The sequence below is a fragment of the Pan paniscus genome, chromosome 12 (assembly GCF_029289425.2).
Source record: "Pan paniscus chromosome 12, NHGRI_mPanPan1-v2.0_pri, whole genome shotgun sequence".
In the NCBI taxonomy this organism is placed as follows: domain Eukaryota; kingdom Metazoa; phylum Chordata; class Mammalia; order Primates; family Hominidae; genus Pan; species Pan paniscus.
In genome coordinates this window covers 61,252,035-61,312,982 of record NC_073261.2, presented here as the reverse complement: position 1 = coordinate 61,312,982, position 60,948 = coordinate 61,252,035, and the positions used below count along the sequence as shown (strand labels likewise).

Sequence of the window (60,948 nt, the reverse complement as noted above, 5' to 3'; positions counted from 1 at the left end):
TTGCCAATTAGGAAAGGTGCTGCTTTCTACCTCTACCACAGATGCATTTATGAAATGTTGATCAATGAAGCTATTTCAAATGGTTTTAGAGAAGGATCAGAGATAACGGGCTAGAAAGCATACATTCTAAACTTGTTTTACATATAGTTTGAGCTCCCTGAACTACTGAAGTTGGTTAAATCCCTACACAGCACAGAAGCCCCTCTAGGTCATGTTATTGGGCATATTATCTAGAAAGCAAATACTGGATGCTGCTCTAAGATAGGTCTAGAATACCTTAGTTTGCATTGTGCACACACAAATGGCTGTGTTGAATATAATGCAAGGCTCTATTTCCCTTTAACCATAAGAATCAAAACAATACTTATCACCATACAGTTTGATATTACTTCCAATAAGTACAATATTTATTAAACATATCTTCAGTTGTTTTGTTACATAGTGTGCAACAAATTACAATATTCTGCAGCCACAAATTATATGCAGAGTATGAAGAAACTATTAATCAGATAGTGTAATCTTTCCATTTATAACTCTACAAGGAAGAACTAGCAAATCAGATCTTACATATAACATCTCACTAAACTTTATGCATGGAAAGTGACAGACACTGCTTGTGCTGTTTGATACAAAATGGCTGAACTTCATCTTCAGAAGACTAAACCTGACATCTAAACATGCCAATATAAACATCAAAACAAAATATATTCTAACCAACCACGGGAAACAGTCTGGTATCAGGAAAGCAACAAGGATTACACACATTATTTTATAAACCAGCACACAAAGGTTTAAAACAGTTCTGAAAATGAAGTTAGCTGTCTTGAGTCAAGGGAATAAAAAAAAAGTCAGTATTGACCATTTACAATCTCTGACCTTTGTGGAGACGGTAAGAATCTGTTGTAGTGCAGCTACATACAGTACAATTCAGGCAATTTTGTTTTTTCACTTGGGTTCAGATTGCAAATTCATTGCTGTGAGAAAAGGATGGAGGCAAATTTTAGCAGCAACCTCCACCTGACTGCTTGACTGGAGTGCTCTGAATTTTAACATTGGACTTCTCAGCACCACCAGCTGTTGCTCCGGGACCCATTCGCTTTTTAATCTCAGCTGCCATCGTCATGAAAGACTGTTCTACATTCGTTGCATTCTTAGCACTGGTTTCCAAAAACGGAATTCCAAGGGAATCAGCAAATTCCTAAGAGAATAATGAGGCACAATTAACACTGAAAAATCTTTTTCACTAATTCTTAGTGCATTTCTACCATCCATAATGGAGCTTGAGGAACTAAGTTCATTGGATCCAAACAGATGCTACACAAATTGTCACTGTCACAGTATTCTAGTGCACATATTTTTAAAAGGCTGTGGCCTTACTGTTACTGCAGAACCCATACATAATTCAACACCTTCAAATTCAGTATGAAAATTAAACTTTAAACATACCTTCGCTGTTGTGTAGTCTACTACTTTCTTTGTGGTCAGATCACATTTGTTCCCTACCAACAATTTGTTGACATTTTCACTGGCATAACGATCTATTTCCTGCAGCCACTGTTTAACATTATTGAAGGACTCCTAAAAAGACATTTGAAAGACTGATAATATAGTTCGATAATATAGTTCTGGAATAAACAGAAACATCGTTCCTGACCTAACAGACAAATAACAAAGAGCTAGTGAGACAACTCTAGCTACAAAATAACCACTGCTAAGGAGTGAAGAGATTTTTTTTTTTGAGACAGGGTCTTGCTCTGTCACCTAGGCCGGAGTGCAGTGGCACAATCACAGCTCACTGCACCCTCGACCTCCCAAGCTCAAGCCATCCTCCCGCCTCTGCCTCCGGGATAGCTGGGACTACAGGCACATGCCACCACACCTGTCTTTTTTTTTTTTGGATTTTTTGTATAGATGGAGTTTCACTATGTTGCCCAGGCTGGTCTCGAACTCCTGAGCTCAATCGGCCCACCTTGGCCTCAAAAAGTGCTGAGTTTACAGGTGTCAGCCACTGCAGCTGGCCGTAAACAGATATATTAAAATGACTATAAATATCTAAACAATGACAAACTAGAATTTACAGGCTTAACGATGAAAATACCTTATTTGAAAGGGAAGTATAGCTTAATATTAAACTGCAACGCAGGCAAACCCAACTGCTTTGGAATATGCAATTTAAATGTACTACAAAACCTGGTTTTGAAATTTATTTATTTATTTATTTATTTATTTATTTTTTTTGAGACAAAGTCTTGTTCTGTCATCCAGGCTGGAGTGCAATGGCATGATCTCAGCTCACTGCAACCTCTGCCCGCTGGGTTCAAGCGATTCTCCTGTCTCAGCCTCCCAAGTGGCTAGGATTATAGGCACAGGCCCCCACACCTGGCTAATTTTTGTATTTTTAGTAGAGATGGGGTTTTGCCATGTTGGCGAGGCTAGTCTCTAACTCCTGACCTCAGGTGATCCGCCCACCTCGGCCTCCCAAAGTTCTGGGATTACAGGCGTGAGCCACTGAGCCCGGCCTGAAATTTGGTAAAATTTTGGTTTATGAATAAGATGACCTACTGTTACTACTAGAGATGTCAAAAGATGTTATTAAATATACTCATTTTCTTTTCCACAGTCATATTTAGAGGACGAAAGTTTTCATTTAAAAATATTTCACGGTAATACTAGAGATTTTTTAAACTAGCATCATTTTTTTCTCCTGCAGATATCACCCACCCAGCACTTCTAATGGCACTGAATCTAAATGCTTACATGTAAGTTATCTCCTAATTAGCTATGATTTCTCATTAGAGGTGAGATTTAACATGTGCCAAAAGAAAAATAAATTCCAATTTTGAACGTTTATCTTTTGTCCTTTTCTTTGATAGAAAGGACACTGAAATCTAAGTTTCTGATTTAAAAAAATAGTAACAAAAAAAGTTATGGCCCCTGGATCACATGCTTCACACTGTCCCACATTGTTCCCTCCATCGCTCTGCCCTCTCTCACAGCTAATCTTCAGATACTCATTCTCATACTAAGATCCTCCTACAGCTTATCCTATTCAAATCCTTTATTTCTGAACCACATCCTCCATAGGCAGAGACCCCCGAATCCCACTTTTGGCAATTCTGATGGACAAGTTCTAATTACCAGGCCATATTCTTGTTAATACTTAACACCAAGAACACAGTATAAGCCAAGCAACTCACGATTCCCTACAAACTCTTGCCTATATGTTAGAGTCTTGGCTATTTGATCAAAGTTATTTAGTTGACAATAAATACAACCAGAATCCGTTGAAAGCAAACGTAAAACTAATTACTAATGTTCTATTTATTACAGGAAAACAAATGTCTTTTAAGTGATTCACATTTATATTTGAGAGTGGACAAAGTTTTCTGCCATAAAATTAATACTGATGGCTTATATATGAAGTAGTAAATGAATCTGACATTAATCAAATAATGGCTTCCTACTTGGTCACTGTAACACAATCTCCTCTTGGAACTTACCTGATCTGTCACATCATACACAACTATGATGCCATGGGCTCCTCTGTAATAACTGGAGGTGATTGTTCGAAATCTTTCCTGGCCTGCTGTGTCCCACTATTACAAAACAATCAAGAAATCCAAACAATTCCATTAAAATAAAGTTGGGGAAAAGTGTAGGAGGGAGGGGAAATAGTTTAGTTTTCATAACTGTGGAGATTATCAGGATGTGATATAGAAACATTAGTCCTCAACTCATACCACTAAATTGCACGGTAATAAGCACCTGAAAGTCCAGAAAAGAAGTAGTACCTACAATTGAGCTTACGATAATAATATTAAAATTACAAGCTGTTGAGAGCAGGAACTATGTCATACTTTTCACATTCCCTACCGCCTTTAACACCGTGTTTAGGAATGCCACTGGCCGAAAGCCCTTGAACACAGAACTCTTCCATGTAAGACAAACTCACTTGCTAGCACATTCTACCATGATTAAAAGCACTGGAGGGACCTAATTCAAATAACTACCAGTCAAGACAGAACTTTAATCATCCCAAGCAGGTGTCTTTTTTTTCCCCCCTCAAGCAGCATCTCATTCTGTCATCCAGGCTGAGTACAGTGGCATGATCATGGCTCGCTGCAGCCTCAACCTCCCACCTCAAGCAATCCTTCCACCTGAGCCTCCTGAGTAGCTGGGACTACAGGCACGTGCCACCACACCCGGCTAATGTCTTCTTTTTTGTAGAGACGGAGTCTCGCTACATTGCCCAGGCTGGTCTCAAATTCCTGGACTCAAGCAATTATCCTAACTCATTCTCCCAAAGTGCTGGCATTACTGGCATGAGCCACCATGCCTGGCTAGGTGTTGTCTTCATCCTAGAGAAAAAAATGTAAGGAAGATGACTCCAAATACTTTCATAAAACGTATTTTAAGAACAATTTACTGCACTTCAACCATTTACGCTCAAACTCCAAAAACAAATGCTAACATTATTGCATTATAGTTCTGGGTTTTAAAAAACTGTTGGGACTGGGCACGGTGGCTCACGCCTGTAATCCCAGCACTTTGTGGGGCCGAGACGGGCAGATTACAAGCTCAGGAGTTCGAGACCAGCCTGACCAACATGGTGAAACCCCGTCTCTACCAAAAATCCAAAAATTAGCCAAGTATGCTGGCGTGCACCTGTGGTCCCAGCTACTCGAGAGGCTGAGGCAGGAGAATCGCTTGAGCCCAGGAGGCAGAGGTTGCAGTGAGCTGAGATCACACCACTGCACTCTGGGCAAGAGAGCCAGATCCTGTCTCAAAAAAAGAGAGAAAAAAAAAAAAGAGGCTCAAAGTCTTTCAGTGTATCCTTGGAGGAAGCATGAACTCGAGAATCAAGCTACCCTGACTTCAAAACATCAAATCCAGGTTCCTGGTTATTTAATATTAGGGAGAGTCACCTAACAGTTTCTTCATCTGTAAATGCTAGATAGCATTCACCTTGTACAACAGCTAAAGGGGTTTAAATGAACTAATGTTTGTAAAATGTGCCTGACTATAGAAGCTGCTCAATAAAGCAAGTTTCCTTTTCTTCCTTCCTCACCAACCTCTTTCACAAAGATAGAAGGAAAAATTGTTTTTTGACTAAAAGTCAACAAGAAGTTACAGCTGATTAAAGTAAGCAATGGCACCCAAAAAGTAAAATTTCCTTTTTTTCCAAAATGGAGGTATTGCTATGTTGCCCAGGCAGATCTTGAACTCCTGGGCTCAAGTGTTCCTCCTGCCTCAGCCTCCAAGTAACTGGGACTACAGGCACTGATATGGTTTGGCTCTGTGTCCCCACCCAAATCTCATCTCAAGTTGTAATCACTGAGGGAAGTGATTGGATTATGGAGAAGTGATTGGATTATGACGACGGTTTCCCCCATTCGAGTGTTAGTGAATGAATTCTCACAAGATCTGATGGTCTCATAAGGGGCTCTTCCCCCTTCACTTCCTTCACACTCTCTCGCCTCCTGCCATGTAAGACGTGCCTGCTTCCCTTTCTGCCACAGTAAGTTTCCTGAGGCCTCCTCAGCCATGCAGAACTATGAGTCAATTAAACCTTTTTTTTAATAAATCACCCAGTTTTGGTCAGTTCCTTGTGGCAGTGTGAGAACAGAATAATACATGCACCATGCCTGGCAGAAAGAGTAAAATTTCTGATGTTTCCTTGCTACTCTGAAAACTTTCCTGACACTAAATCCTAACAGTACTAACAATACTTTCCTTCATATGTAATTCTCATTACTCCTCATAATCAGAGTAACTTTTTCCCATGTTTGTCTCTCCCATTGTCTGCCTCCTAATGGGCTATGTTTTATTCATCTCTGTAACCTCCAAGTGCCTGGTGTAATGTAGACATTTTCATAAAGCCTCATGAATGAACAATCACAGAAAGAGGCCTTCCATGGTGTACAACTGGACTCAGTACCTGCCCTATCTTGCTGAATGTTTTATAATCTAACAAAACTCAGATCTAAGACCGAGATGTCACACCTGAACAGGAAAAGCTGAAAGGAAAGGATAATTAAAATATAAATCAACAGAATCAAGATTTTGAAAAGACCTAGAAAACTTGAAGGATTACTGAAGCCAAGCAAGAGGAAATGATAGGATTAAAAGTAAAATCTTGTGTTTAGATTTTTTTTTTTTTTTTCAGACGGAGTCTCGCTCTGTCACCAGGCTGGAGTGCAATGGCGCAATCTTGGCTCACTGCAATCTCCGCCTCCCGGGTTCAAGTGATTCCCCTGCCTCAGCCTCCCAAGTAGCTGGGATTACAGGCACGAACCACCATGCCCAGCTAATTTTTTTGTATTTTTAGTAGAGATGGGCTTCACCATGCTGGCCAGGCTGGTCACGAACTCCTGACCTAGTGATCTGCGTGCCTCTGCCTCCCAAAGCGCTGGGATTACAGGCGTGAGCCACCGTGCCCGGCCTGTGTTTTAGATTTTTAAAACACCAGTCACAGAAGTGTAAAGTGAGACCCTCTTCTTTTTTTTTTTTTTGAAACAAGGTCTCGCTCTGTTGCCCAGGCTAGAGTGCAAATGGCACAATCTTGGCTCACTGCAACCTTCATCTCCGGGCTCAAGCAATCGTCCCACCTCAGCCTCCTGAGTACCTTGAACTACAGGGACACACCACCATGCCTGGCTGAATTTTGTGTTTTTGGTAGAGACAGGGTTTCGCCATGTTGCCCATACTGGTCTTGAACTCCCGAACTCAAGAGATCTGCCTGCCTCAGCCTCCCAAAGTACTGGGATTACAGGGGTGAACAACTGCACCTGGCCAAGGTCCCTATTTTAATTAAAAACAAGCAAATCAGCCAGGCGCGGTGGCTCACGACTGTAATCCCAGCACTTTGGGAGGCCGAGATGCACGGATCACCTGAGGTCGGGAGTTCGAGACCAGCCTGACCAACATGGAGAAACCCCATCTCTACTAAAAATACAAAATTAGCCCGGCGTGGTGGCACATGCCTGTAATCCCTGCTACTAGGGAGGCTGAGGCAGAAGAATCGCTTGAACCTGGGAGGCGGAGGTTGCAGTGAGCCGAGATCACGCCATTGCACTCCAGTCTGGGCAACAAGAGCGAAACTCCGTCTCAAAAAAAAAAAAGAAAAAAGAAAAAACAAGCAAATCAAAAACCTTAAGACCCAAACTAGAAATAATATGGCTACTGAAACAACAAATGGTTGTCTTTGATTAATAATAAGAAAGGGCCATGAGCCCTTGAAGTTCAAAAGAGAAATTCATTCAGGCTCCAAATCAAGACAGGATTTACCTCATGTGTTATATCTCATACTTGATTTAAGAAATCAAATTTAATAAAAGGCATTTATAAAATGTAAGAATAACCCAAATTGCACAAGGTTCTGAAAATATCATTACAGGAAAGAATGAGGACTTCAGAGGTAGAAGAAAGGTTGTGATAAGATCAATCTGAAGGGCAGGCTTGCCAATAAAAGAGGAATTAATCTGATTCAGGCAGCTCTACAAGGCGGAGGAATAAGAAGAGACAGAAGTAAAAGAAACAGGCTTCAGCTCAATATAAAGAATTAACATGTCTCTAAAAGAATCATGCAGTGAGCTGACCACTGCACTCTAGCGAGGGAGACAAAGTGAAATTTTTGTCTCAGAAAAAAGAAAAAAAGAAGAATCACTAGGAATAAATAAAAAAAATAACTGGCAACTAGAGGTTTTGTGGGGTTTTTTTGTTTTTTTGTTTTTCTGTATGTTTTGCAAAGATGAGGTTTCACCATGTTGCTCAGGCTGGTCTTAGACCTCCTGAGCTCAGGCAATCTGCCCACCTTGGCCTCCCAAAGTGCTAGGACTATAAGCGTGAATCACAACGCCCGGACAGCCACTGCGCCCAGCCTTATTTTGTTTTTGAGATAGGGTCTCTCACTCTGTCCCCAAAGCTGGGGTGCAATGGTGCAATCTTGCCTCACTGCAGCCTTGAAGTCCTGGGCTCAAACATTCCTACCACCTCAGTCTCCTGGGGAGCTAGGACTACAGGCATGGACCACCACACCTGGTTACTTTTTTTTTTTTTTTTGGTAGAGATAGAGTCTCTATGTTGACCAGGCTGGTCACAGGAGCTATGTTGACTCCTGGCCTCAAGTGACTCTCTGACCTCGGCCTCCCAAAGTGCTGGGATTACAGGCATGAGGCAACATGCCTAGCTGAAGTTATGTGTAAAATGGAACTAGCTATTTCGAAAAAATGGTAAGCTTCTTAAAAATGTTCAAAAACCCAGGCGTGGTGGCTCACGCCTGTAATCCCAGCACTTTGGGAGGCCAAGACGGGTGGATCACTTGAGGTAAGGAGTTTGAGACCAGCCTGGCCAACATGGCGAAATCCCATCTCTACGAAAAATACAAAAATTTTCGGAAGGCTGGGCGCAGTGGCTCATGCCTGTAATCCCAGCACTTTGGGAAGCCGAGTCGGGCAGATCACGAGGTCAGGAGTTCGAGACCAGCCTAACCAACATGGTGAAACTCTGTCTCTACTAAAAATACAAAAAATTAGCAGGGTGTGGTGGCGCACGCCTGTAATCCCAGCTACTCAGGAGGCTGAGGCAAGAGAACTGCTTGAACCTGGGAGGCGGAGGTTGCAGCGAGCCGAGATTGCACCACTGCACTCCAGCCTGGGCGACAAAGCAAGGCTCCATCTCAAAAAAAAAAAAAATTGTCCGGGCATGGTGGTACACAAATGTAATCCCAGCTATTAGGGAGGCTGAGGCAGGAGAATCACTTGAACCCAGGAGGCGGAGGTTGCAGTGAGCTCAAATCACGCCACTGCACTCCAGCCTGGGAGACAGAGCAATACTGTATCTCAAAAAATAAAAAAACAAACAAACAAAATGTTCAAAATGAGGCCTTCAGGCATGGAAAAGAAATTCCTATTAAAGATGAAAGACAGACAAAGATGAAAGACAGTGTCCTATAAGATCCCTTCCAGCCACAGGAAAGTAACAAAATATGAATGTTTCACACACAAATACACACCCAAATCTTATGACCACCAATGATCACACATAATACAATTATTCCATACCAGTGCTTTAAAGTACAGTTTTGGGTAGATCTTTATGTACTCTTTATGGTGCCAAATAAAAGGTTGAGACTGTACTTATATCGTGGGAAAAAATATGGAGGGTAATTTGTTCACTGATTGAAAGTATTTCAAGCTATTTCTGAAAACTAAATCCTTGCAAGTCCTAATTTGACACATCAAGTGTGTTTACTTATATCAATATCCACAGCCACCTATCTTTTGTTAACGTACCTTCTTTTCCTCATCAGAATCATGTAAGAAAAGGGAGCAACTTAACCTATCAAACACCCATTTATCTGGGCATGTCATATCATAAGTAGTATCTATATGCTGCCCAAAAGTTTACAAAGGGCTTTCACACGTATTGTCACATACACAAAGCTATTACAGTTGGTTCTCACAACTACCTTATAAATTAGTAAATCAGGTGTCATCACACACATTTTAGAAAGGAAACTGGGTCTCAGGGTTACTTCGGCCTTTTCTCCAGAGACACAAACCCATGATTCTCTAACAGGTAAATACTAGAACCAAGACAACAAATCTAAGTCTTCTGACTCCTAATGCAGGACTCCTTCCAATTCCATGTGTCATCAGTTCCATGAAAAGGGGCAGTCACTGGTTTCCTGTGTTTATAGCCTACTTCTTGCTAATAGCCTACTCTGAAAAATACTGAGAGATTTATTTTTTAAAAGACCACAGATATGCCCACACTGACAGGACTCAGACCCATACTGAAGAGGCACAACTGAACTATTATAATTGCCTATATTTAATTGGGGGCTGGGGGTGTAAAGATGGATAAGGGGGATAGGATGGCACAGAGACACAAAATATTGAAGACAGAGCTTCGGTCACTTGATTCTACCAGTAACTGTAGGCAAGTCATTAAATCTTTCAGCATTCGTTTTTTTGAGCAGTAAAATGAACATGTTACAAAAACTAAGTTCCTTTTTCCAACAAAATTCTGTGTTTCTACAGAGTTGGTGCACACTATCTAATAAAAATACTTAGAACTACATAAGTACTTCTCTTCAACTGAGCCACATATGAAGAATCTCTTCCTAGGGTTCCTTTAATGTTCCATGCACTTAGCACAGTAAAAGACAAACAAAAATGGTCTATAACATTTGCACTGTAGGACAAGGTAAACTTGAACTTAGATTTCCACTGATAAAAGAAAAAGATGAGGACCAAGTTTGACTTAAAACATGAGTTTCTCTGCTTCATGAACAGAAAATTCAATGAGGCTTAAGTAATCTTGAAAACATTATTTTTAATCTAAGTAATTCTTATTCTACCATTCTATCTTAAGTACATGAATCTTAAGACATTTTACATTCAATTTTGTTAGCATAGTAAATATATACAAAATAACAATACATTACAAATTTACCAAAATAAATTTCAAAAAAATTACTAGCCAAGTCACTTACTATTTGAAGCTTGATTGTTTTCCCGTCTAACTCTATAGTTCTTATTTTGAAATCCACACCAATTGTGCTGATGTAGCTTTCTGTATATGTATCATCCTGAAGGGGGAAATAATTAACAATTAAATGTATTGTTCAGTGGAGCAGATGCAAGTCTAAGTGGAAAAAAAAAAACTGTTGTTCAAGAGTAAATTTAAAAAAATGTTTACTTTTATCTACAGTCCAGATTTATGAATGAAATGTATAAAGTATAACATGCTGACAACAGCCACTCCATCAACTTTCAGTACTTACTTCATATTCTGATTACAAAGCACTACTTAACTGTAGTTTCTTTCCTTAAGATCTCTACAATAGCCATTCTTTATTTTTTCCAAACATCATCTCTTGCCAAATTCTTTACATACATCATATAGAAAAATATTTTATATTTTCAATGATTATGAATAATTTTTCTAATCACTAATCAGCAAAACTCTTGCGACCCACCCACCCAATTTATTCACCACAAAACAACAATAATTTCACTCCGCTTTTTCTTAGAAGTCAATCTTGCTTCCTAATTATGATTTTTTTTTTAGATATAATGCACATAACATAAAAGTCACCCTTTTGAAGTGGACAATTCAGTGGTCCTTATACATTCACAAGGTTGCAAACTACAACCACGAATTCCAGGACATTTTCTTCACTCCAGAAAGAACCCGTCTTCACTCCCTGGCAACCACTAATCTACTTTCTCTTTAGATTTGCCAATTTTGGACATTTCGTATAAATGGAATCATAAAATATGTGGCCCTCTGTGTCTGTCTTCCTTCATTTAGCAGAATGTTTTCAAGGTTCATCCATGTTGTACCATGTAACAGTACTTCATTTTTTTTTTTTTTTTTTTTTGAGGCAGGGTGTTGCTCTGTTGCCCATGCTGGAGTGCAGTGTCATGATCTCAGCTCACTGCAACCTCTGTCTCCCGGGGTCCAAGCAATCCTCATGACTCAGCCACCTGAGTAGTAGGGACTACAGGCGTGCATCACCATGCCTGCCTAATTTTTGTATGTTTAGTAGAGACAGGGTTTCGTGATGATGGTCAGGCTGGTCTCAAACTCCTGACCTCTAGTGATCCCCCTGCCTGAGCCTCTCAAAGTGCTGGGATTACAGGTGTGAGCCACCATGCCTGGCCCATTTTATTGGCTGAATAATATTACATGTACAAATATACAACATTTTATCCATTCATAAATTGATTTGGGTTGTTTCCACTTTTTGACTATTATGAATAATGCTGCTATGAACATTTGTGTACAAGTTTTCCTGTGAATATATGTTACCTGTCAATTTTTTAACCTAATGTTAAACTTTTAAAATTATAACTGCTTCTCGCAAGTACCTTCCATGAAATTTTATTCAGAATGGAATAAAAATATTTCTCGTGAAAAGATATATGAATGAACAGACCAGGCTATCATCATATGAACCACAAAGCACCACCTAAGAAGTACTCTGTCAACAAAGATGGACCTTAATCGAATCAGGTCTAATGAGAACGGCACTGCCAAACAGAACTTTCTGTGACAATGGAAAGGTTCTATAAGCTGTGCTAGCCAATATGGTAGCCATTAGCCCTATGCAGCTTGTGAAACAAGAAACTAAGTTTTTGATTTTTTCAATTATTTTTCCCCCTTAAAGGGACAGGGTCTTGATGTCTCCCAAGCTAGAGTACAATCGTAGCTTACTGAAGCCTTGAACTCCTGCACTCAAGCAATCCTCCCACCTTGGCCTCCCAAAGTGCTGGGATTACAGGTGTGAGCCACCAAACTTTTTCAATTTTAATTAATTTAAATTTAAATAGCTACATAGAGCTAGTAGCTACTCTAAGGATAGTGCAGTTCTAGGTCTTCTAATTACAGAAAGAGGGACAAACAAATAAGCATAAGGACATCACAAGGAAGCAAAATGACAAATCTAGAATATTGGACAATCTACAGGACAAGTGCTCCAGTTTCTGCAAAAAGTCAATGACATAAAAAATATATAAATAAAAAAGGTATAAAACTCTAGATTAAAAGACTAAGCAAGAAAACAACCAAATGGAAAATGTATTTTGCAGGTTGATAATGGCAATGTCATTTTATAAGAAAATGTTTTTAGAAATATGGGCCGGGCATGACGGCTCACACCTGTAACACCAGCACTTTGGGAGGCCAAGGTGAGTGGATCACAAGGTCAGGAGTTCGAGATCAGCCTGGCCAAGATGGTGAAACCTCATCTCTATTAAAAATACAAAAAATTAGCTGGACGTGGTGGTGGGCGCCTGTAATCCCAGCTACCCGGGAGGCTGAGGAAGGAGAATCACTTGAACCCGGGAGGTGGAGGTTGCAGTGAGCCGAGATTGTGCCACTGCACTCCAGCCCAGGCGACAACGCATGTCTCTGTCTCAAAAAAAAAAAAAAAAAGTTATGTTGTAATTGAGTGCCTAATAAGTATCAGGTACTATAGAAGTATATAGAGGCCAGGCGCAGTGGCTCACATATGTAATCCCAGCACTTTGGGAGGCCAAGGTGGGAGGCTCACTTTAGATCAGGAGTTCAAGACCAGCCTGGCCAACATGGTGAAACCCTGTCTCTACTAAAAATACAAAAAATTAGTGGGTGTGATGGCACACGCCTGTAAACCTAGCTAGTCAGGATACCAAGATGGAGAATCGCTTGAACCCATGAGGTGGAGGCTGCAGTGAGCCGAGATTGCACGACTGCACTCCAGCCTGGGCGACAGAGCGAGACTCCATCTCAAACCAAAAAAAAAAAAAAAAAATGCAGAGAACAAAATGAATGCAATAAATATTCATGTAGCACATCTATCCCCCAGGTACTTGGATAGAAATACTGAATTCTTGGCCGGGTACAGTGGCTCACGCCTGTAATCCCAGCACTTTGGGGAGCAGAGGTGCACATATCACTTGAGCTCAGGAGTTAGAGACCAGCCTGACCAACATGGTGAAACCCCATCTCTACTAAAAATACAAAAATTAGCCAGGCACAGTAGTACATGCCTGTAATACCAGCTACTCGGGAGGCTGAGGCATGAGAATCACTTGAACCCGGGAGGTGGGAGTTACAGTGAGCTGAGATCATGCCACTGTACTCCAGCCTGGATGACAGAGCTAGACTCCATCCCAAAAAAAAAAAGAAAAAGAAAGAAATGCTGAATTCTTGTAAATCTCTAAATGACCTTTACTCCCATGCCTGAGCCGTTACTATTCCTTCTGCCCAAAAGCCTCAGTTATCTCTCTCTGCATAACCCTACTTACTCCCCAGCCCCAAGGTCATGTGGCATTTATTCATCCTTCAGTTTTGAGCTCAGGCAATACTGAGTGTCCAAACAATTTCTTCAACTCCTCAGCCAATAGATTCTTCCCTCTGTGCCCCCAGAGCTTATTGCACATTTCTTTATTATAGTCCTCACGATTGTCTCTATTAATATTTTGAGGGTATGGGGATCAGCATTTTAAAAATACTTTCCAGGTATTATTGGAAAACCTTTGACTTCAAGCAATGGACATCCCAGAGAGGGTTTTCCTTGAGGCACAAACACCTGAGGCTACAGCTAGATTCTTCCCACCTACCGAGAGTTGCTTAAGAATTATGCTTAATTTTAATATTTGCCAATTTAATAAAAATTAAATGACACCTAAGTTTAACTTAAAGGCCTTTAATTACAAATAAAGTTGAGCCTTTTTTTCCATATTTATTGGCAATTTGTATTACTTCCTTTTTTTTTTTTTTTTTTTTGAGATGGAGTTTCGCTCTTGTTGCCCAGGCTGGAGTGCAATGGTGCGATCTCGGCTCACCACAACCTCCGCCTCCTGGGTTCAAGCAATTCTCCTGCCTCAGCCTCCCAAGTAGCTGGGATTACAGGCATGCGCCACCACATCCGGCTAATTTTGTATTTTTAGTAGAGACAGGGTTTCTCCATGTTGGTCAGGCTGGTCTCGAACTCCTGACCTCAGATGATCCGCCAGCCTCAGCCTCTAAATGCTGGGATTACAGGCGTGACCCACCACACCCAGCCAGCAATTTGTATTACTTCTTTTTTCAACTGACTGCTCATGTATTTGCCACTATTTCCATTAGGAGAAATATTCTTTTCTTGTTGATGTGCAAATGTGCTTTATATGTTGAGAATACCAATCCTCATATATATATATTTGCTATTGCCATTAGTTTTCTAACATTTTTGTGCCTGTGATAAATTAATTTTAATAGTCAAATTTAGCAGTGATTTCTTGGTTTTTTCTTATTTTAAAAAATACCTTCACACACCAAGATTAAAGAGCCACCTATGTTTTATTCTAGTACTTCATGGTTTTATTTTTAACTGTTATATAAAAAGAATTATACACTATTTAATATTTTTTAAATAACCTTCATTAATATCGGCACTCATCAGAAAAGTCATATGTATTTAGAATACTGTCAAGTGGTAAACTGCAAGTTTTTTCAAATTCTAATTTTCCATGGTAAACTTAAATTTTATTTCAGCCAACAAATGCTTGCAGCTACTTCCCTTGAAATGACTATCACAGTTCATCTGAGAAAATCTGTCAAATAGCCAATTTCTGTTCTAATCTGTCTGTTAGCTGTTCTTTCAAGTTAAAAAAAAAAAAAAAAATGTCCAGGTGCAGTAGTTCACGCCTGTAATCCCAGCACTTTGGGAGGCTGAGACAAGCGGATCACGAAGTCAGGAGTTCGAGACCAGCCTGGCCAACATGGTGAAACCCCATCTCTACTAAAAATACAAAAACTAGCTGGGCTTGGTGGCAGGTGCCTATAATCCCAGCTACTTGGGAGGCTAAGGCAGAAGAATTGCTTGAACCCGAGAAGCGGAGGTTGCAGTGAGCCGAGATTGTGCCACTGCACTCCAGCCTGGGCAACAAGGCAATATTCCATCTCAAAAAAAAAAAAAAGAAATGGTGTTCCACAGAAAAAAATAAAGCAGTTAGCTCAGCTTACAACTCAAAAAACTACAAATGCTTTTCTTTTCTCCAAAATAACCAACACACTAGCCAGTATGCAGTAAAAAGTGCTTTCTCCAGCACTTTGGGAGGCTGAGGCACATGCATCGCTTGAGCTCAGAAGTTTGAGACCAGCCTGTGCAACACAGTGAGACCTTGTCACTACAAAAAAATACAAAAATTAGCCAGGCATGATGGCGCATCCACTTGGGAGGTCCCAGCCACTTGGGAGGCTGAAGTGGGAGAACAGCTTGAGCCTGGGAGCCAGACGCCACTGCACTCTAGCCTTGGCAACAGAGCCAGAATCTGTCTCAAAAAAAAAAAAAAAAAACATTGTTTTATGTGAACTTCCCATTTCTTCACAAATATTTTTAAAGGAATACTCATGGATCAACATTTTTCAAAAATTAATCATTTTAACTGTTTTGTCAAGGACAATCTTCAATAAAAATGGCAGGGCTTGTTTTTGTTCCTGTGAGGGCACAGAGGTAAAGAATGCCATCACCATGAGTACAATTTGGAGCTTAGCGCTGCCTTGATGTGTACCAAGCCAGCAGCAATTTTACCCACATGCTTTTGTACCAGAGCCAATGTCATCACTGAAAAACGCAAACATCTTTTATATTAGTATTATTACCGAGTAAATATTTCCTTACAAATACTAACATCTTAGTATTATTAGGATATTTTGACCTCATGGGCTACCTGAGAGGGTCTTGGTAACCCCCAGGAGTCTTTGGTCCATGCTCTGAGAAACAATGATCTCTAGAAGGGAAACATGCTAATTTATTTTTTTCTTTTTTTTCTTTTTTTTTTGAGACAGTCTTGCTCTGTTGCCAGGCTGGAGTGCAGTGGCGCCATCTCAGCTCACTGCAACCTCCGCCTCCTGGGTTCAAGCGATTCTCCTGCCTCAGCCTCCCGAGTAGCTGGGACTACAGGCGTGTGGCACCACACCCAGCTAATTTTTTGTATTTTTAGTAGAGATGGGGTTTCACCGTGTTAGCCAGGATGGTCTCGATCTCTTGACCTTGTGATCTGCCCGTCTCGGCCTCCCAAAGTGCTGGGATTACAGGCGTGAGCCACTGCACCTGGCCAGGAAACATGCTAAATTTAAAGGTAGTTGATAAAGACTATGAAGGACACTGTGGATTCTGTTAAGTCAAAAGTCCTTTATCTGTCAGCTTCAGCATTTAGAACTATGCCATTGGCCAACGAAGTTTGTCCAAGACCCTACTTTTTCTTTTATTAACTTTTTTTTTCAGAGACAGAGTCGTGCTATGTTGCCCAGGTTGGTCTCAAAACTCCTAGACTCAAGTGATCCTTCCACCCCCAGCACCCTGAGTAGCTGAGACTGCAGGCATGATCCACTGCGTCACCTGGCTCTGCTTTTTCTTTTTATTCTACTAAAGTTTAACTTAAAGATTTATTTTCATCAAGTCGCTTTCAACACAGGCCACCAACTACCCCTTTAACTTGCTGCCTATATTGGAACTGCTGTTTGACTCTGACCAAAAGTATTAGACATTCTGACTTTATAACCATACTTCACTGAATTTCTTTTAAGAGCAACAATATTTTTCTATTTAACAGTCCAAGATACCACTGGGGATGTATATTTGGAGTCTTTAAATATATAAATTCTGGAAGAATTAACTTATTCTGAATAAAACTGTTTAATTTTATCTACCTAGAAAACATACATAGCATTAATTGTACCATTAATTGTAAAGACATTTCAATTTCAACTTACTGCAAACCTAAGAAGAAGGCAAGACTTTCCAACCCCTGAGTCGCCAATCAGAAGTAACTTGAATAAATAATCACTGCAAAAAGAAAAAGAAAATGATGTTAATAAAAAGCACACTGCATTGCTATAAGCTATCCAAAAACAAAAACACAGCTACAAATAACAACTCACTGTGAAGACTACATCTCCTATAAAGCCCATGCATGGCTTAAGCCAAAACTGCAAACAGCCACAGCCCTTCTGACAGATCACTAAACATGATAAAATTATGTAAAAAGTAGGCAATGCCACCTATGATCTCTAACATCAGTGAACTTCCACTTAAAAAGAAAGAAGGAAAAGAAAAATAAGTGATATGCACTCTTGGACTGCCCAAGATACTTAAAACATTCTAAATAAATCCCACTCCTCTATAGTATTAGAATACAGAAAGGTAACTTTTCATTGTTTTTGCCCATGAAGTATTAGTCTCTCCTTCAAATTCTAAGATCAGGCCAGGCGCAGTGGCTCACACCTGTAATCCCAACACTTTGGGAGGCTGAGGCAGGCAGTTCACTTGAGGTCAGGAGTTCAAGACCAGCCTGACCAACATGGTGAAACCCCGTCTCCATTAAAAATACAAAAATTAGCTGGGCATGGTTGCGCACGCCTGTAATCCCAGCTACCTGGTAGGCTGAGGCAGAAGAATTGCTTGAACCCAGGAGGCAGAGGTTGCAGTGAGCCGAGATCGTGCCACTGCACTCCAGCTCCAGCCTGGGCAATAAGAACGAAACTCTGTCTCAAAAAAAAAAAAAAAAAAAATTCCAAGATCAAATAATTTCATAGCACTCCTCCAATGAAGGGGTTCTCACGATCCTTCTCTAGCATCCAGCTTGAATTCTCCCGTCAAAACAATGTTCATATAACTTCTGAAAGCCCATATTATAAACTAGAAATGTGGTAAATTCACAGGCTGTTTATCCAAGTGCAAAACTTGACTAACACTCTACAGTTGTATTAAAGCATTTTTCAGAACCATTGAAAACCAAGCTTTTTTTTTTTGAGACGGAGTCTTGCTCTGTCACCCAGGCTGGAGTGCAGTGGCGCGATCTCGGCTCACTGCAACCTCCAACTCCCTGGTTCAAGTGATTCTCCTGCCTCAGCCTCCCGAGTAGCTGGGATTATAGGCATGCGCCACCACGCCCAGCTAATTTTTGTATTTTTAGTAGACACGGGTTTCACCGTGTTGGCCAGGATGGTCTCGATCTCCTGACCTCATGATCTGCCCGCCTCAGCCTCCCAAAGTGCTGGAATTACAGGTGTGAGCCACCGCACCCAGTGATAAAACAAGGCTCTCTTTATGTATCTCTAACATTGCCAGGCCTAACTCAAAAACTATCCCCAGAGATTCCTTCATGGAACTAAGACAACATTATTATTCACCCACGGTCTCCAAGGAAATCCCTCATAGATCCTTCCCAACTCAGACACCAGTTCTATGCATTCTTTTAAGCAATTTCAAAAGGACAAAAACCTTAGAATTTATATATCGTTTTTGTAGAAGATATACATGATTTTGTATTTTGTCCTTTTTGATTTACTTTCAAAAATATGCTAAAGTGAAAACCTCGTCACAATTTAGATTAAAATTATTTACATGTAAACAAGACATAAAACTTATTTTTTTCGTTTTAATTGCACTGCCAAAGAAGAGAGGATATAAAACTTCTATAAGCGATTATCTTTGTGAATATTCAACTATTACGTAGGTTTACATAATGATATGCATTACTTAAAACATTGTTTGGGTTTTAGCAAATTACCATATTATACTTATTGTTATACTTATTGTCTTTAATTATATATGAGGAAAATAATTTTTTTAAATCCCAAGTGCCAGTCAGCAGCAAAACAGAAGTCAGAGAAGGAAACAAAAATCTTCTAAACAAGTAAATCAGAAGAGGGGACTGAAGCATAGAATGAACTAGACATCCTTTCCAGTTTGAGATTTTAAAATTTTTAAAAAGATCGCTATTGTAGAATATTATCCTTAATAAATGATTGATACCTAATACCAACAATTTGTATTTGGCAGTTCAGCTGGCTGACTTTACTACTATTGATAAGGTTCCTTCTTAATTAAACCAAATATTCTTCTTTCTTTTTTTGAGACAGAGTCTTGCTCTGTTGCTCAAGCTAATTTTTGTACTTTTAGTAGAGACGGGATTTAGCCATGTTGGTCAGGCTGGTCTCCAACTCCTGATCTCAAGTGATCCACCCGCCTTGGCCTCCCAAAGTGCTGGGACTACAGGTGTGAGCCACCATGTCTGGCCCCAAATATTCCTTTTTTGTTTGTTTGTTTTGAGACAAGAGTCTCGCTCTGTTGCCCAGGCTGGAGTGCAGTGAAGCAATCTCAGGTCACTGCAGCCTCCACCTCCCAGGTTCAAGCAATTCTCCTGCCTCAGCCTCTGAAGTAGCTGGGATTACAGACATGTGCTAACACACCCAGCTAATTTTTGTATTTCTAGTAAAGACGGGAGTTTCACCATGTTGGCCAGGCTGTTCTCAAGCTCCTGACCTCAGGTAATCTGCCCACCTCAGCCTCCCAAAGTGCTGGGAGTACAGGCATGAGCCACCGTGCCTGGCCCCAAATACTCTTAAGAATACTGAACACTGAACATTAACCATGAGTATATGTTAAGAATTTACCTGTATGAAGAAAGCAAGACTATCACAGCATTGATACTACCATAGTAGGTTGGTTTTTTGGGGGGTGTTGTTGTTGTTGTTAGAGAGTCTCACTCTGTCGCCCAGGCTGGAGTGCAGTGGCTCGATCTCGACTCACTGCAACCTCTGCCTCCAGGTGTTCAAGTGATTCTCAGGCCTCAGCCTCCTGAGTAGCTGGGACTTAGTAGGGAGGTTTTTAAACAGAAGTTTCAACACAACAACTGGACTCAATGTACCAATCTCCCTGAACTCCACGCCAGGCATCCAGTAAACACTCAAAAACATTCCCTGAATTTGCTGTACTGGACCCAGTTGAAGTAAAGGACTGTACTGGGCCTCAGATGTTGCCTGAAGTATCACCTTAAAGATCAACAACCCAGGCTAGGAGTAGTGGCTCATGCCTGAGGTCAGAAGTTCCAGACCACCCTGGCCAATACGGTGAAACCCCGTCTCTACTAAAAATACTAAAATTAGCTAGGCATGGTGGTGGGCAGCTTTAATCTCAGCTACTTGAGAGGCTGACCCATGAGAATTGCTTGAACTCAGGAGGTGGAGGTTGCAGTGAGCTCAGATCACACCACTGCACTCCAGCACGGGCAAAAGAGGAGTCTCAAAAAAAAAAAAAAAAAAAAATCAACAACTCTATTTCAGAGCAACCATAAAGCTTTAAAAAACATGAACGGGGCCAGGTGCAGTGGATCACCTGAGGTCAGGAGTTCGAGACCAGCCAGGCCAACACGATGAAACCCCGCCTCTACTAAAAATACAAAATTAGCTGGGTGTGGTGGCAGGCGCCTGTAATCCCAGCTACTCGGGAGGCTGAGGCAGGAGAATTGCTTGAACCCAGGAGGCAGAGGTTGCAGTGCGCTGAGATCACACACTCCAGCCTAGGCAACAAGAGCAAAACTCCATCTCAAAAAAAAGAAAGAAAGAAAGAAAGAAACATGAAGGTTTCCTAATTGCATTACAAGTTACATTATGGTTTCAAGAAATTAATAGTCAATTCTTTTTAAATTACCTTTTTCAACCACCACTTTTTTTAAGTTTTACAAATATAACACTCTTATTTTAACGCATTATGGCTGGGCACAGTGGCTCAGTGAGCCTGTAATCCCAGCACTTTGGGAGGCCGAAGCAGGTGGATCACCTGGTTGGGAGTTCGAGACCAGCCTGGCCAACATGGTGCAATCCTGTCTTTACTAAAGATACAAAATTAGCCAGGCATGGTAGCGCATGCCTGTAATCCCAGCTACTCGGGAGGCAGAGGCAGGAGAATCGCTTGAACCCGAGAGGCGGAGGTTGCAGTGAGTCAAGATCACATCATTGTACTCCAGCCTGGACAATAAGGGCGAAACTCCATCTCAAAAAAACAAATAAAAAAAATTATTTATGAGTTTCTAATAATTTAAGGCTTAAATTAAAGCCATTATAAATAATATGAAGAGTTGAGTGCTCTGTATAAGACAATCTTTGCAAAAGACTACTGGTTCTCTCGCAAACCATTTGTTTACTAACATGACAACAGTCACATGAGAAAGGCAAATAAAATCAAACCCACAAACTTCCCCACCTCCCCTTATCAAAGACACACACCTGAATAGCGTGATCAGTGACACGTTAACTTGCATTGGGACATTTTAAATTACCTACTACAGAAGTAGTTTATTTCTCAACTGTAAATATACTGAATAATCGTGAGAATTCATTGTTCTGAGTTTGCTTTAAAACGTTTCTATAATTTACAAAACACCACACAGTAAAAATGTTGATAGAAAATATACAAATATAAAATTACAGAGCACAAGGACAGAATTTTGGTACAAAGAGCCAAGACTAATTTAGCAAATGGTAAGACTTTAAATGTATTTATTCTTCATTCCTCATGAATTTGGATCACTAAGTTTTTATCCTACAATAATATAATTTTGACTTAAGTGAAAAAAACTAAATTATGCTAGTTTAGAAACCAATAAAAATTTGGCTGGGCGCGGTGGCTCACACCTGTAATCCCAGCACTTTGGGAGGCCAAGGTGGGTGGATTACCTGAGGTCAGGAGTTCAAGACCAGCCTGACCAACATGGTGAAACCCCGTCTCTACTAAAAAAAAAATACAAAAATTAGCTCAGCATGGTGGCAGATGCCTGTAATCCCAGCTACTTGGGTGGCTAAGGCAGGAGAATCACTTGGACCCAGGAGGCGGAGGTTGCAGTGAGGAGAGATTGCGCCATTGCACTCCAGCCTGGGCAACAGAGCGAGACTCCATCTCAAAAAAAAAAAAGAAAAAGGAAAAAAAAGAAACCTATGAAGATTTACAATTGTCACCCTCGTAAATTATTCTAGTAAATCCTATCCACTGTTTCCAGTTCAGAGCTTCCTCTAGCTTTTTGTAGTTCTAATCTACTATAACCTCATATTTTCTACCCTCGAGAAGTTTGGGGTCTGTGTTTCTCCACCCTTACGTTTAACATAGCTATCTGTGGGTGTGGACGGTAAGCTGACTTACTCATCTACGTATACAAGGATCTAGCACTGTGCCTTTTACAAAGCATGTGCTAAGAGATCAGAGAACATTTTAGTTTTACATTTTTAATCAGGCCTCTTTCATTGTGAGATACAGCTACAGAAAATTTGTGCCATCCTTGATTAACATTTTTGGCCAAAATATTAGGGGGAAAAAATGATGACAGCACGTCATGTTAAAAGGATACAGGAGCCGGCCGGGCTTGGTGGCTCACGCCTGTAATCCCAGCACTTTTGGAGGCTGAGGCGGGCAGATCACGAGGTCAGGAGATCGACACCATCCTGGCTAACATGGTGAAACCCTGTCTCTACTAAAAATACAAAAAATTAGACGAGTGTGGCGGCACGCGCCTGTAGTCCCAGCTACTCGGGAGGCTGAGGCAGGAGAATTGCTTGAACCCGGGAGGTGGAGGTTGCAGTGAGAAGAGATGGCGCTACTGCACTCCAGCCCGGGCAGCAGAGCGAGACCGTCTCAAAAAAAAAAAAAAAAAAAATGGCCAAGCCAGAACAATTTGAGGCACAAAATAAATTAAGTACGTATTAGATTATAACTCACAAAATAAATACTCATGAATTCATAGCAGTATAAATGATTATAAATGGGAGGGAAGAGACAAGTCAATAACACATGCTGAAGAAATGAGAAAAACAGAAAATGACCAGTAGCACTACATTAGTAATTGCTGCAATGCTGGGTGTGGTGGCTCACACCTGTAATTCCCACCTACTTGTAAGGCTGAGGTAGAAGGATCACATGAGGCCAGAAGTTCAAGACCAGCCTGAGCAACATAGCAAAACCCCCATCTCTAAAAATATTTTTTTTTAATTAGCTGGGTGTGGTGGTCTATGCCTGTAGTCCCAGCTACTTGAGAGGCTGAGGCAGAAGGATCACTTGAGCCCAGGAGTTTGAGGCTGCAGTGAGCTATGAACTCACTACTGCATTCCAACTTGGGCAACAGAGTAAGATCCCATCTCTTAAAAAAAAATTTAAGGAAAAAAGAAAAAGAAAAAATAATTGCTGCAAGGAAGATTTACTGGATAAATGCTAAATTAATGGATAAAACTAAGGAGAAACAGGATATCTGCATGACCTCACCAAAGTATATCCCTCAAAATATTGGCCAGGCATGGTGGCTCACACCTGTAATCCTAGCGCTTTGGGAGGCCAACGCGGGTGAATTGCCTGAGCTCAGGAGCACAAGACCAGCCTGGGCAACACGGTGAAACTGCTTCTCTACTAAAATACAAAAAATTAGACAGGCATGGTGGCACATGCCTGTAGTTTCAGTTACTTGGGAGACTGAGGCAGGACAGTCACTTGAACCCCGGAGGTGGAGGCTGCATTGAGCCAAGATCACGCCATTGCACTCCAGCCTAGGCGACAGAGCGAGACACCATCTCAAAAAAAAAAAAAATACATCAGACAAATACAAACTGACAGACAACTGACGGACATTCTATAAAATACCTATCAGCACTCTTCAAACTTGTCAAGATAACGAAAAAGAAGGAAAGACTGAGAAACTGTCACAGATTGAAGGTGGCTAACATGGCCTACAACTAAATACAATATGGTATACTGAATTAGATCCTAGAACAGAAAAAGAACATTAGTGAAAAAATTAGAGAAACCAGATTAAGTCTATAGTTAACACTGTACCAATGTTTATTTCTTAATTTGGACAAATGTACCATGTATGTAAGATGTTACTATTAGGAAAAGCGGAAAGAAGGGTATACAAGAACTCCACATTGATTTCACAATTTCAGTAAATCTAAATTTAGTTCAAAATAAAAAGGGTTTTAGAAAAGGTTTTTATAAAGGTTAAAAAATTATGAGGAGGCCGGGCGAGGCTCAAGCCTATAATCCCAGCACTTTGGGAGGCCCAGGCAGGTGGATCACCTGAGGTCAGGAGTTTGAGACCAGCCTGGCCAACATGGTGAAACCCTGCCTCTACTAAAAATACAAAATTAGCTGGGCGTGGTGGCACGCACCTGTAGTCTCAGCTACTCAGGAGGCTGAGGCAGGAGAATCGCTTGAACCTGGGAGGTAGAGGTTGCAGTAAGCTGATATTGCACCACTGCACTTTAACCTGGGCAACAGAACGAGACTCCATCTCAAAAAACAAAACAAAACAAAACGAAAAATGACAAACAATCACTTCAAAAATGCTAGCTCATGATTTTTTTTTTTTTTTTTTTTTTTTTTTTTTGGAGACAAGAGTCTTGCTCTGTTGCCTAGGCTGGAGTGCAATGGCATTATCTCAGCTCACTGCAACCTCCACCTCCCCCGGGTTCAAGTGATTCACCTGCCTCAGCCTCCCGAGTAGCTGGGATTACAGGTGTGTGCCACCATGCCCAGCTAATTTTTGTATTTTAGTAGAGATGGGGTTTCACCATGTTGGCCTGGCTGGTCTCAAACTCCTGACCTCAAGTGATCCACTTGCCTCAGCCTCCCAAAGTGTTGGGATTATAGGCATAAGCCACCGTGCCCAGCCACTTATGATATTTTTAAACAATATGAGAGACATTTCATGTTTTCTCAAGTTAAATCTAATCACAAATTGGGCTGGGTTTGTAAAATAAAGCTGCTTTTGAGGTACAAGTATTTCTATTAGTGAAAAATTCTGTTGAACTGCTTGAATTTTATAATACTACGAGCAGATATTTTATTTTAATTTAAAAAGTTCACTCTATGAGAAAGCTAAAAACAGTTAAGGTAAGAATGGCATAGAATAAGCCTGGACAGAAAGGAGTAGGCTGAGAGAAATTAACAGTAGGCTTTCACAACTGGATGGTGGGCATGAAATACAGCAACAAGAGAAAAATTATTTTTACTATCAGTTTTTCCTATAAGTCAACTTTTGGTCTACTTTCGCAATATTGGAGGTTCCAACAATAAAACAAAAGCAATAAGGTACAGTAAGGACGAGTTTTATTCTACTCAGTTTGCATGAAGTTAAATGACTGATGACAGGGCCAGGCACGGCAGCTTGTGCCTATTAATTCCAGCACTTTGGGAGGCTGAGGCTGGAGGATCATTTGAGCCCAAGAGTTCCAGACCAGCCTGGGCAACATAGAGAGAAGCCCCATCTCTTAAAAAAAATTAAGGAAAAAATGATCAATGACAGGATATGTGGATTTTTGCTAACATTAGAATTGTCTTTTGCTTAACAGATGGGGAAAAATTGAACTATACATTCAATTACAAATCAGCAAGAGGGCCCACCCCAGAACCCTTGTTTCAAATTTCAGTTTAGAGTTCAATTTCCATTATTTGTTTGCATGCAAAAATGGCATCGGTACATATATGTACATTTATGATCTGAACATAGTCTTGATGTCCGCTGATGTATGTACCTATGCCATTTTTGTATGCAAGCACTACCATTTTCTATGCCTTTAAAAAAAGCCTGGTGCAGTGGTGCACACCTGTAGTCCCAGCTACTTAGAAGGCTGAGGCAGGAGGGTAACTTGAGCCCAGGAGTTCAAGGTTGCAGTGAGCTAGGAATAGAACCATTGCACTCACTCTAGCCTAGGCAACAAGAGTGAGACCCCCATCTCTAAATAAATAAAATAAAAAATATAAAAATTAAAAGTCACTACTGTGAAAGCATGGAACAATATTCTTTAAATAAAAAGTTAGAAAAACAGATTTTCAGTTCAAAATTCTATTTAGGTAAAATTCTTTTCTTGCCTAAAGTACAAAGTAGAGGATGAATCAGCTTGTTTCTGAATCTAAAATGCTACTGGAAATTCTAAAACCTCCAAAATAACACTGTTATGTGAAAGGAATATAGAATTTTTTTTAAGTATAACCTCATTTTTGTTTTTTAAAAAATCTTTTGAGGGGCTGGGCATGGCTAGCTCATCTCAGCACTCTGAGAGGCTGGAGCAGGAAGTCTAAACTGTAGGATTATAATGGATTGATGGTTTCTTCTTTATACCTTTTTAACAACCTGCAGTAAGCTTGTATGACTTTTATAACCAGAAATAAAAAATGCTATTTGAAAGGAGGAGAAAAGCGTTTTATTCAATGACTTAACACCCTTACAAATATGTTCAGCATATGTCAGCACAGCACACCTATCATAACACAAATTACTTCTAAGTAGGTAGAGTAGGTCAGGTTGTAAACAGACAGCAATGGCATACTCCCAATACAGCCACAAGTATATGAAGTTAAATTCTGGGTTAAATGAGAATATACTGTTTTCTTCTTTCATGAAATAAAATTTAGATTCTCAGACAAGGTTCACATGTCAATGAACACTTTACAAAAGAAAGCTGATTGACATTAACCCAACTTTCAACATTCCACCCTTTGGAAACATGCTAAGGAAGAAAAAAAATCTAACAGAAGAGAACTATAGTGTATAATTGTATTTGTACAAACAGAAATACAAATACAAATTTATAAAAACAAATATAAATTTTAAAATATCAGCTGTAAGTACCTTAGAAAAGGCCTATTTATAAAGTTCAATGGAAACTAAATTCATTCTCTTTCATCTAGAATGGATTCATTTGCATGACAGGAATTCTTATGGTTTAAATGTATCCTCCAAAGTTCCTGTGTTAGATACTTAATCCCCAATACAACAGTTTAAGGATGCAGAGCCTAATGAGAGGTGATTAGGTCACAAGGGCTCTGCCCTCATGAATGGATTAATGCATTCTCTCAAAAGTGGGTTAGCTATCTCTGGAGTCACTCTATTATAAAAGTGAGTTCAAGCCCCTTCTTGCTCTCTGTCTTGACATACCCACTTGCCTTTCCACCTTCCACCATATGATAACACAGCACAAAGGGCAGAACCATGCTCTTGAAGTTCCCAGCCTCCAGAACCACAGGCCAAATAAACTTCTACTGTTTATAAATTACCCAGTCTGTGCTATTCTGTTATAGCAGCAGAAAACAGACTAAGACAGGAATGTTATTTTATCTTCTTCTAAATGTCTTATTTGAAAATAGCATAAAACTAAGCTCACATATCAAATTTAAAACAAAATCCTGATACACTGGCCAAATAAAGCTTAAGGGAAAATTATCAAGACTACTAAACTACATACTATTTTAATAACCTTTAGGGGGTGAAACAATAAAAACTTCAGCTGCAATGATCATGATTGACATAAATTTTTCTTCTTCACTCACTTTAAGTACGCTCCACAGAACACAATTCAAAACCAACCTTCAGGTTGAAACACTTACTCCTTGCTGGAGACAAGAGGTAAGAACTTTTAGTTAGTTCATATGCTTCTGTACTGTGAATTTTACAGTGAGCACATATTACTCTTATAATTTAATAAAAATTAAACAAACCTTCAGCTGTGGACAAAGCAGCCTGTCAGTCAATATAAATGATCAATAGGACCAATTACCAGAAATCTGAGAGGGCAATGGTCTTTTCTCCAAATTTAAAGAAATAGTCAAGCAATTAAAAAAAAATGCTTCCATTCAGATGAACCATCTTAAAAAAAATTGTTCCCATAATCAACCACTAAAATTACATGTTTTTCTTTGGTATTTAGAGACAATAGATTAATTTTCCAGGTTCCAATATAGTTCTGTTTAGAACAATATTCTAAAAATTCAAAGCTGGCCAGGTGCAGTGGCTCATGCCTGTAATCCCAGCATTTTGGGAGGCCGAGGTGGGTGGATCACTTGAGGCCAAGAGTTCAAAACCAGCCTGGCCAACAAGGTAAAACCCTATCTCTACTAAAAATACAAAAATTAGTTGGGCGTGGTGGTGGGCGCCTCCAGTCCCAGCTACTAAGGAGGCTGAGGCAGGAAGAATTGCTTGAACCTGTGAGGCAGAGGTTGCAGTGAGCTGATATCACGCCACTGCACTCCAGCCTGGGCAACAGAGTGAGACTCCATCTCAAAAAAATAAATAAATAAAATAAAATAAAAATAAAAATTCAAAACTGAAATGCTGAGAGAAATTTTGGTAGTACCAAAGGAAGCAGCAAGTGACACAAGATGACAAAAGGGCAGACAGTCTTTAATATGCATACAAGTATTTGCTGAAAAACACACCAAGAAGGGGGTGTCAACGTTCTCTACCTCCTTACCTCTCAAAGCCTGCATGGGTTTGGACCTGGAAGACCCGTACTTGAATTCAGGCTCTACTGCATACCAGCCATAGGATCTTGGTGCAAGTTATTCACTTACCACCATGAGCCTCAATTTCCTCATCTATAAGGTTCAATTAGCACCCACTACCACCCAATTAGGCTTCTTGTCAGGATTATAAATCACGTTTCTGAAACATCTAGCACATACTGTCTGGCACATACAGAAGCACAGTAAGTGGCCATTGTTATTTCTCCTTCCTCCCAGCAAAACCATGAGATAACAATACAAATTTCAGAGGTTCAGACAAAAACTTCAAAACTATTTATCCAAGGCTTCTGTTCAGATTATCAGTGACAAAGGAACACAGGAGTTTACATATATAATCTAAAGTTAAAGTTTAAAAATTGCCAACTAATAGTTATAAGTACTATGATCATACAAGTCACAACTCCCAAAGCCTAGCAATGCATAAAACAGTAACATGCTCTGCAGCAAGTGTGCCCTCTACAGCAAGAGAAGGCAGCCCTCTGCTTCATTTGCTTTTCATAGAAAGACATCCATGACCTCTAAGTCTCCAAGTTTAAATATATAACAAGACAGAAAAACTGAGAATGGATACAATTAATTTCAACCCAAGATGTGAAGGGTAAAGTTAAAAGCCCATTTATAAATAATACATACCTCACAAACCCTTCTTAAATCCTTCCCCCACCCCCACCCACCACCACCACAGAGACAGGGTCTTGCTATGTCACCCAGGCTGAAGTGCAGTGGTGCAATCACAGTTCACGGCAGCCTCCAACTTCTGGGCTCAAGCAACCCTCTTGCCTCAGCCTCTCGAGTAGCTGGGACCACAAGCACATCAACCACACCTGGCTATTTTTTATTTTTAGTTTTTTAGAGACAGGGTCTTCATATGCTGCCCAGGTCTCAAACTCCTGGCCTCAGACAATCCTCCCACCTCAGCCTCCCGAGTGGTTGGAACTACAGGTGCACACTACCATGCCCAGCTAATTTTTAAATTTTTTGTAGAAAGGGGATCTTACTAGGTTGCTCAGGCTGATTTGAACTCCTGGCCTTAAGCAATCCTCCTGCCTCAGCCTCCCAAAGTGCTGGGATTACAGGCATAAGCCACCACATCAGGCCTCCAACCATGAATTCTTAAAGTAACTGACCACAAAATGTTAGTGCCCAATTACTTGACTGAAATTTTAAATTATTTTTTTGTGTGTGTGAGATAGGCTCTCACTCTGTCACCTAGGCTAGAGTGCAGTGATGCAACATGGGCTCACTGCAACCTCCACCTCCCAGGCTCAAACGATCCTCCCACTTCAGCCTCCTGAGTAGCTGGGACCACAGGCACGTGCCACCAAGTCCAGCTAGTTTTTTTTTTTTTTTTTTTTGGTAGAGATGAGGTTTTACCATGTTGCCCAGGTTGGTCTCAAACTCCTGAGCTCAAGTGATTTACCCACCTCAGCCTCCAAAAGTGCTGAGATTACAGGAGTGAGCCACCACAACCAGCCTAAAATGTTAAATTCTTAGAAGTAAGCACATGTAGTAAAACAGAAACAGCCTATTTGTTGTACTGGGACATCCAAGGCTTTGAGTTAAAATTCCAATTCAGTTGCTTACTTTGAATGCCCTTGGGCAAGTCATTTAACTCTTCTCTGCCTCTGTTTCCTTGTTTGTAAAACTAGGGCATTTTCTTCACGGGATTATTGTGGCAGTTAAGGGAAATAATGTACACACACAAACTTTCTGGCTGGTGGGAACTCAGTGCTGCTGACCCCACTCAGACAAGCATCAAGTGTTCTGGAGTCCTTCTGGGAGCTCTGTTCCTCTCCAGTTCAATCAACATAACTAAAACTTTCTGTTAACAGAAATTATAGGCTCCTTCCCCAAATCTTTTGCACTATTTTGCCATGCTATTCCATAAACATATTACAATATTTAACTTGTATTAACTGTTATATTGATTATGCTTGTTTGAACATGAGTCATTTTCTTAATTTGTAAGCAGAGTCCATGTTCTGTAATTTAAAATAAACAACAAAAATTTTAAAAAACAGAAAAAAAACTCAACTCTTAATATACTCTGATGATAGAGAAAGGCTATTTTCCTTTTTTGTTTTTTTGTTTGTTTGTTTGTTTTTTTGAGACAGAGTTTTGCTCTGTCGCGCAGGCTGAAGTGCAGTAGTAGCACAATCTCGGCTCACTGCAACCTCTGCCTCCCGGGTTCAAGCAGTTCTCCTGCCTCAGCCTCCCAAGTAGCTGGGACTACAGGCACATGCTGCCACACCCAGCTGATTTTTTGTATTTTAGTAGAGACAGGGTTTCACTGTGTTGCCCAGGCTGGTTCTGAACTCCTGAGCTCAGGCAATCCGCCCACCTCAGCCTCCCAAAGTGCTAGGACTACAGGCGTCAGCCCCCGCACCCGGCCGAAAGGGCTATTTTCTTTACCAAGCCTTCCTCCAAGGTAAAATTCTCCATGTGTGTACCTATGTATATATGTATATACAACCACAAGGAAGATTTGGGTTTTTTAATAAAAAGTTTTTAATGTAGAAAAGGCCAGGTACAGTGGCTCATGCCTGTAATCCCAGCACGTTGGGAGGTCAAAGAGTGAGGATCACTTGAGCTCAGGAGTTCAAAACCAGCCTGATCAACATGTGAAACCCAGTCTCTACAAAAAAAAAAGAAAAAAAAAATACAAAAACTGCCAGGCATGGGTGTGTGTCTATATTCCTAATTACTCCAGAGGCTGAGATGGGAGGATCACCAGAGCCTGGAAAGTCCAGGCTGCAGTAAGCCATGATCTCACCACTGTACTCCAGCCTGGGTGACAGAGTGAGACCCTGTCTCAAAAATAAAAAGTTCTTGAGGCCTGGTGTGGTGGCTCACACCTGTAATCCCAGCACTTTGGGAGGCCAAGGCAGGCAGATCACCTGAGGTCAGGAGTTCGAGACCAGCGTGGTCAACATGGTGAAACCCAGTCTCTACTAAAAATACATAAAATTAGCCGGGCATGGTGGTGGGTGCTTGTAATCCCAGCTACTCAGGAGGCTGAGGCAGGAGAATCGCTTGAACCTGGGAGGCAGAGGTTGCAATGACCCGAAATCGAGCCACCACACTCCAGCCTGGGCGACAGAGCTAGACTCTGTCTCAAAAAAAACAAAAAAAACCAAAAAAACCCTATCAGAATGAATCAAATCATATATAAACTAGCACCCAGAACCAGACCAAATACAAAGAAAAGTGTGATTCACTGCTTAAATTAAATTAGAACACTTGTGTTAGTAGAGAATAAGCTCAGCCTGGCGCAGTGGCTCACAGCTGTAATCCCAGCACTTTGGGAGGCTAAGGTAGGAGGACTGCTTGAGCCAAGGAGCCAGAGACAAGCCTGGGTAACATGGGGAGATCCTGTCTCTACAAAAAAAAAAAAAAAAAAAAAAAAAAAATTAATTAATTAATTAAAAAATAAAAATAAAAAAGAGAGTAAGTTAGCTCAGCTCAAAAAAGCCTGGTGAAGATGCCTAATTTGGAGTTCAGATTTCACTAGCTTTAGTAAGTAATAAATCCAACTGCTCTTCATCAGGCAGATGCTAACCACCAATCTACACATAAAGCACTACATAATTATCCACATTATATATTTCACAAAATTGTTTCAAATGGCCTTTTATAAATTTAGCTATTTGACTATTTTTATAAATTTCATCTAACCCACTTTAAGACTAACATCTTAAACTCCACATTTTAAAACTCAAATTAGGCCGGGAACAGTGGCTCACACCTGTAATCCCAGCACTTCGGGAGGCCGACGCGGGAAGATCACAAGATCAGGAGTTTGAGACCAGCCTGGCCAATAAGGTGAAACTCTGTCTTTCCTATAAATACAAAAATTAGCTGGGCGTGGTGGCGCAGCCTGTAATCCCAGCAACTTCAGAGGCTGAGGCAGGAGAATCACTTGAACCTGGGAGGTGGAGGTTGCAGTGAGCCAAGATCGCACCACTACACTCCAGCCTGGGGGACAAAGCGACACCTTGTCTCAAAAAAAAAAAAAAAAAAAAACTCAAATGAGTTTGGGATACCAGATTTAAAGCTAAGCGTTGTCACTCTCAGATTTTCACATTTTAATATTGATAATGATAGTTAACATTCTCTTTTCTGTTTTCAATCTCCTAAATCAAGTATTCTTAATCTGAGGTTCATGAACAGCCTTGGTGTGAACTGCCTATAACTTTATGCAAAATGTTATGAGTATATAGACACAAAGGGAGCAGATGCATCAAATGTAACGTGAGTATGGCTACACGACCATAAATGGGTTAAATGTAACAGTCCCAAATCAAGATACTAGAAAATATCTATAAGGAGAGTAGAAAGGACAAAGAGTAATTCCACTTAAGTACTATTATTATACAAAGGAAATACATTCAGAGAAATTAAATCCATCATTGTTCTTGGAAAACATGAATTACATAATTCACTGAGTTTCACTGTTGAAGATCACTAGTTTGAGGTGCAGACTGTACAAAATGCCCTATGTAAAGACCATAGATGGCCAAGTGAGGTGGGTCACACCTGTAATCCCAACACTTTGAGAGGCTCAGGCGGGAGGATCACTTGAGCCCAGGTGTTCGAGACCAGCATAGGCAACACAGCGACATCTCATCTCTTAAAAAAAAATTAGCCAGGCATGGTGCCAGCTACTCAGGAGGCTGAGACAGGAGGATCACTAGAGTACAGGAGGTTGAGACTGCAGTGAGCCATGACTGTGCTACCACCACTCCAGCCTGGGAGACAGAGCTAGATCATGTCTCGGAAAAAAAAAAAAAAAAAAAACCATAGCCACGTGGCTGGCACCGAGTAAGTGCTAAATAGCACCTAGTATTATTAAAAAGTGATGTTTCCAAAAGAATGGTCCCTCTTGTGAATAAAGGCATGCATATTTAACACTACTTGTCCTAATTAGGAAATCTACAAACATAGAACACAGTAAACTTAACTGGAACCTATCACAACCTTGGATTTAATAAAGCAGTGTAGGGTGTTCCAGCCAATTGAGCCAACCTGTCACAGAAGTACCAAGGAAAACTATTTCCTACTTCTTCTGTACCCTATTTCTCACATGTTTCAGTCAGCCAACAAACTAACACTTAGTTCTCTGGCTCCTCAGGACCATTTTTCCCCTGAATATCATTCCACCATTACCCTATTAATAATCTGCAACACTCCCAGGGTGGTTCCAAAGAAAGGCCAAGACCTAAATTTTCTTCCCTAAATTACATTCCAGATATCAAAGCAGTAATCTCAGCCCCACCTTCTATAGGGAAACAAAGGAATAGTCTAATTGCTCCCCTCTCCCTCTAAAGGGGGGGCCGGGGGGGAGTCTGGGCATTTTGCCTAATTCTCAAAGGAAAATTCCAAAATGTAGTGGCGACAAAGTGGTAAAAAGCTGATAAGCAGCCAAATGTAGTGGCTCACGCCTGTAATCCTAGCACTTTGGGAGACCAAGGCAGGCGGATCACCTGAGGTCAGGAGTTGGAGACCAGCCTGGCCAACATGGTGAAACCCCATCTCTACTAATATAAAAATTAGCTGGCCGTGGTGGTGGACGCCTGTAGTCCCAGTTACTCAGGAGGCTGAGGCAGAAGAAATGCTGGAACCCGGGAGACAGAGGTTGCAGTAAGCCAAGATTGTGCCACTGCACTCCAGCCTGGGTGACAGAGCAAGACTCTATCTCAAAAAAAAAAAAAAAAAAAAAGCTGGTAAGCTACACATTTAAAATACCTCATGTACTGGCACACTACACCCATTTTCAGTTTTTCTTCATCTTAAGACACTCAGCCAAGCGTGGGGCTCATGCCTATAATCCCAGCACTTTGGGAAGCTGAGGCAGGTGGATCTCGAGACCAGGAATTTGAGACTAGCCTGGGGCAACATATTGAAATCCCATCCCTACAAAAAATACAAAAAAAAAAAAAAAATTAGCCAGGTGTGGTGGCACGCGCTTGTATTCTCAGCTACTCAGGAGGCTGAGGTGGGAGGATCACTGAAACCCGGCTAGGAGTTGGAGGCTATAGTAAGTTATGATTGCATCACTGCACTGTAGCCTGCGTGACAGAGTAAGACCCTATATCTCAAAAAACAGACACTCAAAGTTGATTAGCAAATTTTTTTTAAATCTCAAAACGTTAAGAAGCATCTTATTTTACCCTAAACATGTTCATATATTAGGAAAGTATATAGCTTGCCACAAAAGAAAGCTATTCTGGCCAGACGTGGTGGCTCACGCCTGTAATCTCAGCACTTTGAGAGGCAGAGGCAGGTGGATCACAAGGTCAGGAGATCATCCTGGCTAACACAGTGAAACCCCATCTCTACTAAAAAATACAAAAATTTAGCTGGGGCCGGGCGCGGTGGCTCACGCCTGTAATCCCAGCACTTTGGGAGGCCGAGGCGGGCGGATCACGAGGTCAGGAGATCGAGACCATCCTGGCTAATACGGTGAAACCCCGTCTCTACTAAAAATACAAAAAATTAGCCGGGCGTGGTAGCGGGCGCCTGTAGTCCCAGCTACTCGGGAGGCTGAGGCAGGAGAATGGCGTGAACCCGGGAGGCGGAGCTTGCAGTGAGCCGAGATCGCGCCACTGCACTTCAGCCTGGGCGACAGAGCGAGACTCCGTCTCAAAAAAAAAAAAAAAAAAAAAAAAAAAAAAAAAATTTAGCTGGGCCTGGCGGCGGGCACCTGTAGTCCCAGCTAATCGGGAGGCTGAGGCAGGAGAATGGTGTGAACCCAGGAGGCAGAGCTTGCAGTGAGCCCAGATCGCACCACTGCACTCCAGCCTGGGCAACAGAACAAGACTCCGTCTCAGAAAAAAAAAGAAAAAAAAAAAAGCTCTTCTTTACTATCCAAAATAAAACTTAACTATTGAAACTACAAACAGTGAAACCATCACATAGGTATAGTCAAAACTACCCAGGAGAGAAAACACACACACATACACAACACACAGCCAACAGACTGCTATGGAAGGTGAATATAGCAGGATGTTAGCACATACGTAAAATTTTTTTTTTTTTTTTTGAGACGGAGTCTCGCTCTGTCGCCCAGGCTGGAGTGCAGTGGCGCGATCTCGGCTCACTGCAAGCTCCGCCTCCCGGGTTCAAGTGATTCTCCTGCCTCAGCCTCCCAAGTAGCTGGGACTATAGGCGCCTGCCACCACGCCCAGCTAATTTTTTGTATTTTTAGTAGAGATGGGGTTTCACCGTGTTAGCCAGAATGGTCTCGATCTCCTGACCTCGTGATTCGCCCACCTCAGCCTCCCAAAGTGCTGGGATTACAGGGCACATACATAAATTATTAAGATTGCTTCCAGAATTAAAAGACCAAGATATCTGAGAAATAAAATTACTCGGAAAGCAAAATTCCCTTTAAAAGCCAAGTAGAAGCCAGGCGTGTGGCTCACACAAGTAATCCCAGCAATTTGGCTGAGGTGGGTGGATCACGAGGTCAGGAGTTTGAGACCAGCCTGGCCAACATAGTGAAACCCTGTCTCTACTAAAACTACAAAAATTAGCCGGGTGTGGTGGCACACACCTGTACTCCCAGCTACTTGAGAGGCTGAGGCGGAAGAATCACTTAAACCTGGAAGGCGGAGGTTGCAGTGAGCCGAGATCGCGCCAACGCACTCCAGTGACAAAGTGAGACTCTGTCTCAAAAAGAAAAAAAAAAGAAGCCAAGTAGAGAACTGGCAAGGGAAGATTTGATTTTGAAGCACTTCCATCTTTAAGACAACGTTAAAAAAAAAAAACTAAACTAAAATATTTGATGGTTAAAAACTGTCTAACATCCCTCATTTTAACTTAATTTGATTAAAGGGGGAAATTTTTATTTTTTATTTTTTTGAGACAGAATCTCACTCTGTCACCCAGGCTGGAGTGCAGTGGCCAATCTTGGCTCACGGCAACCTCTTTTTCCCAGATTCAAGCGATTCTCTTGTCTCAGCCTCCTGAGTAGCTTGGGACTACAAGCGCACACCACCACGCCTAGCTAATTTGGTGTTTTTAGTAGAGGCAGGGTTTCACCACATTGGCCAGGCTGGTCTAGAACTGACCTCAAGTGATCTGCCTGCCTCGGCCCCCCAAAGTGCTATTACAGGCGTGAGACACCTCGCCCAGCCAAAAGCGGGAAATTTTTTAATGCAAAATTTCAGGCTGGACATGGTGGCCCACCCGGTGCTTTGGAAGGATCGTTTGAGGCCAGGAGTTTGAGACCAGCCTGCACAACATAGGAGGCACAGTCGCTACAAAAAAATTTTTAATGTGAAATTTCAGTTGTTATCTTCATTTTATTTTACTTTATTTTGAGACAGAGTCTTGCTCTGTCGCCCAGGCTGGAGTGCAGTGGCGCAATCTCAGCTCACTGCAATGTCCACCTCCAGGGTTCAAGAGATTCTCCCGCCTCAGCTTCCCAAGCAGCTGGGACTACACGCAGGCATGACCACACCCAATTAATTTTTCTATGCTTAGCAGAGACAGGGTTTTGCCATGTTGGCCAGGCTGGTCTCAAACTCCTGACCTCAGGTGATCTACCGCCTGGGCCTCCCAAAGTGCTGTGATTATAGGCATGAGCCACTGTGCCAGGCCTCAGTTCTTATCTTTAAATGATCCTACAAGATTATCTCATCATCTCATTCACACAAAATTCTCAATATATATATTTTAAAGGTTTTATACAACTACTGAATACTTAAATTACCGGAAGAATTACAGATGGTGATATTCTATAGACATTTAAAAAATCATATTCTGGACAATGAGAATACTAGTTATCTTTCTTCTTTAAACTTTTCTGAGTTTTTCAAACCACCACCAAAAGTCACAAAGACAACCTGCTTTCACTTTCAAACACTTAAGTTTTGTTAAAAATTATTTGAAACACAATGCAAGCAAAAAAAAAAAAAAGGTCAAATGTTTCTTGAGTATAACATGAAAGAAGAGCAAAGTCTGAAAGACTGATAACATTTTCAGAGATTCTGGAGCCATGATATACTTAAGGGGATGGGGGCTAAAAATAAGGTAATTACTTTAAACTTTTTCTGCATTAAAGAATTATAGTTGATCTAAGTAGACTACTATATTTCTTCCTACTATAGTTAGCTGGTATACTGAAGACAGGTAGACATGCTTTATTCTTAACACATTCCTTAAAGATGAACCAATCAAAATTATTTTCTTGACACTAAAAAAATCCACTAGAAGCCAGTGGATTATGAAAAATGTTATGAGAATAATCACGAGAATAATGTTAAGTATTTCTTTCTTTCTTTTTTTTTTTTTGTTTTTGAGGAGTCTCACTCTGTCCCTCAGGCTGGAGTGCAGTGGCATGATCTGGACTCACTGCAGCCTCCGCCTCCCAGGTTCAAGTGATTCTCCTGCCTCAGGTTCCTGAGTAGCTGGAATTACAGGCGTGCACCACCACACCCGGCTAATTTTTGTATTTTTAGTAGAGGCAGTGTCTCATCATGTTGGCCAGGCTGGTCATGACCTCAAATGATCCGCCCACCTCGGCCTCCCAAAGTGCTGAGATTACAGGCGTGAGCCACTGCGCCTGGCCATGTTAAGCATTTCTTAATGTGCTGAAATAATCACTGCCTGCTTCAAAACGTAGCTCAAAAAAAATCCACATTTTTCTTCAGATCCTCAAAAAAAAGCTTTAACCCTTTCTATCTACTTTTTTAACTGTTCAGATTACACTTTCAATTGCTTTTTTTTTTTTTTTTTTTTTTGGAGACAAGTCTTGCTTTGTTGCCCAGGCTGGAGTGCAATGGTGTGATCTCAGCTCACTGCAACCTCCACCTCCGAGGTTCAAGAGATTGTCCTGCCTCAGCCTCCCAAGTAGCTGGGATTACAGGCGCCAGCCACCACACCCAGATAATTTTCTGTATTAGTAGAGATAGGGTTTTGCCATATTGGCCAGGCTGGTCTTGAACTCCTGACCTTAGGTGATCCACCTGCTTCAGCCTGATCAACATTAGAGATGGCTGGGTACTCTATACAAAAATTAGCTGGTTATGGTGGCAAATGCCTGTAATCCCAGCTACTCGGGAGACCAAGGCAGGAAAATCGCTTGAACCCAGGAGGCAGAGATTGCAGTGAGCCAAGATCGCGCCACTGCACTCCAGCCTGGGTGACAGAGTGAGACTCCATCTCGAAAAAAAGAAAAAGAAAAGAAAACAAAAACAAAAAAAACACAAACAGCCAGGCACAGTGGCTCACGCCTGTAATCCCAACACTTTGGGAGGCCAAGGCCTGGGCGACAGAGCAAGATTCCGTCTCAAAAACAAAACAAAACAAACAAAAAAAGTAATACAGCTACCAACTCTTATGTAAACCAATATAAATCTAAAAATTCTGTTGCTTCAGAATCTTTTTTGTCAAGATCCCATTTTCACTACCAAATTTAGCAGAACCCATAACAAAGATTATAAATTTCTAAAAGAAACAATATAAATTGGTAATGATAAACCAAAGTAACTTAAGGAACATCTGGAGTACATTTGTAAACATTAGCTAATATACCATTGTTAGTTATTAAGATAACATACTGGAAGCAGGAAAAGCATCCACCCATTAAAGTTTTAATTGAAGAGAAAGCAAAAGACTTTGGAGTTTGGAACAAGATGTTAAAAACGAATGAGCTTGTATTTGCGTGATAAAACACTAAAGAACTTTTCTTTCTTTCCTTTATTTTCCAAATTTTCTCTAATTACTTTTATAAAGATAACAAGCTTCATTAAAACAAAAAGAAACTGCTTAAGTCAGATTGCTAAAAATCTGATTGCTCACTGCCCTTGTGACCTCCCCTAATAAAATATCCCTCACTTCCTCTCACCCTAAGTAATTTTCACTAACACTTTTGCAAAGGTTTTCTCAAATTCCTGTATTATTTTACTAAACAGTCTAAAATACAAATATAGTAGGCCAGATACCCATGTATTTGATCCCAGAAAAAATATAAAAACTGTTTCTGGGTTTGATCCCTTTGAGGTCATTAGTCTAAAAGAAAAGATGATTTGACACCGTATTTACTTATTAATTACTGTCCTTGTCATTTATGAGCCATTCCTCCTTCTTCTCCCCCTTGAAAATTCCTCGTCACTCCCTCTGTTCCTCCAAATCTAATTGCTGATAATTCCCTTTCAGGTCTCTCTTCTATAAAGTCTTCCAAAACCCAGATAGCCAACCACAACCCACCATCCCCCTGAAATCTTGTTGCTCTCATCCATGCCACACATCTGGAATTTGCTATATCTACTGGTATTTGACATGTATAAAATCTATTTCTGCCGGGCGCGGTGGCTCACGCCTGTAATCCCAACACTTTGGGAAGCTGAGGCGGGCGGATCACTTCGGGAGTTTGAGACCAGCCTGACCAACATGGAGAAACCCCGTCTCTACTAAAAATACAAAATTAGCCGGGAGTGGTGGCACATGCCTGTAATCCCAACTTCTCGGGAATCTGTGGCAGGAGAATCACTTGAACCCAGGAGGCGGAGGTGGCGGTGAGAGGAGATTTGCGCCATTGCACTCCAGCCTGGGCAACAAGATTGAAACTCCGTCTCAAAACAATAAATAATTTTTTTTTTTTTTTTGAGACGGAGTCTTGCTCTGTCGCCCAGGCTGGAGTGCAGTGGCCCGATCTTGGTTCACTGCAAGCTCCACCTCCCGGGATCACGCCATTCTCCTGCCTCAGCCTCTCGAGTAGCTGGGACTACAGGTGCCCACCACCACGCCCGGCTAATTTTTTTGCATTTTTAGTAGAGACGGGGTTTCACCGTGTTACCGAGGATGGTCTCGATCTCCTGACCTCGGGATTCACCCGCCTCGGCCTCCCAAAGTGCTGGGATTACTGAGGTGAGCCACCGCGCCTGGCCTATATCTAAACTTCTTAAGCGCAAGGATTATATTCCTAAATCCTGGTACTAATAGAATGCCTTTCATGAAAAATGATGCATACCACCTGAAGAATGCTCACACAGTTTTTCAAATTCTTTTATATACATTTGAATTTCACCACTACCCTGACAGGAATAATGACTCCAATTATCCTATTTTACAAAAGGGAAAAAAAATTCAGAGGCTGAGTAACTTGTCAAAGTTCTCAACTAATCTTGAAGATTTATTTACACTAATAAACATATATATAGCAAATTCAGAAAATTTCCTGAACAGTAGAGGTCTATAAACCTCGATAAAGCAGTAAATCCATGTTCTTTATTGTTACCAAGAAAACTACTAAATTAAGAACCTCAAGTTCACCTCCGTTCAACTGTGCAAAACCAATTTTGTCCTTGGAGCCCTTGAAAAAAATTTTTTTTTAAACTGTCAACACAGCAAATGTCACTACAAGAACACTATCCTCAACTTCTAAAGCATGAAATTCTAATAAAATACTATGGTTTCTGTTTAGTGCAAAAGATTTCAGCTTCAAGCCACACTATTACAAAACTTGTAAGCATTTTGCAAGAGCCATGTGACACACATATGACAGTCAGCTAAACTGGTGGGTGGACCTTTTAGGGGAAAATGTCTAGCAGTAATTGACCAAACCAGCAAATAAACTCAACTTTTACAACAAATACTGATTTTCCCCCATCCCTCAAAGGCCTTTGACACTGAAAAGGAATACCAATTCGGTCTCTTCCAATTATTCATTACTTTACATGCATGTAAACTGTAGAGGAAATTTTTAAAGGGCCATTGAGGAGAGCCCAACAAACTCTACCCAAGGGAAGTGAACACCAGTTCCCAGGAAAGGTGCCAGGTGTGTCACATCTGCTGTGGTGACTTCTTGAGTAAGCAAGAAAAAGAAATGCATTAACTTTTCATGACACGTCATGGAACCTCATTCCCTATCTGCAAGCATCCAAGCAGGTAATCCAAAACCTACATACAGATCTATCATAGGTCCCGTTCGTTTCTCTTTCAACTTGACAGCAAGCTTCCTTTAATCTGCGAGTATCAAAAAGACATTTCTTGGCTTTAGTTTTTTTTTTTTTTTTCTCCCTTGACCCACAGAAGACAAAATGACTTAGGTGTCCTCTTTAAAAAAAAAAAAAACAAAATTCTCACAAATGCCCAGGTTTTTATAGGAGGGCAATGGACCCGGCGAGCTCTTAAAGAACTCCTCCAAGACACAACTCAAAAAGAGAACTAATAAATGTTCAGTTGCTTCTCACCATCTACTCATTCCCCTCAATCCCACGCAGTCCCGAAAAGCATCCATATTACCTGAAACCTGGCGGGGAGGATGGAAGGAGAGAGAGCCAACAAGCTCAGGATTTACAAGTAAAGCTGGTTTCTACCCCGAAGATCCTGACAGCTCCGCAGAGTGCGGGCGCAGGGTCTGACAGTGCCCTCTAGAAGGGCTCTCCCACCCCATCCCCTCCCCTTAGAGACAAGTCCTCCTTCAAAAGTCACTGCCTCCGAGAGAAGATACCCCTTCACACCGCCCCAGGCCCCTCGGCAGGCTTCCTCAGCACCCGCCCCGCAGTCAGGCCCTCTAACCTGACCCGGTCCAGGCCCGGGCGGCTCACCCCTCCGGCCCGACCCCTCCCCCGCGCGGCCGCCCCTCCGCGTCAGACAATGGGGCCCGACTCCCGGCCGCCAGCCTCTCCTGACCCATCACCCTCGCCTCACCCCAGCCGATGCCCCGACTTCTGCCCCAACCCTCCTCGACCCCTTTAAGATCCCCCAAGCTGGCCCACGGACCCAGCCGACCGGTGCTCTCCTGAACTCACTATTCGGGATTCATGCTGGACATGTCACTGCAGCTGCCGCCGCCGCCACCGCCGCCCTTGCTGCCGCAGCCGCCGCCCTGACTCTCCGCGCCACGGGTAATCGAAAGAAAGGAATGAGATAGGCTGTTCCAGGAGAGCAAACGTCTTCCCCTACTCCGTCCCCTAGAACACAATCAGCAGCCGCCGCCACTCAGCTATCGCTTCCACCCAAAATGGCCGCCGGCGAACCAGGAAATAGGGAAGCCTTAGACCGAAGGGCCTTTACACGGCCCAGAGGGCGGCCGCACCGCCTGGCATGCCGGGAAAGGGAGTCGCGAGCGCGGCTACACGAGCTGAGGACAGACAGTGCGACACAAGGCCAGGACTCAGCTTCCCGCCAAGCGCCGCGCCTCTGGGGCATGCGTACCTGAAGGCTTGTCGCCCGCCCCATTCCCCACTCCCTCACCTCCCCACCCTCGGCCCCTCCCTGCTCTCCTCCCCTCTGACTCGCTGGCTAGGACTTCGCTCGGACTCCCCCTGGCGGATTGGCTAAGGCCGAGCTGCCCTAGTGATGTCATCAGTGAGACGTGGCAGCCGGGCGAGTCAGCGCCCCACGGGGGAGGGGGCGGAGAGGGGCGGAGGGTGGTGCCGGCGGCCGACGGAGGCTGGGGGTCGGGGGAGGCAAGGGACCGGAGGGAGTGGTCAAACCGGAGGGACTGCCGGGGGTGCGGGGGCGGGGAGGGGGCCGGGGTACAAGCGTGTCGGCTCCTGCCTCCGGTGCGGCTGTTGCTGACCTGACCAGCTTGAGGCTTGCGCCACCCTGGTGGCGCTGGTTGGGGGCTGGTAGGAGGACGTCCGCTCTAAGAACAGAAGGGAAGTCAAGGGGCTCCCTGGACGGCACGGAGCGGTTCTTCTCGTCACTCACCCATCCTCACCTGGGTTCGGTCATCGTCCATTGTTGGCCCCGCGCACTACCATTTTCTTCTTAGATTTCTTCCCATTCTTACTGTGCCCCGCTCTTAACTCGTCAGCCTGGCTATTGCAGTAGTCTCCAAATGGACTCTACCTCTCTCTCTCTTCTCCGCCCCAGCCCATTTGCACACACAGTCGGATGTATCTTTCTGAGACAGCACCTGCATCGTGACCCCACAACCTTCAATGGCTCCACATCCCATGGATGGGAGGGACACAGCCCAGAGCCAGCCTAAAATCCAATTCCTACCTTCGTCCCGGGCTTCAGGTTGAATTGTAATGTATTATCTTTCAGTTGCTACTAACCCTGAGCCATTCCGCAAGACTGGAAAATAATAAGCAATAAAAATATGCAATTCATCACTATATAGTGCCTACAATTTCTGGGAGTAATATTAACTCATTTTTAAAAAACCTATGGCCTTAACAGCTCTCTTTAATCAGCTCAGGAATTTAAATCTCCGCTAAACTTTAACACATTATCTTGAGTTATTTAATTACAAAGGGCATAGTGTAATACATTGTCCAAAGTTTATCTTCCAACTTCTAAGAACTAAGAAAACTGTCTCCTGAGACTTACTGCAGAATCACTTTAAATTCCTACAACGCCAAAATATAGAAAGAAGGCACTTATTTCTACCCATACACTAATTACACCCCTTAGCCCTCAAACTCTGCCATGGGCCTTAGTTGATGAACTTATCAAAAGTTACCCGAGTTTGGTTTCTGAAATGAACATGTTGGTTTCTGAAATGAACACGGTCACCACCCCAGGAATACCCTGAATGGTTCAGTAATAGGCACCAAAAAGTGTTCGTTACCCTGGACTCTAAAGCCCATTAAAAAAAAAAAAAAAGCTTATTTTGATTTCAAATAAAAACTCAGAAAACTGGCCAGGCTCGGTGGCTCATGCCTGTAATCTCAGGAATTTGAGAGGCCAAAACGGACAGATCACGAGGTCAGGAATTCAAGACCAGCCTGGCCAACATGGTGAAACACTGTCTCTACTAAAAATACAAAAATTAGCCAGGCATGGTGGCGCGTGCCTGTAATCCCAGCTACTCGGGAGGCTGAGGCAGGAAAATTGCTTGAACCCGGGAGGCGGAGGCTACAGTGGGCCGAGAGGCCACTGCACTCCAGCCTGGGCGACAGAGCAAGATTCTGTCTTGAGGGGAGAAAAAAAATCTCAGAAAACTGTGACCTGAGTCACTAGTAAAGGCACACACACACACACACACACCCCCAAAAAACCCTCAGAAAACTGTCCAGAACTGGTCCTCAGCCAAAAATACAATCTGTCCTCCCCTGGGAAGTATACTCCCAAACTTCCTTTAATTAACTATTTTCTTTCCCAACAAAGAATTACCCCCTGCCAGGCGCAGTGGCTCACGCCTGTAATCTCAACACTTTGGGAGGCCAAGGCGGGCAGATTACGAGGTCAGGAGATCGAGACCATCCTGGCCAACATGGTGAAACCCCGTCTCTGCTAAAAATACAAAAATTAGCTGGGCGTGGTGGCGTGTGGCACGTTGATATTACAGAATCTCAGCTACTTGGGAGGCTGAGGCAGGAGAATGGCTTGAACCAGGGAGTCAGAGGTTGTAGTGAGCCAAGATCGCGCCACTGCACTCCAGCCTGGCAACAGAGCAAGACTCAGTCTCAACAACAACAACCACCAAAAAAAAAAAAATTACCTCCTAGTAGCTTTTAATCTAAGTGACAGGATAGCTGTAAGCGTTGAATAAACAGAATATAAAGCATATAGTACAATGGCTTTGGGACCCTTGGTAAATGTTAATTACTTTTCTCTGTAGGAGAGCAAAAAAATGACTTCCCTCCACCCTGCTAGGTTCCTTGGCTGGTTTATGAACTAAATTAACCTAAGACAGATTAACAGGAGAAAATCATATTTGATTAAGTACATATGCATGGGAGTTCCTCAAAATAAGAGACTCCAAGAAGGGTCTGATATGGAAGCATCCTGAGCTACAGAAAAGAATACGGCTTGGTGGCCGGGTGCAGTAGCTCACGCCTCTAATCTCAGCACTTTGGGAGGCCAAGGCGGGTGGATCACGAGGTCAGGACACCAAGATCATCCTGGCTAACACGGTGAAACCCAGTCTCTACTAAAAATGCAAAAACAAAATTACCTGGGCGTGGTGGCGGGTGCCTGTAGTCCCAGCTACTCGGGAGGCTGAGACAGAAGAATGGCGTGAACCCGGGAGGCGGAGCTTGCAGTCAGCTGAGATGGCACCACTGCACTCCAGCCTGGGCTACAGAGCGAGAGTCCATCTCAAAAAAAAAAAAAAAAAAGAATAGGGCTTGGTGCCGGGCGCGGTGGCTGACGGCTTACGGCTGTGATCCCAGCTCTTTGAGAAGCCAAGGTGGGTGGATCACTAGAGGTCAAGAGTTCGAGACCAGCCTGGCCAACCTGGCGAAACCCTGTCTCTACTAAAAACACAAAAAATTGGGCAGGCACAGTGGCTCACGCCTGTAATCCCAGCACTTTGGGAGGCCAAGGCGGGTGGATCATTTGAGGAGTTCAAGACCAGCCTGACCAATACGGTGAAAACCCGCCTCTACTAAAAATACAAAAATCAGCTGGGCATGGTGGCACATACCTGTGATCCCAGCTGCTCGGGAGGCTGAGGCAGGAGAATCACTTGAACCTGGGAGGCGGAGATTGCAGTGAGCCGAAATTGTGCCACTGCACTCCAGCCTGGGCAACAGAGGGAGACTCAATCTCAAAAAAAAAAAAAAAAATTGAAAAAATTAGCCAGGCATGGTGGCGGGTACCTGTAATCCTAGCTACTCAGGTAGCTGAGGCAGGAGAATATCTTCAACCCGGGAGGTAGAGGTTGCAGTAAACTGAGATCACACCACTGTACTCCAGCCTAGGTGACAGAGCAAGACTCCATCTCAAAAAAAAAACAAAACTGGGGCTTGGGGCCTTGGGAGAGGTAATGATAAGCTACAGGAGGGCAAGAGGGGAAATGCATGGTAAAGAAAGATTGTCCTGCCATGCAGATAAAAAGTCTCTCAGGTAATAAAAGTTATCTTGAGGCAGCCCTCTCTCTGATATAGATACGTTACTAATGTAGATTTCCTTTATAGACATAAACTTATTTTACAAAAGGACAGCTTTTCAGAGCTACTCCTGTGTCTACAGTTTCTTAGAATAACCAGCTCAAAATATGCCACCAAAGAAGAATATTTTAGGAGAGCATATTCTGGTCCCCCAGAGTGATATTTGAGGTGGTATGTCCTGGTCCCCAACATCTACTTCTCTCAGCTTCTCTGAAAGTCTTAAGCGTACCTGCTGTGTACCAAGGACAGAAAGCCTCATAGCTTAGCTACCGTGTTGTAGAATATTATGCGAAGAGATCAGAGGCAGCTTAGCCTGGGAATGGTAGGTGGGTGTTTTCTACCCCCACTGAAATTTATGTGCAATTACATTAAGACTTCCTTTCCAAATTTAAAGTGGCTAAAAATTAAACTTTTTAAAAGTTTTGCTGACTCAAACTTTAATATATATATTTTTGTGTGTGTTTTTGTTGTTGTTGTTGTTGTTGTTTTGAGACGGAGTCTCACTCTGTCTCCCAGGCTGGAGTGCAGTGGCACGATCTCAGCTCACTGCAACCTCCCCTCTCCCGGGTTCAAGCTGTTCCCTGGCTTCAACCTCCCGAGTGGCTAGGATTACAGGTGCGCACCACCACATCCAGCTAATTTATTGTATTTTTAGTAGAGACCAGACGGGCTTTCACCATGTTGGCCAGGCTGGTCTCGAACACCTGACCTCAGGTGGTCAGCCCGTCTCAGCCTTCCAAAGTGCTGGGATTACAGGCGTGAGCTCCTGCGCCCAGCTCAAATTTTAAAATATATTTTATGTTTAGGTTTTTAGAAGTAGTTACATTTCTAGCTCAAGTGAATAACTCAGAATCTAATTCATTAAACTAGTGTGAGCCTTGTTGGCTGCCCTATTGTTGAATCAGAATTATCCTAGGGCTGTTTGTCCATTTGTTCATTAGCTTGCTTTTTTCTTTCTTTTTAAAAGTTTTTTCTTCCTTCCTTTTCCTTTTCCTCCCTCCTGCTTTTATCAAATGTTTATGACCTGACACATAGTAAATGTGTTTTGTACTTGTGTTTGGAACAGTGAGGAAGACAAAGATAAATTATTACAGCTTTCTGTCTTCAACGAAATTAAGATCCAGCAGGAGAAAGATAAGAACACAGATAAGGCCTATAGGAAAAATGCAAAAATAGATTAAAATGATACAAACTGTATAGGAACAGAAATCAGATCAATGATTGCCAGAAACTAGGAATGGGAGGAGGGAATTTTCTACAAAGAGACACAAGGGACTGTTTTTTGTTTGGTTTTGTTTTTTGAGACAGGGTCTCCCTCTGTCACCCAGGCTGGAGTGCAGTGGCGTGGTCACAGATCACTGCAGCCTCAACCTCCTGGGCTCCAGTGATCCACCTCAGCTTCTCAAGCAGCTGGGACTACAGGCATGTGCCATTATGCCCAGCTAATTTAAAAATTTTTTAAAGAGATGGGGTCTCACTATGTTTCCCAGGCTAGGAACTTTTTGGTTTGGTGGAAATATCCTGTATCTTCATTGTGGTGATGATTAGTAACTCAAATGCAAATGCTTGTCAAAACTCTTAGAACTATGTGCTGAGGCCGGGCATGGTGGCTCATGCCCGTAATCCCAGCACTTTGGGAGGCTGAGGCAGGTGGATCACCTGAGGCCAGGAGTTCAAGACCAACCTGATCATTATGGTGAAACCCTGTCTCTACTAAAAATACAAAAATTTGCCAGGCGTGGTGGCATGTGCCTGTAGTCCCAGCTACTGGGGAGGCTGAGACAGGAGGATTGCTTGAACCTGGGTGGTGGAGGTTGCAGTGAGCTGAGATAGTGCCACTGCACTCCAGCCTGGGTGACAGAGCAAGACTCCGTCTCAAAAAACAACAACAACAACAACTGTGTGCCAAAAAGGGGTAACCTAACTGTACATAAATTGTACCTCGATTGGCCGGGCGCAGTGGCTCACCCCTGTAATCCCAGCACTTTGGGAGGCTAAGGCCTGTGGATCACAAGGTCAGGAGTTCGAGACCAGCCTGACCAACATGGTGAAACCCCGTCTCTACTAAAAATACAAAAATTAGCCAGGCGCAGTGGTGGGTGCCTGTAATCCCAGCTACTCAGGAGGCTGAGGCCGAAGAATCGCTTGAACCCAGGAGGCAGAGGTTTCAGTGAGCCGAGGTCGTGCCACTGCACTCCAGCCTGGGAGACAGAGTGAGACTCTGTCTCAAAAAAAAAAAAAAAAAAAAAAAAAAAAGATACAAGGTGGGCTGGGCGTGGTGTCTCAGCCTTGTAATCCCAGCACTTTAGGAGGCAGAGATGGGAGGATTGCTTGAGGCCAGAAGTTCCATGAGACAAGTCTGGTCAACATAGGTAGACTCCCATCTCTATAATAAATAAATAAATAAATAAATAAATAAATAAATAAATAAGAAAAAAAGGTAATTAGATTCATTCAGGCAAGAGATGTTGTATCCTGACCTAGGGCAGTTGCATCAAGAAGGGAAAGAAGGGGAGATGCCAGAGAGGAGGAGATAGACTCTAAAGGCATGAAGGGAGGAGCTAAAGATAACCCAGAGATATCCAGCTTACCTTCCCACAAGGGAACAAGGGCCCCAAGTGAGCAAACAGACAAGGAGGGGCTTGGAGTGGGATGGAGGAGGAAGACAGGCAGTGCTGTGTGGCTTGAGGTCAGACTTAAGAGCTGCCCTGGTGTGAAAGTACTAGAAATACTGGACATTGTTCGCCTTCTGAATCAGCACAAAAAATAGAACTATCAAAGGTAAACAAAGCCAGGCACTAGTTAAAATAGTAAGGATAGACTTTATTCAGAAATAACTATTGCAATAGGGAAGAGTGCCCAGTGTAAGCCGAACTCAACATCGTGGAAGCAAAAGGCAGGAGACTTTTTAAAGGCTGTGATGTGCTGAGGGAAAGGCATTGAGGGGTGTTAAGGGGGCTAGTCCATATGATTAGGCCACCAGGGATTGTTCACTGGCACTTATCTGGAGGAGAAATAAACTTTTTGCATCTTTATGACAGGAGGCAGTAGTGCAAGTTACAGCAAGGTGCCCACTGGGCTGGGAGTAAGGGCAAGAGTTACCTCCTTGAATGTTGGCCTTTCAAAGAGAGGCTTTCAGGTCCTTGAAGAACCATTCTGGATGGTAGCTTTACATCTCAAAGGGCAGAAAAGGGATGTATAATTGCAAACTTTCATATATATATATATATATTTAATAGAGATGAGATGGCTGGACGTGGTGGCTCACGCCTGTAATCCCAACACTTTGGGAGGCCGAGGCGGGCACATCACCTGAGGTCAGGAGTTCGAGACCAGCCTGACCAAGGAGAAGCCCCGTCTCTACTAAAAATACAATACTAGCTGGGCGTGGTGGCATATGCCTGTAATCCCAGCTACTCGGGAGGCTGAGGCAGGAGAATCGCTTGAACCCGGGAGGCAGAGGTTGCGGTGGGCCGAGATCGCACCACTGCACTCCAGCCTGGGCAACAAGAGCCAAACTCCATCTTAAAAAATAAAAGAGAGAGAGAGAGATGAGGTGTCCCTGTGTTGCCCATGCTCGTTTTGAACTCCTGGGCTCTAGTGATCCTCCCACTTTTGCCTCCCAAAGTGCTGAGATTATAGGCATGAGCCACCACACTTGGCCATATAATTGCAAACTTTCTAAAGTAACTGCTCTAAGAGGGGGTTCAGGGCCTATCTCCTTATCATCAAGTTTTGACTGGAACAAACAATAAATTCTCGAGCATTGTTGAGTTTTGTTTTTGTTTTTGTTTTCATTGTCTTTTTTTTTTCTTTTGAGACAGGGTCTCACTCTGTCACCCAGGCTGGAGTGCAGTGGCCCGATCATGGCTCACTGCCATCTCCACATCCCAGGCTCAAGCAATCTTCCCACCTCAGCCTCCCAAGTAGCTGGAAACACAGGTGCGCACCACCATGCCCAGCTAATGTTTTTATTTTTTGTGGAGATATGGTTTCACCATGTTGCCCATGCTGGTCTCGAACTTCTGGGCTCAAGAGATCTGCCTGCCTCAGCCTCCCTAAGTATTGCAGCTGTGAGCCACTGCACCCAGCCTCCAATTATCTTTTTAACACCATAGATGAAATGAAAGCCAGAAGAGGAGTCTACTCTGTTCCATATTTACTCTCTGGTTTCCTCAACAGTTCTCTGAAAATTCTCAGAAGCTAATATTACTTTCTACTTATTCTCCTATCAGAATCCTACATGTCTTTAAGGTCCCAACTCTAGTTGGGACCCCTTCCTGGAAACCTTACCTGTCCACATCAACCTGAAATGGATGACCTTCATCTTTTGTGATCTACCTCGGTTCTTCTTTTTTAGTGCGCATGGAATGTCTCATACTAAGCTGTCCAATTAAGAAGCCATTAAAAAAAAAAAAAAAGGCCGGTCGCGGTGGCTCACGCCTGTAATCCCAGCACTTTGGGAGGCTGGGCGGATCACCTGAGGTCAGGAGTTCGAGAACAGCCTGACCTACATGGAGAAACCCCATCTCTACTAAAAATACAAAATTAGCCGGGCTTGGTGGCGCATGCCTATAATCCCAGCTACTTGGGAAGGCTGAGGCAGGAGAATCGCTTGAACCTGCGAGGTGGAGGTTGCAGTGAGCCGAGATCGTGCGCTCTAGCCTGGGCAACTAGAGCAAAACTCTGTCTAAAAAAAAAGAAGCCATGAGATGCATATGGCTATTTAATGTGTTTAAAATTAAGTTAAATTTCAATTATTCAGCTCCTCAGTTGTGCTATCCATATTTCAAGTGCTCAACAGCTACATGTGGCTAGTGGCTACCATATTAGTGCCGATAGAGACTATTTCCATCACTGCAGAAAGTTCCATTGGATAGCAATTAGTATACAATTAGTTATAATTTTACAGGTGTGTGTTTTCTACGTGTGTATGTTTTATTTTTCCAGCTAGACTATAAGCTCCTTGAGTGCAGGAAGCTTTCTTTACCCTTCTGTACTCTTTCCCACGCAGTACTTTACACCTAATAGATGTTGGACATGCTCGTTGATGGGCTCCTCAGGAAAAACTGTCATTTTTTTTTTTTCTTTTTGAGATGGAGTTTCACTCTTGTTGCCCAGGCTGGAGTGCAATGGTGTGATCTTGGCTCACTACAACCTCCGCCTCCTGGGATCAAGCGATTCTCCTGCCTCAGCCTCCCGAGTAGCTGGGATTACAGGTGTGCGCCATCATGCCTGGCTAATTTTTGTACTATTAGTAGAGACAGGGTTTCACCATGTTGGCCAGGCTGGTCTTGAACTCCTGTCCTCAGGTGATCCACCTGCCTCGGCCTCCCAAAGTGCTGGGATTACAGGCATGAGCCACCGAGCCTGGCCAGAACTGTCATATTAATAAGCTTTAGGATGACATAAATCTCTTTACTTTTTCCTCAGCCAAAAATAAATCAGCCCATCTTCCAGGAAGAGGAGTAATATATTGATGCCTAACAGATCAGAAATTTCAGGCAGGGCGTGGTGGCTCACGCCTATAATCCCGGAACTTTGGGAGGCCAAGGTGGGGGAATCACCTGAGGCCAGGAGTTTGAGACTAGCATGGCCAATGTGGTGAAACCCTGTCTCCACTAAAAATACAGAAAATTATTGGGGCATGGTGGCAGACGCCTGTAATCCGAGCTACTTGGGAGGCTGAGGCAGGAGAATTGCTTGAACCCGGGAGGCAAAGGTTGCAGTGAGCTTAGATTGTGCCACTGCACTCCAGACTGGGAGACAGAGCGAGATTCCATCCCCCGCAAAAAAAAAAAATTCTGTCCATCCAGGCATGGTAAGTGTGAAGAAAGGGCAAAAGAAGGGATCTACTGTAGATACCAGAGTCCAGGCCTTCGATCTTCTGAAAGGAACATCTACCTGAACACCTAGTTCCCTGACTCCCAGCTCCCATGGTGAAATATTCCATATGAGGCCAGAGTACTGCCAAGGCCACCATCGTGTGGCCTTCAGCAATAGGTAGAGCAGGCCACAACTGTGTCGGATAGTCAAATTGAAATTTTCTAAATAGGGCTCGAAACCATTCCAGATACCCTGGGCTCAGGGTGACACAAGGCTCAGTTAGTCAACCTGGACGACCTGTTTCAGAGCACACCTCCAACCTTACCCAGCTCTCACCCACCTACTGATCTTAGTCAATCAGGATAGCTTTAGGACTTAGTTCCTGGAACCTAAGAAATCCACCAGCAAGCCGGGCGTGGTGGCTCACTCCTGTAATCCTAGCACTTTGGGAGGCCAAGTCAGACGGATCACTTGGGGTCAGGAGTTTGAGACCAGCCTGGCCAACATGGGGAAACCCCATCTTTACTGAAAATACACAAATTAGCCAGGCATGGTGGCATGTGCCTGTACTCCTAGCTACTCAGGAGGCTGAGGCAGGAGAATTGCTTGAATCCAGGAGGCAGAGGTTGCAGTGAGCCAAGAACATGCCACTGCGTTCCAGACTGGGTGACAGAGTGAGACTCTGTCTCAAAAAAAAAAAAAAAGAAATTCACCAGCAAACAAGAGCTGAGCCACACCTGATTATATTCAGTTCATTGTTTTCTAACTTAACATCTATTGTTGTCTCATTGTTATAAGTGTTATATTTGTACCCTTGAGGGCAGGGCCCTCATTACCATCACTGTCCTACACATTCTTTGAGATGATTAAATGAAGCTGATGTTTGTGGAAGTGCCTTCCATAGAGGATGCCTCAAAAATGTAAACTCCCTCTGCTTTTGTCTCCTTTCCCAAAATCTAGACCTGAAGCATGCCTCCTTTCTCTATTTCTTCAAGTCTTGCTCTTTCTAAAGATGCAGTTTAAAGTCCACTTTCTGGCCGGGCGTGGTGGCTCACCTCTGTAATCCCAGCACTTTGGGAGGCCAAGGTGGGTGGCAAGACTAGCCTGGCCAACAGGTGAAACCCCATCTCTACTAAAAATACAAAAATTAGCCAAGTAAGACGGCGAGCGCCTGTAATCCAGCTACTCAGGAGGCTGAAGCAGGAAAATCGCTTGAACCCAGGAGGTGGAGGTTGCAGTGAGCCAAGATAGCGCCATTGCACTCCACCTGGGCAACAAGAGCGAAACTCCATCTCAAAAATAAATAAATAAAAATACAAAAATACAAAAATTAGCGAGGCATGCATGTGCCTGTAGTCCCAGTTACTTGGGAGGCTGAGACAGGAGAATCGCTTGAACCCAAGAGATGGAGGTTGCAGTGAGCCGAGATCGTGCCACTGCACTCCAGCCTGGGCGACAGAGCCAGACTGTCCGTCTCACACACAAAAAAAAATCAGTATATCACTGGGCACCATAGTATGTGTCTGTGGTTCCACTTACTTGAGAGGCTAAGGCAGGAAGATTGCTTGAGCCCGGGAGTTTGGGGGATGTCGTGTGCCACTGCATTACAGCATGTGTAACATAGCAAGACCCCATCTCTAAAAAATAAAAAAATTATATATCTCAAAGCACTTTACACAGTGTCTAAGATGTTTTAAGCACTGAGGAAATGTTTAGTATGTGAAGTTTCTAGATAAACTCAATAAAAAAGCAAGTCACAATCCTCTGGTCACTTGTATTCTAATATGTATGTAACAATGAGAGGCTTGTATCAACCAAACCATTGTTTGATAAATCTCAATAATGGCTCTTTTATGACAGATTGCTGCTGCTGTGGCACCACCTATGGGTGTGGCACCATAGCCTTCCTCACTGGTTACTCAATGTGGGCTGACACTCTTCTGTCAGCCAAGCCATAACAACATGCTATGTGCCCCAAAGGAACCCATCTTCGCTCCCTTGTCATTGACAACCCTGTGGAGAACTTCTATTTCATCTAATGGTGATACCACATAACTAGGCTGGGCAAATCAGAATCCTGAACGAGCAGATAAGCAGCTACATGACAATATGAGTTCATATCAGAGCTCCATGTGAAATGTTATATATTGAGCAATTTCTCTGGAATTGGGTTAGAATGGAAGGGTGAGAAAGTGCAGTTATCTTTTCCTACTCACTTTGCCACAAGAGGGTCAGCCAGGAAGTCTTATCAGTACGAGTTGCCTTTGCATACTCCATGAAATCCATTCTGTGTTGATCTTTCAACTATTCATTGATCCACTCATTCACTCAATTATGTATTAATTACCTATTCTGTTGTGATATGGAGATATACCAGTGATCAAAACTCACCAAGTCTAGACCCTCATGGATAATGTAAATTCTCACGAAAGGCTGGGCGTGGTGGCTCACGCCTGTAATCCTAGCACTTTGGGAGGCTGAGGTGGGTGGATCACTTGAGGTCAGGAGTTCAAGTCCAGCCTGGCCAATATGGTGAAATATTATTTCTACTAAAATACAAAAGTTACCTAGGTGTGGTGGCATGCACCTATAATCTCAGCTACTTGGGAGGCTGAGGCAGAAGAATCACTTGAACCCAGGAAGCCGAGGTTGCAGTGAGCCAAAATCGCGCCATTGCACTCCAGCCTGAGCAACAGGCTGAGACTCTGTCTCGAAAAAAAAAAAATTTCATGAGAGAGATCTATTGATCAATTACTGTATTTCCTCAAATCTGAGGCACCATTGATTGCCACAATGGGTTTCATAACAGCTTTTCAGGAAAGAAAAAAAAGTGCTACCACATTAAATATACACATTGATTAGATGTTAGTATCAAAAATGTCTTCCCCAAAATATCACCAAAGCAACGTCACTAAGACAAAATTTAGTTTATTGCTTATTCTGGTAAGGCAGAGCACTTTCTAGACAGTCTTTGTTTGTAGCATCTCAGAGGAGAGTAAGGGCAAGATTGGGCTATTTATTGAGCTGTAAAAATTTGGTTTAAGGAGAATCTTTTAATGAGGGAAAAGGGAAGTCTTGGCTGGCCCTGGATAAGAGTCATGATACAACAATTTAGGATTGGTGGGCACAGCAGTTTGAGGCAATGGGTTCAAAGAATCTTGGGATACAATTTGTCATTTGATGCCTTATTTTAAAGAATTGATGGGTCTTTCTGGAAGTCCTAAAATCAATAATAAAATTATTTTCAACTTTTTTTTTGAGACAGAGTCTCACTCTGTTGCCCAGGCTGGAGTGCAATGGTGCAATCCTGGCTCACTGCAACCTCCGCCTGCTGTGTTCAAGTGATTCTCCTGCTTCAGCCTCCCGAGTAGCTGGGATTACAGGCGCCCGCCACCACACCCAGCTAAGTTTTTTGGATTTTTAATAGAGACGGGGTTTCACCAGGTTACCCAGGCTGGTCTCGAACCCCTGACCTCAGGTGATCCACCCGCCTCAGCCTCCCAAAGTGCTGGGATTACAGGTGTGAGCCACCATGCCCAGGCTATTTTCAACTTTTATCTTCATTGGTAAGCATTTCCTGGAATAGTAAAATTATGTTGAGGATGGCAGTATAATAGTAAGCCATGTTAATGTTTCAGGTAAGCTATGTCATGAACATGTCAAAAAGATGCACCTTAGGCGAAATAAAGTAATTACACAATTAAGGATATGTAGTTACAATTATGAAATATGCTGTGGAGAAATATAGGGTGCAATAGGAACATATAACTGGGGCACCTTACCAATTATACAGAGGTCAGAAAAAGCATCTTTGAGAAACTCATCTTTGAACTAATGCAAAATGTTGAGTTTGGCTTGAGGAAGTGGAGAGGTGGATGTGGCAGGCTGAGATAACATGTGCAAAGGTCCTGTGGCAGGAAGGAACATGATGTATTTAAGTACTTGCAAAATCAGTGAGGCTGGAGCACAAGAAGTGAGAGGGTAGAGGCACACTATGAAGGCTGATGGAGGGGGTGGAGAGCATTCTGCTGTTGAGGCCAAGGGAAACTTCCCCTTTGCCTTCTGAAGAGTTGCTGAAAAAATCAACTCACTGGCCAGGCACGGTGGCTCACACCTGTAATCCCAGCACTTTGGGAGGCTGAGGCAGGCGGATCATGAGGTAAGGAGATTGAGACCATCCTGGCTAACATGGTGAAACCCTGTCTCTACTAAAAATACAAAAATTAGCCAGACATGGTGGCATGTGCCTGTAATACCAGCTACTCAAGTAGAATCGCTTGAACCCAGGAGGCAGAGGTTGCAGTGAGCTGAGATCGTGCCACTGCACTCATCTGGGCAACAGAGAGTGAGACTCTGTCAAAAAACAAACAAACAAACAAAAGAAAACCCTAAATTTAAATTAAAAAAACAAAACAGGTGCGAATTCCTTATTACATTCTTTATTATTAAAATAAAATCTAGGGCCAGGCACGGTGGCTCACGTCTGTAATCCCAGCACTTTGGGAGGCCAAGTTGGGCAGATCATGAGGTCAAGACATCAAGACCATCCTGGCCAACAAGGTTAAACCCGTCTCTACTAAAAATGCAAAAATTAGCTGGGTGTGGTGGTGCGCACCTGTAGTCCCAGCTACTCGGGGGGCTGAGGCAAGAGAATCACTTGAACCCGGGAGGCAGAAGTTGCAGTGAGCCAAGATTGCACCACTGCACTCCAGCCTGGCGACAGAGTGAGACTCTGTCTCAAAAAAAAAAAAAAAAAAAAAGGAAAATCTATTCTACTTCTATGGCTTGTTTATTTATTTATTTATTTACTTTTGGAGTGCAGTGGCACAATTTCGGCTCACTACAACCTCCGTCTCCCAGGTTCGAGTGATTCTCCTGCCTCAGCCTCCCAAGTAGCTAGAATTACAGTCGCACGCCACCACATCTGGCTAATTTTTTTGTATTTTTAGTAGGGACAGGGTTTCACCATGTTGGCCAGGCTGTTCTTGAACTCCTGACCTCAGGTGATCCACCCGCCTCGGCCTCCCAAAATGTTGGGATTAAAGGCGTGAGTCACTGCACCCAGCCAATGGTTTATTTTGCATTGCTGCATCAAAAAAAAAAGAAAAAAGTTGGCTCAAGGTAAATATATTTTAAATGGTTTTGTTAGAAGAAATTAGGACAGGCTTGCCTTTTGTAAAACTCCATCTCAAGTCTTAAATGTAGCGTAAGACAGATTGTCCCAAGTCTCAGGAGGCAAGCTACTTTTCCTATCTGGTAATTTTTATTAATTTTAATTGATCCTCCAGTTAAGGTGGGAGGGAAAGGAGAGAAGTCTACATAGTTAATGTAGTGCATGGGTTGTCAAAACTGATGAGCATATAAATTCACTGCTCTTGAGACATCTGGCACCTGGCTAACATTGAGCCACGTGCACCTGTTTCCCAAGACAGAACTCCACGGACAATGCATCTAGTCAGGCTGGCAAGAACAGGAATGAGTTTCACATAAGAACATGCATTTGGGGCTTAATGAGGCACACAGGATTATTATTTATAACACAATCAACATATGCAATTTATGAAGTGATTAAATCTTGTCCCAGAAGAGCTCACATGGATCCAAGCCATGACGACCCAATTATTTAGGAGGTTTTTTTTTCTTTTCTGTTATAATTTACTCTCCTGTGACCAAAAAGGGATTTGAATAACTCTGAGATAAAATTCAAGGCCATAATGGCCTTTGTTTTCCCTCAAATTAAATCGCCGCAAAAAATAAAAACTCAGCTTAAAAAAAAAAAACAACTTAAAAATAACCTCTCCCTAAGTCCCCAGATGGGACCATACAGATTTTGGTCTTTGGGTTGTCATCTTTAGTATTTTCCAATCCTTCCTTTCCTCAGGACCTCACATTTTATAATTGTTATGCTTCTGAAAGTATTTTCAATAACTGCACGAGATCCTTCCAAACCCTTTGAGGTGGGCAACGTAGTTATTATATCTACTTTTAGTGGTGATAATGAAGACACTGGACTTGGGTACCCCACCAGTCTAAATGAGACATGAACTAGTTAGAAGTGATGGCAGCAGTGAACCCTTCATAAAGCCAGAGCAGATCCCACAGTGAAAACTGGCCCTGGCCATTTGTGAGAGGAGGAAATGGATGGTCAGGAAAGCTATGCCTGCGGTCACATGGTCAATATTTTCTACTTCAAGGTAGTAGGACTGTCAGGCTGCCTGACTTCCAATCTGAAACCCCTCCACCCATTATACTTTCCACCACACTTAATTTTTTCTTTTTTTTTGAGATGGAGTCTCACTCTATCACCCAGGCTGGAGTGCAGTGGTGTGGTCTTGGTTCACTGCAATCTCCGCCTCCTGGGTTGAAGTGATTCTCCCACCTCAGCCTCCCAAGTAGCTGGGATTATTACCAGCGCCCACCAACACACCCAGCTAATTTTTGTATTTTTAGTAGAGACGGGGTTTCAACCATGTTGGCCAGGCTGGTCTTGAACTCCTGACTTCGGGTGATCTGCCTGCCCCGGACTCCCAAAGTGCTGGGATTACAGGTTTGAGCCACTGTGTTCAGCCCCTACCACTTTAAAATGAACGACAGAACTCCAAAATGAGTAGTGCGGATGGTATATGTGTCCCTCATATCACTACACCAGAAAGAAAGGGAGGAAAAAAATAAGGAAGGAAGAAAGAAGAAGGGAATGAAGTAAAGAAGGAAGGGAGGGAGGAAGGAAGGAAGGGAGGGAGGAAGGAAGAAACTATTGGAGCCCTGTTACCAGCTGAACTGAGCACCTCTATGAGAACTGGAAATTTAGCTTCATTTTGATTAACTGTTTCTCTTTCTCCTCTCTCTTTCTTTCTTTCTCTCTTTCTTTCTTTCTTGCTTTCTTGCTTGCTTGCTTGCTTGCTTTCTTCTTTTTTTTTTTTTTTTGACAGGCTTTCACCCATGGTGGAGTGGAGTGAAGTTATGTATAATAACTCTGCATTTTTGTTTTGTTTTGGTTTGGTTTGGTTTGGTTTGGTTTTGAGATAGGGTCTCACTCTGTCACCCAGAAGGCTGGATGCTTGGTTCACTGAAGCCTTGATCTCCTGAGCTCAAGCCATCCTCTTGCCTCAGCCTCCTGAGTAGTTGGGACTACAGGCACGGGCCACCACGCCCAGCTATTATTTTATTTTATTTTTATCTTATTTTATTTTCGAGACAGGGTTTCTCTCTTGTTGCCCAGGCTGGAGTGCAATGGCGTGATCTCAGCTCACTGTAGCCTCCACCTCCTGGGTTCAAGCAATTCTCCTGCCTCAGCCTCCCGAGTAGCTGGGATTACAGGCATGTGCCACTACACCCGGCTAGTTTTGTATTTTTAGTAGAGATGGGGTTTCTCCCTGTTGGCCTGGTTGGTCTTGAACTCCCAACCTCAGGTGATCCACCCACCTCAGCCTCCCAAAGTGCTGGGATTACAGGCATGAGCTACCATGCCTGGCCTATTTTTTTATTTTTTATTTTTAGTAGAGACAAGGTCTCACTATGTTGCCCAGGCTGGTCTTGAACGCTTGAGCTCAAGCAATCCTCCCACTTTGTCCCAAAGTGCTGGGATTACAGCCTTGAGCCACCGCACCCAGCTATCATCCTTTTTCAAATATCAATTCTTTCTGTGTTAATTATACTTGTTTGATATATGTTGTTCATTTAATTAGGGTTTCTCAACAGTGGCACCACTAACATTTTGGGCTGAATAATTCTTTGCTGTGGGAGCTGTCCTGTGCATTGTAGGATGTTTCTCAGTATCCTGGCCTCTATTCACAAGATGCTAGTCACACTCCCCTAGTTGTGACAACCAAAACTGTCTCCAGACATTGCCAAATGTTTCAGACAGTTCTCCAATTGAAAAACACTGTTTTAGTGGGTTTGTTCTAAACATATTTCCAAACTCTGAAGGTCAAAAACTACAGCTCAGAACTGGAATTAATATAGAAAGGAAAAGACAAGATTTTTTCATTAAGGGAACACTATAATTTTTTTTTTTTATTTTTCGTAGCGGTGGCGGGGGCATCTCACTATGTTGCTTAGGTTGGTCTTGAACTCTTGGGTTCAAGTGATCCTCCCTCTTTAGCTTCCCAAAGTGCTGGGATTACAGGCATGGGATTACATGATATGCCTGGCCTGGGAACACTACAATTTGATCAAAATTGTCCCTCTTGCCCATGTTCTGGCCACATTTAAGTACAAATAGAATTATTAAATCAGGCAGGCAGCCAAGAGCAAACACCTATCTTTGAACTGTATGATGCATAGACCTAATAACGGGTTCACATTCTTCTCCTCACTTATGATATATAGAATGCTATTTCTTTTTTTTTTTTTGAGACAGAGTCTGGCTGTCGCCCAGGCTGCAGTGCAGTGGCACAATCTCAGCTCACTGCCAGCTCCGCCTCCCGAGTTCACACTTTTCTCCTGCCTCAGCCTCCCTAGTAGCTGGGACTATAGGCGCCTGCCACCACGCCCGGCTAATTTTTTGTATTTTTAGTAGAGACGGGGTTTCACCGTGTTAGCCAGCATGGTCTCGATCTCTTGACCTCGTGATCCACCTGCCTCGGCCTCCCAAAGTGCTGGAATTACAGGCGTGAGACACCGCGCCCAGCTATAGAATGCTATTTCTTGATATTTTTCTAACATGTTCAATAATTTCTGTTTCTTTTAGATTTATAATATCTTTAATGTTTTCTTAATTAT

General features: G+C 42.6%; 1 protein-coding gene across 1 annotated transcript; it reads right to left on the bottom strand.

Moving 5' to 3' along the window:
• Positions 1–378: 378 nt before the first annotated feature.
• Positions 379–42,921, bottom strand: RAB1A (RAB1A, member RAS oncogene family). Its single transcript, XM_003830905.5, has 6 exons — positions 42,364–42,921; positions 17,254–17,326; positions 10,499–10,594; positions 3,501–3,596; positions 1,447–1,578; positions 379–1,198 (listed from the first exon to the last, which is right to left on the bottom strand). Exons 1-6 carry the CDS (start codon positions 42,384–42,386, stop codon positions 1,001–1,003), a joined length of 618 nt encoding a protein of 205 aa, XP_003830953.1. The 5' UTR covers positions 42,387–42,921; the 3' UTR covers positions 379–1,000.
• Between the last annotated feature and the right edge of the window lie 18,027 nt (positions 42,922–60,948).

Excerpts from the sequence above, each read along its gene's own strand:
- RAB1A (XM_003830905.5), bottom strand. The coding sequence starts at position 42,386 with ATGTCCAGCATGAATCCCGAATA. Across the intron at positions 10,595-17,253 it reads GCCTTCTTCTTAGGTTTGCA|GATGATACATATACAGAAAG; the intron begins GTAAGTTGAAAT and ends TTCCCCCTTCAG. Across the intron at positions 1,579-3,500 it reads TGTATGATGTGACAGATCAG|GAGTCCTTCAATAATGTTAA; the intron begins GTAAGTTCCAAG and ends ATGTCTTTTTAG.